Below are 72,089 nucleotides of genomic sequence, written 5' to 3'. Positions count from 1 at the left end.
GGGAAGAGTCCCTCCTCCTCAATTTTTTGGAATAGTTTCAGTAGGAATGATTCTATCTCCTTGTTGTATATCTGGTAGAATTTGACTGTGAATCCATCTGGACCTGGGCATTTTCTGGTTGGCAGGCTTTTTATTCCTGATTCAATTTCAGAACTTGTTATTGTTCTATTCAGGGAAACGCAAGTTCTTTCCATCAAGTCTTGTTAAGTAGCCTCTTCCTAACTCCAGAGTAATTCATTTACTACATAGTGACTAAAGTGTTCTTTTGAAAATAAAAATTGCATAACTTCATTCCCCTCTTTGTTCACTCTGACTATGTGACTCTGCCCTTCTTTCTGTTCTGCAAACATGTCAAACATGTTCCTGCCTTAAGCCTTTTCTCCATACTGTTCCATTTTTTCTCCAATGCTGTTTTCGCAGAATGTGGCTTGAGGGGCTCGTTCTCTACTTCAAGTCTCAACTCAAATATCACCTACTCAGAGAATATTTTCCTATGATACTGTCTTAATGGCCCTTCCAATTACATTCCATGTCATCATTTCTGTTTCATTATAGTGTAGATCACTTGTGATTATCTAAAATAGTCTTAACGTCTCTCCTCATTTTAATGCCATCTGTTAGAAAGCAAGGTATTTCACACTCTTGCTTATAGTCTAGAGGCTAGCCTGTCACTCACTATTTTGTGAATACTGGAAGAGGACTCAATACTCTTGGGTCAGAAATAAAGATTTTACTACTTATGACACACCAAGTGCTATGAGTTTCATCTTGAGTCAGCTCCTCATTCCCCCACCCCCTGCATCCTACCCCCCACCAATTTTATGGGTCCTAGGCAGAGAAGCACAGGTGAATGATACACAAATTGTGGATTTGTATCACACATAAGGAATTATGAGCTTAGGGAGTCCAACTCTTTTATAGTGGGCTATTAGCAAGCACTCTTTATATGCTGCAAAGAAAATGCTGAGGAATGGCTGGACAAGGAGCAGTCAGGGCCTTCAGTCTTGGCATTCTCAGGGAGAAAATGCAAGGATTCAAGTCTCATAACTGATTGCATCTTCCAAAATTCCATCCCTTAGCCTGAAAGATTTTTGAATAAACTTGAATTTTAACATGAGTGTGTCATTCCATCAAGTATTCTTATTAATTTGGCCAGAAGGTGCTGGAACAAAATCCATTTAATTTGTTCTATATAGCATTTAATTAAGGCTACTGTCCATAAGACTCAAAAACGAGCAAAATGAGGCTAGCCAAATGAGGCCAAACCACAGTGTTGAGTTTTCGAAGACACCCTCCCGAAGGATGAAGACACAGCAAACTGTGCATAGATCCAAAATGGTGGTGGGGAAGAGGAAGGCTTTGCCATGTACTGTAAGGTAAGTCTATTATCCTTTACAATGGATGGAAGGGGGACTTGCCAATCTTTGGTGACGCTATCAAAAATTCTCTGGAACAATAGCCCAAAAAGCAACACTTGTCTCCCCTGAAGAAATATATGCACCACTCAATCTTTATAGAATACATGACCTGAAGGGGCACAGCTCATGTTGGCTCAGTGTTTCTTATTTAAACTGGATTTGGATTGCCAAACATTGTTTAGGGTAAGCCATGTAATTATCAATTTGTGGTTGTAGCCCAGTAGCCACATACAGCATAAACCCACACTGCTTAGGCATAAAGTATATGGATTTGTATCAGGTAGATTTAAACAAAGCTGGTCTGGTGTCATGTTTGTACGCATACTAGGGAGATCCACATTTAGGAGAGACTGGTGATGGTACCAGACACAGCATGATAGATCAGGAAGTTTATTATTATTATTAGAAGTAGTACTAGCAGTAGTAGTAGTAGCAGTTTGAGTTTTCATAGCAGGTGAATGGGGGTTTTAATCCAAGAAGCAGGTTTAATTGCCAACTACAGCTACTGCTTGACTCAGGAGGAAGGTAGAATTCTTTAGCCTTCAATGCCTAGTTTGCTCTTCACCTTGTGAGCTTAATGCATTCCTTTTCCATGCGTCACACAATTGGTGTAAATTGTCCCAGTCATGATAAGCCTACTATTTCTCTAATAGTCCCCTTCTCTAACTGAGACCTTTCATCTAACTAGTCAGGTTCGAGAGGATCAAGGAGGTTCTAACAAAATTGACAAAGACTCATAATCTCTCATTGGCCTGTGTGGGACACTGCTGGGGAACCTGACAAATGGCACACACTACCAAGTATTCATTGTCTGTAATCTAGGATGATGTCAATCTAGAATGAGAACCAGGTGAATGAACTGAAGGTAAGTTTTACTCCCTCAAGCCGCTTTTCCCTGGGCTGTTTTCCAGAAGGTTATGTTTACCCGGCTGTCTCGAGATTGCTGCCAGGCGAGAAAAGAGGCGTTACAAGCAAAAATGCTCATGTTATAACAATAAATTTTTAAAATAAGTCTTCCTATACCCCATCTGCTTTGTGCCTGATCATTCACGACATTGTGGCCAAGAGAAGATGATCTCTTTATGGGCATACCGCCCTCAGTAATCAAATTAACTTTATTAAAATCTTTGCACGGAAAAGAGACCAAGACAAAAAAGGGTTTTTGTACCGATTTGTGAGGAGCTGCTCAACAATACCAGATGTCTGTGAATGATAAGAAACATGGAATGTTCATCAAATTCCTTTTACTTTTGGCCCTTTATTGAGTGGAATTTGAGATGAAGGGCACCTTTTTGTCAGATTGTAAATGGTTTATAAATCTTAAAGCCTAAAACCGTTTATTCTGAAGTGTTGTAATGGTGTAGCTTGGGTCTGCTGATTGGATTATAAAAGCAACAGTATCAACAGTAGGGAGGCATGAATGATAGTCCTGAGATAAGCTTAAGGGTTTGATGTAGTCAATTTTCCAGGATCAGGCAACAACAATACCCTGTGCCACGTGACCTCTTTCACTGCATAACAATCTAGAATTTCATAGAAGCCACAAATATGGCATGCAGTGAGAAATTCAATATCTGACACAAAGTTTTTTATTCTGATCCAGTCAACATTTTGTTGTCCTGTCGGGTGAGGTATTTGATCCAGGAAGCAAGGATGGCAATCTGAAAAGCGGAGTCTTGATCAGCAGTTTGAAACCACTCAGTCTTCTTAGATAATTGGCTTTCATCATGGGCACCTGCTTGAGTACCCAGGCTGTCTTATCAATAGCTGTAATTTGTTTCCACACTTCACATCACCAAAGAGGGATATCTTAATCTGACTATCATCTTCCAAGTAATAGGCCAGTAAGCTATGCTATTGCCAACAACTCAAGAGTCAGTAAAATATGTGTCATGCATGATCTACAGAAGGATTTCTGAAGCAAGAGTCATACTTTTTCAATCAGCTTATTATGCTGATTAGCTCTGACTACAGTGGGTCTCCCAGAATTGTCCTTGGAGCCAGACAGCGGGCGTCATCAGCTTTTTACTTATGAATACATTCAGACATTTAGGGGAGCCTCTATAAGCTGAGGTCTTCTTTTTTGTTGTTGTTTGTTTGCTTGTTTTTTTGAGACGGAGTCTCACTCTGTAGCCCAGGCTGGAGTGCAGTGGCACCATCTCAGCTCACCGCAAGCTCCGCCTCCAGGGTTCACGCCATTCTCCTGCCTCAGCCTCCCGAGTAGCTGGGACTACAGGCGCCCACCACCTCGCCCGGCTAATTTTTTATATTTTCAGTAGAGACGGATTTCACCGTGTTAGCCAGGATGGTCTCGATCTCCTGACCTCGCGATCTGCCTGCCTCGGCCTCCCAAAGTGCTGGGATTACAGGCTTGAACCCCTGCACCCGGCCTTGTTTGTTTTCTTGTGTGTTGCTTTCTTCAGGTAGAATTTTTTTTTTTTTAAGTTTTTCCCAAAAGCAGAGGTGACACTTTTCTTTTTTCTTCTTTTTTGAGACGGAGTCTCACTCTGTTGCTCAGGCTGGAGTGGAGTGCAGTGGCGCTATCTCGGCTCACTGCAACCTCTGCCTTCTGGGTCCACGCCATTCCCCTGTCTCAGCCTCCCGAGTAGCTGGGACTTCAGGCGTGTGCCACCATGCCCGGCTAATTTTTTGTATTTTTGGTAGAGACGGGTTTTCACCGTGTTAGCTAGGATGGCTAATCTCCTGACCTCGTGATCCGCCCGCCTCAGCCTCCCAAAGTGCTGGGATTACAGGGGTGAGCCACCGCGCAGGGCGGCTGATACTTTTTTTGTTGTTGTTAACCTGTAATTCTGCTGGTCTAGGCTGGCCATATTCTAAAACATGTTATTTTAACTTGGCAATTGAGGCTTATTAGGCCTTTTTATTGTTAGTGGTGGAGTCTGAGTTGACTCAGCAAGTTAGGTACGTGGTGATGCCGGACTGAAAAATAGTCCGTTTAACCAAAAGATCAATATCGCATATAGATAGATCCACGTAAGAGAGAGGGACCTATGTTACCATAAAGAAGATAGCAGAAAGGGCTCATGACCACAACATCTAATAAACTTATCAATTCAGAAAGTGGAAATGTAGATCGTATTGTGCCATCCTGATGATACTGGCCTGATAGAATGACGGATGACCTGCTGGAAGGCACAGCGTGGGCCCGTGGATAGATTATATTAGACCAGAAGGGGGCTCTGTCCTCCAGGATGGAATATACATCTTGAATCAAAGGCCTTTATCTTTTGTGATCTGCTTGATTTAAAGCAATTATAAGTATTCGAACAGGTTGAAAGCAGCAGTTGTCTCTACTTAAAATTATCCCAATGACCTACTTGAGGAATTTGTGTATGTTCCCTAATTCTTCACTCTGTAGGTTTGGAGGTTCTTGTTATCAAAGGGAAAACAATTACATAATGTGATCCATTGCCTATGCCTGGATTCCTTATGTCAAGGAAGAAGCAGGCAAAAGAAGAGGCAGCATCTTGGCAGGACTAATTGGCTGTGGGCACCAGGAAAATGTATTTTTGCTGTTACCCAACTGGGATGGAAAAAGATAGATATATTTAGCACCTGCATGCTCTATATGGGTGCCTCCTGGTGTCCTTTTGCCCAATTTTGGTAGAAAATATGTAAGTGCAGCAACTCGATCCTCAGAAAGGCCAAGGGACCATGGGCTTATTCTGCTCTGGGATGAGTGTTGGTCATGGCCCTAGTACGTCATTATTGCCCAGCAGAAGTGCTAGCTTAGAGTGAGGGAAAGGAAAAAAAAGAAGTAGAAAAGGTAGGCAATGAACATTAGTTGTGGCTTCAAGATCAGCTGTAGCAGTGGGGCCTGGGGTTCACGCAGTAACTCTCCTCTATCTCTCAAGAAGAAAGACACAGTTGAGTCCTGGAGGAGCCACTTCTAGAACCTATGCAAGAATGTGGATCTGTAGACACAAAATGCAGATTGCGATGGGCACTGTGATTTGCCTCCAGTATTTCTCCTGAGGAATGAAGGACTTGTTTTCTTAGGTGCTAAGTCTGCTGTCAGAAACATTCTTTGTCTGTTCTATCTGCCTGCTCCCCCATAGAAAATGAGTACTCGCCTATATACAGTGGCTGATTCATGCTATGTATAAAGTCCTAGCCTTTGCTACAACCTGGGACAACTCTGAAGGAACATCCCATCTCCTGAACATTACATTGTCAGGAGCATTACATTGTCAGCCGAGGCATTCGTTGTGCCTGAATAGAATGTAGGCTTCTGTTTTGCCAAATCTTTTCTTCCTTTCTTTTCCTCAAATGTTGATCTCAAAAGTGCTTTTTAAACATGTCCTATATATTTATCTCTTTCTCAGAATCTGCTTCCAAGGAAACAAGCTTGGAAGACAAAATAGACACCCATATAACTATTAATTGTGAAAAACGCTGTAAGAGCAACTTAGAAATGTGGCTTTCATTGTTGAGAACAATCTGTAACAATTTTTGTTTATTGATTGTTTAATATAGTAAATATAAGCCAGTTTTGTCATAAATATAATGCCATTTTGAGTAACACTAATTGAAGTATAATGTTCACAGGAAAGAGAATAAGGAGTCACCCTTTCACACTGACTATTCTAAGACAAACCGGAAAACAAAGTCCTAGTAAGAAAAGCACTGAAAACCTTGGTTTACTAAACAATAAGTAAATTACTCTGAGTAATATTGAGCTGTTATTATGATAACAATAATTAATAGTAATTCATAAGCATATTTTATATTGACAATTTCAGAAAAGTAGCCTTAAAGTTAAATATCTTAGTAAAGAATAATAAAGGATTGGTATTTAATGTATGCAATAAATTATTTAAGAAAGTAAAAGAAAATATATTTTATACAAATAGATATCTTGAAAAGTCGATTATATATGCTGGTCTTGGTAAAATATAATCTCCTGAATATCCAATAGGTTGACAGCAATTTCAATTAATTAAAGGAAATGTATTGAAGATCATTTGACTTTGTGCTGCTTACAACATTGGAAAAATGATCTTAGAAGATTGAAAATTCACTTATTGACCTTTGAAACATCACAACAAAAAAGATATATTTAACTCATCTAAAATAATTTATAATGCCTAAAAATCTAAAATTAAATTTAAATATATTAATTATTTAACCTGAAATGTCACCTTAGAAAAACCAATTAGTCCCTAAAGAACATTTAATAACTAAAAGATTTCTGTTCTAAGACAAATGCTATCGTGTCCTTTTTAGTTATCACTCTTTGTATATATTGACTTATTAAGAGTTACAGATTAAGCTTAAAGGTCTAGTCAATATGTTTGAACTTGTATAAAAGACTGAAAATGGGACTGTGGGAAACACATTTAATCTGTACTACCAAGAAAATAAAACCTGACTTGCTTCATTATAGTTAGAGTGGGTAACACTGAATGTATTACTCAAATTCTCTATCAATCATGTTTGAGTGACAGTGGGAGGCAGAGACAGAGAGAGCTTTCTGAGAAACAAATCTAATGCAATCCAGTGCTCATTGAATTTACTTTAAACCTTTCTAAAGAGGGTTTACATTTGTAAAAGGACAATAGCTTATTTATTTAGCAATGAGAGGTGTCCTAAGCGTTTCGTTATTCTTATTGGATCTCATATAATTCAGGACATTAGTAATTAAAGTGCATGCACAGTACAGGGATACGGTGTGCAAATACCTAACAACTGTAAATCTGAAAAGAAAATTATATTTATATTTACATACATAATTCTATTAAAATGTTACTAATATAAAGGAAATATGTCATAACATTTATAAACAATACTTAAATATTGAAATTTAAATGCATATTATTCCACTTTTAATAATGATGTGCTTGACAACCAGCTCACAATGATATCTGAAAATTTAAGAATCAGCTTTCCTAGACTGATAAAAGTCAGCTCCAGCACATTATTGATACAAGGAAGACAAGTGAGTAATGAATATCTGTAGGAATAGTAACTCTGGTGAGGAAAATAAAGGACTGGGGAGAAAACATTATCTTTAATATTTGAAAGAGTGTATAAGGAAGAGGAACTGCCCTAATTTTGAATCTAGAGATTTGTTTGCAATCCCTGATGCAATGTAAGAGAGATTACCTTTAATTTAATGTAATACCAATCAAGAAAATTTTATCCTCAAAAATGTGCTCTGGAGAACCAGCTTCATTTGAAAAATGTAAGGAGCTTAGAAGTTGTCACTCCATACTTACAACAAGATAAAAGCTGAACTAATTGAAAAGCAACAGCTCTTCTTGGATGTATCAGAGAACTACGCTTGCACAGCAAACTATCACCCGCAAGTTTGGAAAGATGGAAAAATGCAGATAATCACAGTGAGATCTGCCTACCTGGGACAGAAGCCACTAGAGCCCTAAACTAGTAGGACAGTTAAATATTGATTTTGACATATCTCTCAAAGGCAAGTGTAGGTAAGAATGGAAGAAAGAAACAACTGGTTGCTCCAACCTTAGAACGAATCCCACATTTTCGTGAGATTTTCTCCATGAACTCCATATGTTCTTACAAATAAAAATGAGATAATATTCTTATGTATCTAGCAAGGGTAGGGGAAGAGCGATCATTATAGACTATACCCAGAACTTTTTCCATAACATAATCTGCTCTCCAAGGAAAATACAATACCAGAGTCTTACTCCAGCTGTGGGGAATTTATCCTCATATTCTAGCATGGTCTAGCCTTTCTGACTAAGTTAAAACTGGGGAGGCGGGTTAAGGAAGGATATAGGACTAGAGAAAAACTTGTGAAGCTTACAGCCCAGAGACACAGACTCATTAAAGACTAAGATTTTTTCATAAGATTATAGCTCCCACACCTCCCACACAACTTACCAGCACATCGATTGGCTCCGTACAAAAGTTCAATAACAGCTACAAGTTTCAGCCTGTTGCTGAGGAAGAATATATAGTGAAGCCCAAGGTAAAAAACAAAGACACTGAATATATTCAAAGCCTATGGTAGCTGCAACTATTGAAAACATTAAACAAAGCCAAACACTTAGCCAGATGAAATAAAACTTCACATTAAAGAGCAACTTACCTCAGTTCCTAAATCTGATACAAAATGTGTAGCTTTCAACCAAAAAGTAGAAGGCATGCCAAAAGGCCAAAAAAAAAAAAAAAAAAAAGTCCGAATGGAAAAAAACAGCATTAGAACTAGACTCAGATATGACAGAGATGTTAGAATTATCACACAGGGAATTTAAATGACTATAGGCCAGGCACGGTGGCTCATACCTGTAATTCCAGCACTTTGGGAGGCCAAGGCAGGCAAATCACCTTAGCCTGGCCAACATGGTGAAACCCCATCCCTGCCAAATATAGAGAAATTAGCCAGGTGTGGTGGCACACATCTGTAATCCCCGCTAATTGGGAAAATGAGGCACAAGAATCCTTTGAACCTGGGAGGCGGAGGTTGCATCAAGCTCAGATTGCACCACTGCACTCTAGCCTGGGTGACAGAGTGAGACTCTGTCTAAATAAATAAATCAATGAAATTTTTATAATAAGGGCTCTACTGGAAAAGTTGACAATATGCAATAACAAATAGGTAATATAGGCAGAAATATACAAACTGCAAAGAAGAATCAAAAAAATGCTGGCAATATAAAATGCTGGAACAGAATTGAAGAATGGCTTTGAATGGCAAATCTGTTACATACATGTCCAATGGAAGAATAAATCAGTTTAATAATAGAACAATAGAAATTCCCAATATGAGAGACAAAAAAAAAAACACACACACACACACAAAAAGTAAAACAGAATATCCAATAATTTTAAAACCAGGAGGAGGAGAAAGAATGGAAACTAAGAAGTATTTGTTTGCTTTTTCTAACTTTTATTTTAGGTTCAGGGGTACATGTGCAGGTTTGTTATGTAGGTAAACTCATGCCAGGAGGGTTTGGTGCACAGATTATTTTTTCACTCAGGTACTAAGTGTAGTATCCAAGTTATTTTTTCTGGTCCTGTCCCTCCTCCTACACTCTTTCCTCAAGCAGATCTCAGTATCTGTTGTTTCCCTCTTTGTGTTTTCATTATTTAGCTCCAATTTATATGTGAGAACGGGTGGTACTTTTTAATACTATTTTTTTAAATAACTATAATTTATATCAGATGGGTGATAAAATGTGTTAATATGATAATTAAAAACAGAGAAGGGAGAAAAAGAGGAAAGGGAGAAGAAAAAATCAAATTCAATGTATAGAAAATAGTTGTAAACATGGCAGATATTAATCTAGTTATATAGATAGTCATTTTCATATATATATATAAAATTTTTAATTTTGTTTTCTTTTTTGAGACGGAGTATAGGTCTATCTCTCAGACTGGAGTGCAGTGGCGCCATCTTAGCTCACTGCAACCTCTGCCTCCCAGGTTCCAGCAATTCTTCTGCCTCAGCCTCTCGAGTAGCTGTGATTACAGGCACATGCCACCACGCCTGTCTAATTTTTTTGTATTTTTAGTAGAGACGGGTTTCACCCTGTTGGCCAGGCAGTCTTGAACTCCTGACCTCAAGTGATCTGCCTGCCTCAGCCTCCCAAAGTGCTGGGATTACAGACGTGACCTACCGTGCCTGGTTGAATGGTTTTAATATACCAATTAAATAATTCATTTTTATATTTAATAAAATAATTAAGTTGCAACTATATGCTGTTTAAGGAAATTGATTCTAAATATTAAAACAGAGGTTAAAAGAATTTGGATGAGAAAAGATATCATTAACCAAAGAAAAGCTAAAATAACTATAATAATTTAAGCAAAGCTGATATCAGAACAATGAAAATGCTCAAATACAAAAATAGGCATTATGTAAATGATAAAGGGATCAATTCTTCATAACACATAACAATCCTTAACTTATATGCACCTAACAACAAAGCATAAAAATATATGGGCAAAAATTGGTAGAACTTCAAGATGAAACAGACAATTCTACTATTAAAGCTGGAAACTTCAAAAATTTTTTTCCAGTAATTTGAGTACATTTTAAAAATGTAGTACATGTGATCTGAATAATGCTCTCAATTATCTTGAGCTAATTAACATTTATAGAATACTTCATTTAACAATAGCAGAATATACACTCTGCTCAAGCTCACATTAAATATTTACTAAGACAGCATTTGGACTTAAGACATACCTTAAATACCTTAAATATTAAAACTCATGCAAAGTATGTTTTTAGACTGCAATATTTTTCTACTTTAATTGAATTAAACAACATAGAAATCAAGAAAAAAAGCATACCAAAAATGTTGAAAAACTCCAACATATTTTTAAATTACATAATAAAATTCACAGAACTTAATGGCCAAATAAGAGAAACTGAATATATTTTAATCTAGGGGAAAATGTTACCAAAATTTATCAAACATTAATACTTGGGGAATGGATATATAACAGTAGTTAGATAAAAAATTATGTACTTAAATGTGTATATTAAAAAAGAACAAAGATCTAAAAAATGTATATGTCTCTAGAAAACTAGCAAAAGAAGATAAATTTAGTTTTTAAAAAAGTAGAATAAATCTAATAATATAAATGAGAGCAGAAACAATGATATTGATAACAGAACAATAATAGATAAATAAACTCAAAATCTAGTCCTTTGAAAGGGCTAATGAATAAAACCCTAGCTAGACTAACTGGAACAAAGAGCAAGCAAGAGAGAGCAACTGTGTGGTATATATGTGTGTGTGTTTGTGTGTGTGTGTGTGTGTGTGTGTGAGAGAGAGAGAGAGAGAGGGAGAGAGTGAGAGAAAGAGAGAGAGATTTTATGTGAAAAAGTGAGATTACTTCTTTATCTTCTAAACATTAAAATGATTTTAAAAATATTTTTAAATGTTTGAAATAACTGTGTACCTCCAAATTGAAATAGTTACAGCAAACAGACCACTTTCTTGAAATAATCAGCAAAACTCACACAAAAAGAAAAATAAGCTCTTACTAGGTCTATATCTACTATGAAAATTGAATCAATAATTAATAACATTCCAAAATTATGCACTATACCTAGATTGTTTAACTGTTTTATATCAGAAGTAGAAGGAAAATTTCTTAACTCATTCCATGGGTCCAGCATTAACTTAATACCAAAAAGATACAAATGCATTACAAGAGAATTATCAACTGATATATTGTATGAATATAGATGCAGAAATCCTCAACAAATATTAGCAAATGAAATTCAACAATGTATTAACAAAGGACACATATTCAAAATCAACTAAAATATGATAACCAAGTAGGATTAATTCCAGGAATGCAAGTCCAGTTCAACATTCAGAATTCAATGGATGCTACCCATTAGATTAGCAGGTTTTAAAAAATCATAAGATGATATAAATTTATTTTAAAAATCTTTTGACAAAATCAAAATTCTCTTCTTATTAAAAACTTTCAACATACTATAAATTGAAACCTCCTAAGTTTGATGCAGAAATTTATAAAAACCTCCAATGAGTAATCATGTATAATGAGGAGAAACTAGGTGCTGTGCCCCCTAAGACAAAAAAAGAGGAAAAAGAAATGCACCTTTCTCCACTTCAACCCAGTATTATGATGAAAGTCCTAGCTAGTGTAAGAAGACAAGAAAACAAGAAGCTATACCAATTGAAAAGAAATAAATGTAACATTTACATGCTTCACAGGCAACATGACTCTCTATTAGAACATTTCAAAGAATCAACAATATAACTGTTAGACTTAATGGCAAGGTCACATGATACAAGGTTTATGTAAAACATTAATTGTTTCTTCTACAAAACCAATAAAAAAATTGAAATTTGAAATGTTAAAAACAAATCCATTCACAACAGCACAAACAAAAATGAAATATTTACAACATACATGCAAACTATATATGTGGAAAAATATAAAAATTGTGGGAAAAAACAAAAAGGATCTAAAATAGCGAACTCTACATGTTGATGGATTGTAATAGTCAACACTGTCAAGAAGTAAGTTCTTTCCATTTTAATCTATGGAGTCAATGCATGTACAATAAAAATTCCAGCAGGATATTTTATTGACACTGACAAACAGATTCTACAGCTTTATAGAAAGTCAAAAGGTCAAGAGTAGCCAAGACAATATTGAAAGAGAACAAAGTTGGAGGTCTTATATTACTGATTTCAAGACTTACTTTAAAAGTTCTATGATTAATACTGTTTTTTTTTTCTTTTTCTTTTTCTTTGTTCAGACAGAGTCTCGCTCTGTAACCTAGGCTGGAATGCAGTGGCGTGATCTCAGCTCACTGCAACCGCCACCTCCCAGGTTCAAGCTATTCTCCTGCCTCAGCCTCCTGAGTAGCTTGGGATTGCAGGCACCTGCCACCATGCCCGGCTTTTTTTTTTTTTTTTTTAATTTTTAGTAGAGACAGGGTTTCACCGTGTTGGCCAGGCTGGTTTCAAACCCCTGATTGCAAGTGATCCTCCCACTTCAGACTCCCAAAGTGCTACGATTACAGGTGTGAGAACTAATAGGCACATATTTCAACAGAACAGAATGGAAAGCTCAGAAATTGCCCCCCATGAATATCACCATTGAACTTTGAGAGAAGTGTAAAATTAATCCAGTGAATAAAGGATGTTCTTTTCAACACATGGTGGTGGGAAAATAATGGAGGTCTATTTGCAAAAAAAAAAAAAAAAAAAAAAAAACAGAATCTAGACACAGATATTACAATTTTTACACACACACCCCTTGACCCCCGACACACACATCTCAAAATGAATCAAAGAACTAAATGCAAACTGTGTAATTGTAAAGATTCTAAAAGAAAACGTAAGAAAAAATCTACTTAACTTCAGCTTTGGTGATAGAACACCAAATAAATAAGCCATGAAATAATAATTGATATTTTGAAGTTTATTACAGCTGAAAACTTTTCTGTAAATGACACTATCAAGGAAATGAAAAAAAATTACAGATTGAGAGAATATATTTGCAATATATTTGCAAAATATATATCTGGTTAAGAAAAGGACACATTCAAAAAATCTTAAAAATATCTTAAAACTCAACATAATTTTTTTAAAAATTAAAAATGAACAAAAGATCTGAGCAGATATTTTACTAAAGAATATATATATATATGGCAAAAAATAAGAAGATACACAACATTATTTGTCATGAGAGAATTCTAAATTCAGACAACCATGAGATACAACTACACAATTATTATAATGGCTAATACCAAATGCCTGACAATATCAAATGATTTTGAGAATAAAGAGCAAGAAGTCTTCTTTATTGCTAATAGGAATGCAAAATGGTATAGAACTTTGGCAGACAATTTTTCAGTTTCATACAAAGCTAAAAATAATTTCATTGTATTTTCCAGCAATTTTGATATGTCCACATGAAAATTTGCATATAAATGGTTATAGAATCTTTTTTATATTGACAAAAGTTGGACTCATTCTGTAAAAAGTAAATTGGTAAACAAACTGGTACCTTTGTACAATGTATAATGTATTTTACTGCACGGTGAATTATTCCACAGCAAAAATTGAGCTATCAAGCTGTGAAAAGGTATTGATGAATCTTATGTGCAATTGCTAAATAAAATAAGCCAGTCTGGAAAGGCTGTATACTACATGATCTCAATTATATCTTGTATAAGCAAAAGTAGAGGTCTAGCGAGAAGAGTGGTTGTGAAGAATTAAGGGGAGGGTTTAAATAAGTGAAACACAGAATTTTTATGAAGTAATTATCTACCACATACAACACATTTTTGAAAATCCATGGAAATTAGTAGCATTAATAATATACTTTGATATACGATTTATCAAAAAAATTACTTATTACATTTTAGGATTTGGGGATGGATTTCAGAATGTGACAAAACAATCAAACTGTATTGCTATATATACATGAAACAATCCCAATAAATTGAGAAGGAGTGGGGTGGGAAGAACTGATCAAAGAAAGTAGAATTGAGTGAAGCCTGTAAAACTAAATAAAAAGAAACTTCATATAAGCACTGCACTCTAATAACCTTTATTTTTTCCTCACGAAAGTGTACGTTAACAACTCTGATACCATTATACAATTATACTGGAATTGAACAATTAGGAAAATGGACAGCAAATTGTAGAAGCCACATTGATCACTGTTAAAGCGGAAATTTGCATAGCTGGAGGTTGGAATGATCCAAATAATAGTTGGAGGTTGGAATAATCCATTAGGTCATGTATCAGTATGATACCAGCATACACTCACTTAAAGCTTAATATAGATGAAAATAGTTGCAGCTAGAAACATTAACAGACATGTTTATATACATGAGATGTCAGCTGAGAAGTTCTTGAAGCGGGGACATTGTAGTAGCAATGAGCACACCTAGAAGCTAGGTCTTTATTTCTAATATCATTCTTCAATAGAAGGACCCAAAGCTCCTTGTAAAAATAGCTGATCTAGGACAGAACCAAAACACAAACAAGATGAAACCTGGAGCAAGTTATAGTGGCAGAGAGTAAGAAATTACTAAACACAAAGACACACACACACACACACACACAATGACAGGGGTACGACAACGAAACAAGACAGTTACCTAACAAGTTCTCAATGTCCAAAGGTGAAATGATTTGAGCAATAAAATAAATAAAGGAGCATTGGGTGTAACACAAAGCCCTAAATAAAGATCTGTGAGTCCATATTGGTATAAATAAATGATTGAATAAATAAATAAATGGGGGGCAATAGAAAATTTTCCCATGCAGATTTCAAATAATGTATGAAATACTGTCTTCTCAAAGATGTGAAACATAACTCCTGACTCCTTAAATCTGGGCTGCACATGGTGAGTTTCTTCCATAAAGAATAGAGAGGGGGAAGGAAAGAATAGCTTCAGTGGACAAGCATAGATACCATTCAGCCTTGTGATCAAGATCAACGTCAACAGTGGTATGCCATTGATATATCAGGTAGGTAGGATGAATCATTGTAATGATGTGATGACAATGACACTTTACCACTATAGTCTTCCTTCTAAAATCATGGAATCCCTTTCTAATCATAAGAAAAATGTCAAACAAATCCCAGTTGTGGGTCATTCTACAAAATACCTCACCAGAACTCCTCAGAACTGCCAAAGTCATCAAAAAGAAGCAAATCTGATAAATTGTTACAACCAAGAGGAGTCTAAGGACATGACAACTAAACTAAATTTAGTGTTCTGTAGAAGACCCTGGAAGAGAAAAGTGACATTAAGGTATAAACAAAGAAGACTTGAGTAAATTATAGACTTTGGTGAATAATAATATACCAACATTGCTTCATTAGTTGTAACACATGTGACATACTCATGTGAGATGTTAATAGTCAGGAGCACCAAGTGGGGAGTGTATGGGAAATCTCTGTACCATCTTCACAATTTTTCTATATACCTAAAACATTTCTAAAATAAAATAAATTATTAAAATACAAAACTCTCTACTGTGTTTGTAAGCTCCACAATACTAAAAATGTTCAAGTAGAGGCTGGAGGATTGTAGATTGAGCATTTTCCTAAAATAAATGTGAACCTGGCCTAATTTCCTCGTATAAAATGCTTTGTATTATATTAGAAAGTCAGGACTGCTTTTCATACACCTGAGCCTCAGGATAGTTTATTTGACTCTGTACAAAATGCTGACAAAGTCAGTGTCTTATCTACTAGGAACTTACAGTTTGTAGAAAAAAAGCATGCTTAAAACTTTAAGACCTATGATAAGGGTCTGCGAAGGTGGCAGCAGAAGCAGACAAGGAGCAGCTTCATCCAATTATAGAGGCTTGGGGAGATTTTCCGGAGGAGGTGATTTCCCGTTTGAATTTTGAAAATAAGTAATAATTATTTAAATTAGGAAGGGAGCAAAGAACATTATATGATATAAATCAGGAGGGCAAAACTAGAGGGAGGTGAGAGAGCATCTTAGCAACTTGAAGTCATGGTGGCTAGGGAACTATCATATCCCTGGATTATTCTGAGGGAATATAAAGGAGTCAGACTATGATGAGCTCCATTTGTCATTTTAAATAACTTGCATTTTACCTGTATATTCAAATTAGTCTTCTCTTTAAATATGTAAATTAACTCCATTCTCTAATACACATTTCTTTTATCCTAAAAGTTGTTATGAAAATACATATTTTCCTCTTCTTCTGGTTTAATGTGATTGTTTAGTAGGAACATTTTAGGGTATAGTTTGACTAAGAGCTGGATATTATTACAAATTTGCCCTCAGGGATATATTTCAGAATGGCTGCTATGAAGAATATACATATAACTTCTCATTTGAAAGAACACACTAGATTGATTTTTTTCTTCCTCAGAGAAAACTTTAGAACAAAATGGAATTAGGCAGATGTCACTCATTATTTATCAGTCTCAACCACTTCCTCTAAGAGCAAACTAATGTGAAATGTTGTTTTTTGCCTATATTAATATATTTTATATCCTTTTACAATTCTTAAAGAAACAGCATGCATTTATGCATAGGTATTTTTAAAATGTTTTAGGCATTGATTTGTGCTTATGTGCACAAAATGCCAAAGACAATGAGAGAGTCCTTAACAATAACTAAAATGCCAGCTGCTGATTCTGTAATCCGGAAAGGTTTACATAGACAATGGGTCCTCACCACACATGCTTGCATTCTCATTACTTCCTCTGTGTGTACAAATAAATGTTCAATGCATAGCTCTTTTTCTAATTGTAATTTCTTAATTAAGTTAATAGAGACGAACACTGTGAGTGTGCATCTCATGGTGTGAAGAAAATATCACCCACCAAGTAACACATCGGCTACTGGGGTGATTATATTAACAAAACTGTAATTAAATGAACAAGAACTGTTGGTTTCAGAAGTGTCCCATACACATTATTTTATAAAGTGATTAAAGGCATTCCTATGCAGAGAACTTATATTGCCTTATTATTGAACAAACTCTACAAGAAATGTTAGTGTGTTAATCTTTGTTTATGTAATGATAACTGCTACAAAAATCTTCTTAGAAAACATCTAGTTTATGCATGCAGAAATAATCCATGTTCATTGATATCAAATTGAGAGCACATTCATATCATTAGAAAGCAATAATTACACTAGAAGCTGCAAAACATTTTATAGATTCTTGAATATTTGATAATAAATATATTTTCAAAAATAACTGCCTTTCTTAGTTTTCCAAAACACTGTGTTTAACTGTAATTCTTTTTCATAACAGTTCATTGAGGGGAGGTTATATACAGAGTTGTATATATGTGAGTTTACAGTTTATAGAATGGATTAAGATACAGTCTTTTCAGTGAAGAGAATCATTATGCTTTTTGATTGAGAACATAGATAGTTATAAACATTGGGGCTCAAACCTTAGTTCTGATCACTGTTTTACCATATATCGGCTCAGAGAGAATCTCTTCTGTTGAGGCCCCATAGGGAGATGAGCTTTAAGACCCAGCCCCTTGTGTAGGCTCCGGGTTGGACACTCCTGTCTATGATGACTCATTCATTCAGCTAATTGCAATACTCTCAGTATTAGCCCTTGCTCACTTTGAGCTGCCAAAAGGAAGAAAAGCCTCTGCTTTTGCCTGTATCGCAACTGTTGTCCCACACCTCTCAATGGTCTTCCAACTCTATGGTTGTGCTATCACTTAAGAATATATTGAGTTTACCACTTTTCAAATGGGAAAACTTTGGTAAATCACTTAATCTACCTGAAACCTGTTTTCTCCCTATATAAAATTGGATAACAATTATACTTTAATTCAGATTCCTCCCCCATCAAATAAATCTAAGAGGAGGATAAAGGCGCAGGAATTTAATTTGGGACATGATCACAGGAAACAGGAATGAGAGAGTGAGGAGAGTTGAATACAGAATAAGAATGAAAAAGAGCCGATAGATATAAACAATGAAAGTTCAAATCCACAAGGCCTTTGTAAAACTGAGAGTCCTCCTAGACCTGTTCATCTGAGGAATGGGTAGCTGAGAATTCATCACTAGATCCTGTACTCCAGTTAGTTGAATCTCCTGCCATTAGTTTCCAGGTAAGTCTTGATGCAGTAAGCTGCAAGCATAGTGCAGTGTGAAGGGAGAAACTGCAGGGTGGGTCTGAGCTCTTACTGAACTGCTCACTGTAGGTCAGTGGAGGATAATGCAGGCAGTAAAAACTGCTGCTATACATTTCTAACATACGGGATTATCTTGAAGAATAAATATAAAAATTTATTTAAAGCATTTCAAAGAATTATGGGAACATGCAGCAGGCATGGAATAAATGACAATCCTTCTAGTATATATTTATTGTCTTTAGGATGAGAATCATTTTTTTATTATTCTGTGATGAATCACATATTTTGAGAAAGTTCTTTTATTCTGACATGTACATTGAAAATAAAATGCCTTTAATCCACTAGTTTATTACCTACCTCACATATAGACTCTGCAGGATATGAAGGAAGGCATGCTATTTATATCACTTTCTTATATATTTGTTGATGGTCATAAGATAATTGTATCTAGGATAAAATTTAACAATCCTGCCATAGTTCTCCATTCTAATTGGCTGTGGTGATCACTGAATTAAGTGAGTCTTATGACATCTGAATAAGAGCATATATATGGATTGTCAAAATACCTATAGAAAGCTCACATTATTGAATAGCTCACACCCCTTCAATCCTTCTCTCCATCGTCCTCTCTTTATGGCCTTGCTTAAAAGTGGAACCTTTTATAATTCCCAAGTACACTATCACTGCATAAGTACTATTCTCTATATTCTTACCTTTCCTATTTTTGGCCTCATGTTATGTGACTTTTTTCCCCTTTTTCTTCTCATGTAGTACAGTCTCAGTCACATGTCTTTCTGAATTATGTTCCATTCTTTCTAAATTTTTTTCTTTTGTTGATTCATTCTTTCATATAACTGGGTTCCATATATTGTTCTATGAGCAGGGTTTCATCCACGAAATGTGGAACCCTCCTTTTGATTATTTGATGGCTGAAAGATAATTGATAATCTCCATTTTTAAACATCTAGTAATATTGTAACATCTTGAAATATTTTTATATATTTAAAATAATATATTTATGCATGATTTTATTTGAAATAATCGAGAAATAAAATTTAGATGGAAAAAGAAATCTATATCAAGTACTGCAAAAGAAAAAAAAATCACATAATATACCCAAATGTATAGTTATAATTTGTCAATTAAAATGACATCCATATTGAAAAAACATTTAAATTGCAAGTGTCATGATCCATAGATATACACACACACGCACCTATATATACACATATATATACACACATGCATATATAAAAACATATAGACATATATGCATATGTGTGTGTATCTACATATATATATATTTTAGGTATATATATGTACCTAAAAATTCCACCAAAAATACCTTAGAGCTGATAAAGGAATTTAGTTATTTTGCAGGATACAAAAATCAACATAGAAAAATCAATAGTGTTTCTATACACAATAATGTACTTGAGAAATAAATCAAGGAATTAATCCCATTAACAATAGCTACAAAAAATAAAATAACTAGAAATAAATTTAACCATGAAGGTGAAATATTTTTACAATAAAAATCTACAAAACACTCATAAAGAAATAGAAGAAGAGAGGAAAAAAATGAAAAGAGATTCCATGTTCACGAAGGTAGAATTAATTTGGTTAAAACATACTTTGCAAAGTGATTTACAGATTCAATTCATTCTCTCCTAAAAGACCAATGACATTCTTCACAGAAATAGAACAATTTTAAAGTTTGTATGAACCACTAAAAACCTAAATACCCAAAGCAGTCCTGAAGCAAAAGAACAAAGCTGGAGGCATCACACCACTGGACTTCAAAATATACCACAAAGATATAGTAATCAAAACAGCATGGTACAGGTCATGGTAAATGGTAAATGTCAGGTATAAAACCAGACATAGACCAATGGAACAGAATGGATAACCTAGAAATAAATAGACATGTTTACAGTTAACTGACTTTTGACAAAGGTGCTGAGAACAATCACTGGGTAAAGGACACACTCTTTAATAAACAGTGCTAGGAAAGCTGGACATCCACATGCAGAATAATGAAACTAGACCCCTATCTCTCATCATATGCAAAAAATGTCCTCAAAATGGCTTAAAGACCTAAATGTAAGACCCAAGACTATAAAACTTCTAGAAGAAAAGATAGAAAAAACACTTTAGAACATTGGTCTGGGCAATAATTTTACAGGTAACATTTCAAACCCGCAGGCGGCAAATGCAAATGTAGGCAAATGGGATTATATCAAACTAAAAAGCTTCTACACATCAGAGGAAATCATTAACAGAGAGAAGAGACAACCTGTGGAATGAGAGAAAATATTTGCAAACTATTCACCCAAAAAGGGATTAATATCCTGATTATAAAAGGAACTCCAACAACTCAAGATTAAAAAAAAAAACATTAAAAATGGGCAAAGGATCTGAATAGACATTTTTCAAAAGAAGACAAATACAACTACAAAGACAAATAGCAAACAGATAAACGAAAAAAAATGTTCAACATTACCAATCTTCAAGGACATAGAAATCAAAACCAAAATGAAGTATCATTTCAACCCAGTTAGAATAACTATCATCAAGTAGACAAAAAATGACAAATGCTGATGAGGTTGTGGAATAAAGTGGAGCCCTCATGAAAACTAATATAGCAGTTCCTCAAAAAACTAAAAATAGAACTATCATATGATCTAGTAATCCCACTGTCAAGTATATATTCAAAGGAAAGGAAATCAGGATATCAAAGAGATCTCTGCACTCCCGTGTTTATTGTAGCATTATTCACAATAGCCAAAATGTAGAATCAACAGATAAATGGATAAATAAAATGCTGTATATATACAAAAAATAATATTATTCGGTCATTAAAAAAATCCTGTAATTCTAGGCAACAAGAATGAGCCTGGAGTATCTTAAGTTAAATGAGTCAGGCACAGAACATGCAAGCATATGTTCTCATTCATATGTGGAAGCTAAAAAAGTTGAGCTCGTAGCAGTAAAGAGTAGAATAGTGTTTATTAGAGGCTGGGAAACAAAGGGGAGAAAGAAAGATAAGGAGAGGGTGGTGAGTGGATACAAAATTAAAACTAGATAGGAGCAATAAGTTCTAGTGTTCCATAGCACTGTAGGGTGGCTATAGTTGTTAAAAATGTATTGCTTATTTTCAGATGGCTAGAAGAGAAGATTTTGTATGTACTCAACACAAAGAAATAACAAATGTTTGAGGTAATAGATATGCCAATTTCTCTGATTTGATCATTACGTATTGTATACATATATGGAAATATCACTCTATACCTAAATATGTACTATTATTATATATCAATTAAAAATAGAAAAAAGAATAACTAGGAGTAAATTTCAAACATCTCCTCCAAAAACATAAGTGAGGTGATAGACATAATGATTATTTTGACGTAATGATTCCACATTTATGCATCTATTAAAACATCATATTTTACCTAATAAATATATACAATTATGATTTGTCAATTAATATATTAATAACCAATAAAAATAAATGTAATTACTTAATACCATATCTAATTTTTAAAACCTAAAAACTTTATTATTATTCTTATTGAAAATGGAAAAGAAGTCTCTTCTTAGCATTGCATCTAAGATAATTGTTGCTTCCACCCTAAAACCAGTCTTTCTGTCTTCTCTAATCTCAGTCTAAAAAATGCACCTGACTTCCCAATTAAAATATGTATCTTTCAGTTTTTAGTATACTCTATAATTTCTTCTTTACACATGTCTACATTTCATTTGCTGCTGCTTTGGTTAAAAACAAAATTTTTAATTTCTTTTTCTTTCTTTTTCATTTCTTCCTTTCTCTAATTTTAGTTGAGCTAAAAGTAAGATCCAGCCTAAAGGTTAAATTATCTGTGAAGCCATCTTCAGATAACCCAAACTGCCACTTTTTCTGAGTTCCCATGTCATATACAATCTGACTCAATTAACCATGCCTAATATTAATTTACAATGATTTGCTTATCACTCCTAAGATAACTGAGATAACCATGAGTAGGAACAGTGTCCTGTTCATCTGCACGTTATTAGATGTTGTTGGAATGCAGTACAGAGTCTAAATAAAAGAACAAGTGAATACTTTCCTGGGTACAAGTGAATTAGGCTGATAGTTCTGCTTTTTGTTTTTGTTTTTGTTTTTTTTTTTTTTTGGCAGAATTTTCTACATAGAATGCATGTTTTCTTCTTGATTTTTTATGTAATTTTGAACAAAATGTGTGTCTAACCATGAAATTGTTTGTGCAAAAAAAATCTCTCATCTAAAGTGGATCATAATAAAACTCAGTTATTTTAGGGATGAAAAACGCAGATTGGAGCTGCAGCATGTCTTGCATAGCATTCACTTATGGACTTGTTTTCTAAGTATTTGAATTAATACAAAATGTCCCAAATGATAGGAGATTAGGTTCTCTCCATTAGCTAATCCTTTGTGAAGTAACAGCATGCCCAAATGTTGCTTAGTTCTAATCAAAGACCTGATTCATGTGGTAAAATAACAGCAAAAGGAAAGCTGCTTTGATATGCTAATGATTCAATGTGTTATTCATGAAGTGTGGCTCACCATGGACACTGATATCAACTCTAGCAGAGAAAACAGTTATTACACTTTGTTTTATTTAATTTCCATGCTTTACTTGAGAAGTGAATATGAATGAAGAGAATGCTAATCTTTGTTTTTAGAAACCAAATCTTCAGGGGAACAATAGATCTTGCTTGTCCTTTTCCTTAGATTTACTTTAGCTTTCTAGAAGACATATCACTTTTCATAGAGGTATGTGTTTTCATTCCTGGTATGATCTTTTGCTCCCATACGCTAGATAGTTTTATTGAATAAACACATTCAGTGTTATATTGTTGACCAATTTCTATTAATAATAGATATGATTTATGGAATGCCTTCTATATTAGATGTTTTCTGTGTACTATCTCTAACAAGAGAAATTTTAAGAAAACTGATATTCAGAGAATGTACAAAATTTCCCATAGTCACACAAAGGAGAATGTGTGGAAAAGGGTTTAAATTCATCTTTACCTTGTTCCATTGACCATGTCTTTTTAACACCATTGTATTTATTTGGATGGGCTGTTGTACTGTAGAAACAGATGCCTGATCTCAGTGACATGGCACAAAATAAGTTTATCTCTTTCTCAGGCTGTCTGTCCTGCATGAGTTGACAGGGCAACTGTAACTAGTGTGATGAATTTGATGCATCACCACAGCTATGAAAAGAGAATATGGTAAAAGGCCATCTGGTCCTTTAAGCTTCTGTGTGCAAGGAGCACATTTTGGTTTACACTACATTGACCAAAGCAAATCCCATGGCCACCACTTTGTAAAGCTCTGGGCAGTTCAATTTTTCTTCTAGGTGGGGAAAAAAAAGAGCTATAAATATTTTGTAAGTGACATTAATGACTGCTGCACCATGTTATGTCCCAGCTGTATTCTGAAATCTATCATTTTGGTAACTTACATCATTGAATATTGAAAAGCAGAAATCAAAAATCTGATAAAATATAGTGTAAGCATCTGTGATATACATTTCCATTGCTTCACTGTAGTGGCCTTTGAGTACTCTATCCTAGTTTTTCTATTGTACATCTGTTTCCTTATTCTCTCTTTTAAAGTGCAAACTGTTTTTTATTCCATGTTCTCCACTTTCCAAACAAGGTTTAAAATATGCTGCCAGCTTAAATGTCCTAAAGCTCTGCTTATTCATATCACATCACCTTCAAAAGTGTCACATTCATTACATGATTGGGTTGAAAGAGAATGACAAACCAGGCTAGTGCTTAACACTGCCTGATTTTTGTCAACTTGACATTACCACTCATATACATAATGGATAAATGTCTTCCAAAATCCTATTGCTTTGTCATTGGCCAACCACAGAAGGTCACATGCAACTGAAAGGTAGAAGTAAAAAAGGGGTTGTTATTGATTAATGGTCTTGCTGGTCACAGAGAATAGCTTGCTCAGACACAGTGGCCTCCATTCACGTCTCCTTCAACTGCCATAGACAAGGCACTTTCTCCAAAGCTCCCCCAGAATTCATCTGCTGTCCCAGTCTGGTTGTCAGAGAGACTCAAATTCTCAGACTCTCCTACACTCTCTAGCTTTTCCATCTGCATCAATGTTTGAGGCTGATATGTTTAGGAATTATTTCTCTGAAACTCAACCTACCTCTTTGCAAGTTTCTTTATCTCAGCTCCTCCCACATTCCTGTGAAGCCATTCCGTATTATGTACCAGAAATATGCATTTTCCAAAACTGTTTTGATTTGGTATAATAGCCACAATCTTCAGCCTAGAATGTGTGGACTTCCAAACTCAAGCATAGCTATAGTCTTTGCTTTTCTTTTATTACTTGATTAATCACTCTGAATAATCAAGCAAGAATCAACTATAGGCTTTATAATAAATATGCGCTTTGAATATAAGGACACACGAATTGAGAGTAACTAGATAGGAAAAGATACATCATGAAAATCATAGGCTTAAGGAGGCCAAGGTGACTATATTAATACCAGCGAAAATGAACTTCAAGGGCTACTACAAAAATAAGGACATGTCATAATGATAAAAGAGCCAGTTAATCAAAAAACTGTAATGGTCTAATATCTAGAATCTACAAGAGACTTAAATGAATTTACAAGAAACAAAACAAAACAACTCCATTAAAAAGTGGGCAAAGGACACGAATAGACGCTTCTCAAAAGAATACATGTATGTGGCCAAAAAACATATGAAAAAAAAGCTCAGCATCACTGATCATTAGAGAAATGCCAATCAAAACCACACTGAGATACCATCTCACGCCAGTCAGAATGGTCATTACTAAAAAGTCAAGAAACAACAGATGCTGGCAAGGCTTTGGAGAAATAGGAATGCTTTTACACTGTTAGTGAGAATGTAAATTAGTTCAACCATTGTGGAAGACAGTGTGGCAATTCCTCAAATATCTAGAACCAGAAATAGTATTTGACCCAGCAATCCCATTACTGGGTATATACCTAAAGGAATATAAATCATTCTAATATAAGGATACAGGGATGCATATGTTCCTTATGTTCCTTGCAGCACTATTCACAATAGCAAAGATATGGAATCAATCCAAATGCCCATTAATGATGGACTGGATAAAGAAAATTTGGTACATATACACCATGAAATACAATGCAGCTGTAAAAAGGAATGACATTATGTCCTTTACAGCGACATGGATGAAGCTCGAAGCCATCATCCTTAGCAAACTATCACAGTAACAGAAAACCAAACACCATATGTTCTCACTACAAGTGGGAGCTAAACATGATAATACATGGACACAGGGAGGGGAACATCACATGCTGGGGCCTGTCAGGTGGGTGATGGTACAGGGGGAGGAAGACCATCAGGATAAATAAATAGCTAATGCATGCAAGGCTTAATACCTAGGTGATGGGTTGATAGGTGCAGCAAACGACCATGGCACATGTTTACCTGTGTAGCAAACCTGCATTTCCTGCACACGTATCCCAGAAGTTAAAATAAAATAAAATAAATAAAACAAAATAAAAATTGTAATGGTCACAAATGTGCAAACGCTTAATAACAGGGCCTCAAAAACACATACAGCATGATTGAAAAAAATTCTATATTCCTAAAGTAAGACATTTTAAAATATCTATTGAATTATCTTGTGATAACTAAACAAAAATTATCAATATATTTATAAAGGATGTGGACAACATTATTGACCACTGAAACCATTTGACATTTTTAGAGTTCCACATCCAAAAAATAAAGAATGCATAGTTATTTTCTACTGTGCATGTTAAATCCCCAAACATAGTTTACATACTGGACAATTAAACAAGTCTTATTTAATTTAAAAGGATTAATACTATATAGAGTATGTTCTTCAACCACATCAGAATTAAATGATAAATTGAAAAAACATAAAACATTAATACCAATAGAAATTGTACATCACACTTCTGTAACATCCATATGTGAAATGATAAATCACAAGCGGCAAATTTTAAACTAAATAATAACTAACATGTAAATTAAACACAAAAATTACTGGAATGGTGATAAAACTATTCTTTTGGGAGCATTCTGTATACTTCAAACACACTATAAAAGAAGGTTTAGAATTAGTTACCAAATGTTCCAACAGAAGCATATAAAAATAATTATGTATTAGGTGAGAACCGAAAAGGATCAATCATATACCACAAACAAATGGTATTGACACCAGCAAACCAATGACAGTTTAACCTTCGAATGCCAATCAAATTCATGTCGACAATAAGAAAAAATATGTGGCTTGCTGGTATTTTGAAGAGGATAGCATCAAATTGGAAAGAATTAACATATTAAAAATATTCAAACTTCCAAACTATGAACATGGCTTATCTCAGTGCTTATCTAGATCTTTTATTTCTTTCATCAGTATTTTTTGGTTTCTGCATAAAGATCTTTCATCATTTTGCTTAGATTTATTACTAACTTCTTTCATACTTCAATGTTATTACTTTTTTTATATGAGTCAAATTATTTATTAATGTTATATAGGAATACGACTGAGTGTTTTATATTGACCTTGCATCTTTCAATCTCATTACATTTGCTATTTATTGCAGAAATGTGTTGTTGTTTTGTGTATTCCTTGGCCTTTTATATTAATTTATATTGAATTTTGTCTAAAGTCTAAAAGATAAATAACCAAATGTAATGTATGGTCTTTTATTGGAGCCTCCTGGGAGAAAACAAGGTAAATAACATATTTGAGGGATAATCAGTAAAATTCAAATACCCACTGGGCACTGAATAACTTTTGGAAATTATTATAAAATTGTTAGGTGTGGTTTTGACAATTGTCTTTATTTGACTCATGCTTAAATATCTTCTCATGAATATTCTTCAGGGACTATTATAGCAAAATATTAAAATTTATTATCAAATATGCATGTATTTTGGTATTTATTGTGTTTTCATGTTTACTTTTATGTACATTTGGTAATTGTCATTGGAAAGAATTGTGTAAATATAAATATTTGTTAGAGCATCACACTATCTTGGACATATTTGTTTTATTAGAAATCTCCAAACACTCTAATGGGATATTTTAGTGAGTTAATTCTATTTATGCTGTTTCAAACACTGCACATTATATCATTCAGTAATCTACAAATACATTTTAGGGCTAATTTCTGGAGAAACCCTTGCTGAGGAATAGTTGTACTTTGTAATGTAAGTAGTAAATTCTACACATAAAAAAGTTATTTTAATTTTTAGGTTATTTAATTTTTAGGTTTTGATATACATATATATATACATATGTAGGTATATACATATATAGATATGATCTATAATTATGTATATATAAATTCCTTTTATCTTCTTTATGTGTAAAACAGATAATATAAGCTATCTGCTGAGATGAGGTCAAACCATAGGAGACTAAATTACAATTTAGAAAATAAGAACCAGCATTTCATAGAAAGAAAATCTGGTGACAGAGATCTTAGTTTTGTCAGATCATGGACATGTATTAAGAAAGCAGAAGAAAACGTCAAGAAATCAGTGGCTGACATATCGGGAATCATTTTATATCAATTTTTTTCCAAATTACATCAATAAAATTAGGTTTTAAAATCTGACCTGGAGATTACTATGGGGTTAAAAATTTCCAGGTGGAGGAAATTGTATTTATGCAACAAACATGTATCCTTTCACAACCTGTATTTATTGTATAGTGGCTTTCATCCTGAAGTGCTTCACAAATTTGATTTACAAACTCTGTGTACTGCAATCATTTTCATTTCTGAAATGCACCTCATCCGTTATGCATCTATATATTGCATTTTATGAATTTCAGGATATGGCAGAGTAATCCCCAAATATAACAGAGTTTGAGATACTATTTTATGGCTGCGTGAAAACAATATGACAAATTGCTTACTCTGGTTTCTCTGACAAATCTCTCTTTCCAGTAAGTGGAGATCTAATTGAAATGTATACTTCAACTTGCAGGCAGCAAAAGACAAAAAATATCAACTAGGGGCTCATGAATGGGAGATGCATTAGTTAGCAAGAAATTTATTGGGTTACCACTGTGTATAGAGAACCTATTTAGGTGCTACATGGGGAAATGAAAAATACAGCCTCTAGTCTTGATAATCATACCAATTAATTTGCACAGACAAAACATATCTACATCTGGATTTGAGTATTTTCTGTAAGTGGCAAACCAACAGATGTGAGCAAACATATGGATCAAATTCAATTCACAAATGCTGAGTGAGTGCAGTGAGAATAGACTAGTCAGAGCAAGACTGACTTTAATTCCTGAAGTAAGTCAACGTGAACCAGCTTTCTATTGCTAGAAAAGTTAAAATACTCCTAATACTTATTGTGGACTTACTAGTAACACTAATTGTACTTTTATTGTACTAACAATATAAAAGTTTATACAAATTCTGTATTTTTATTTATTTGCTCGTGTGATGGTTCATTCATTCCTTCATCCATCCATGTATTCTACCACACATCCATATATGCAACCATTAATTATTAAGATTTCATACACATCAGAAAAAGTGATAGAAATCAATGACAAACTAGGGAACAAAACAATCTATATCCACCAGAGAGGATTAATATTATTAAGACAATATTGTTTTTACTACACGATAACACTCACAGATTTAAACAATGATTATAGATTCAAAAGCCTAATACCTAACGTCTGAACAATACCTGTTTGTATTTATGAACATGTATGTTATGGACTAAATTTTGTACGCTTTCCCCACAAATGTCGAAGCCCTAACTTCTAGTAGTACTTCCGAACATGACTACATTTGGAGATGAGACTATTAAAGAGGTAATTAAGGTACAATGAGGACATTAGGGTAGGCCAGAGTCCAATATGGCTGTTGTAATTATAAGACGAGGAGATCAGAACACAGACACGCACAGGGTGAGAGATGACTAAGTGGGGACACAGACAGATGGCAGTTGTCTCTAAGCCAAGGAGAGAGGCCTTAGAAAACACCAAACCACACTGACATTTTGATCGTGGACATCTACCTTACAGAACTGTGATAAAATGAATTTCTGCAGTAAAAGCCATCCTGTCTGTGGTATTTTGTTATGGCAGCCCCAGCAAACTAATATAGTAAATCTGATAAATATCTAAATCAAGTCCTATATCGTTCGCATATCCTGATCCTTATGCAGGAGGTTGTTTGTTCAGCAGTGGGCAAAGTATAACTGAGTAACTACAATTGTTTAAATTGCATTTTTGAAAAGTGTCTTATTAACAACACTGTCAATTCAAGAAGATGAGAATATTGGTATAAAATTATCTAAAATATCTATGGAGGATACTATAGCATATCTATGTTTTTTGTTCAAATTGGTTTTCCTAAGAAACTGGAGGTATATTGCTACAAAAACCATGTTTCCCTCAAGATGCAATAAATCATATTTTGAAATTCAGAGAAAGAAAGCCTAGGTTTAGATAAGATGAAGGGGAAGTAAAGAAGATGGGCTGCGGAGAAAAAATGATGAAATAAATACAAAAAGAAAATGAGAATATAGTTTAACTAATTTATGATTACTATTTCTAAACTACCTTTAGAAAAACAGAAATGGGGCAATAAAAACTGAATCTCCCTTGATATAGTTTACTCCTAAATGTTTTCTTCTTTATTTCTTTCTCTGTCTGTAAGTACATGTTTATCTTGAAAACTTACCTTCTTTCTTTTGCAATTTCCTGAGTATACACAAAGAATTTTGTTTCTGTATGAATGTGAATGTGGTTTTTGAAACTATGATCAAATTGGTTAATCTGCAGTCAAATTTATGATGGAAAGTAGGCTATATTGTGTTATAACAAATACGTTCACAAACTAATTTATTCATAAAGTATGTGTAGACTTCATCAAATTTATAATAAACTTTTACATGAACCTTTAACACCATGCAGCTAAACAGAGCATTGAGTATTAAAAACCATATCCGTTTTTAACTTGCTTAGTCATGTATAAATTTATATAGGATAGCCAGGTTATATATATAGTTTTGTCATCTCGAATACCGTATTTGTTCATAACAGTAGTGCTATAACATGGCAGGTATCATTTACTTTTTTTCTAGAGGAGATTGGAAGGTATGTGAGGAACAGAAATAGAAAGCTCGATGTTCTGTATTGAAATCCTGATTTGTCTTAAAGTCAATGGTAAACAACTAATAAAAAGCATCAAAATCACTGACAAAGAATTATAGAATGCAATGTCTGAAACCTATCTGAGACAGACTCAAGTGGAATTAATTTTTGTCAAGCTTAGACATGGTATTTTGCTTTAAGTCTTCAGTTGATTCTTACCTACACATTTGGCAAAGAATGGACATGCATTAAAATTAGCATTGAATGTCTCAAAAAATGCTGGAATTATTCATAAAGAAAGGGAGAATAGGCTGGGCATGGTGGCTCACGCCTGTAATCCCAGCACTTTGGGAGCCCGAGGCCGGTGGATAACCTGGGATTGGGAGTTCAACAGCAGCCTGACCAACATGGAGAAACCCCGTCTCTACTGAAAATACAAAATTAGCTGGGCGTTTTGGCACATGCCTGTAATCCCAGCTACTCGGAAGGCTGAGACAGAGATTGTGCTATTGTATTCCATCCTGGGCAACAAGATTGAAATTCCGTCTCTAAAAAAAAAAAAAAAAAAAGAAGATTGGGAGGATAATTTTGGATTTACTCAATATTGATACAAAAATAATTGTATATCCGATATATATATTTCTCCAGTAATATATATTGGAATTATATATTATACATATTTATGTTATATATAAATATATGTAATATATTATATATTTACATAAATATATCTATAGAAATACTTGTATATTTATATATAATACTTATATATATAATTATTGTATATATGTATTATAATAATATAAATATATATCTTAAATTATATATTTATTTAAATATACTACATAATAATATAAATAAATATAAAATAATTATATATAATTATATGTTATAAATTATTAATAACGATATAATATATATCCTATATATAAACACACAATAATATATGATATATAATTATTATATATCATATATATATCTCCTACTTTTATGAACTAAGGAATAACAAACTATAAAGAACTATATAGATCATATTATTAAAGCTATTGCTTGGTTTATGAATATGGGTTTTTGATGAATTAAACATTGAGTTGATCCAATAATAATTATCCCATTCTTAATATATAATCCCAGCATTTTGTCAGGAATTTCATTTCTTCATCATTTATTCACAAATATTTGTCTCTGAACAGATAAAAATATAGAGGTAGTGAACTCTAATGAATACACTAAATAATATACTTAAATATTAGATGTAAAAAGATCCTACATTTTTGGAAACACTGTTTATACACCCACAAATATGTGTACAAGCATGTATTCATGTATAATGCCTATCATATACATATGTGCACACATATGCATGCTCTATTCCTATACTAACTTTTAAATTTTCAGAATTCCACAATAGAAGAGAATATGATTTATTTTCAAAATGCAAGCTTGCACCAAGGCAGAATTAATTTATCTACTTTAAAAGTAGAATTTTCCTTTGAAAAAAGTGACAACTTATATTTAATCGGATAGCAAGGGAAAATTTATCTCAGATGTAACTCACTAAATCCGAAAGCTTTTCTAGGTTGTAAAAACTACTAGTTTCCTCAGCTTCCTGACAGGCTTATATAATGAATCGCAATTAAATATCCATTGAATGAATGTGAAGGATAATAAAAATTATTAGGGTGATGAGAAGTGGAAACTAATAAAAAATTGGAATTGCTGAGAAATCAAAAAGTAAGGAAAGAAACATGAATAATTAGAAGGCAAATAGCAAGAATAGAGTCAATAAAGGGGATATGGTATATAAATTTAGATAGAAATTGTTTAGAGCATCTTCTCAATATTGAGAACAAAACTCATTAATAGCAATTGTGTGACTGAGTCTACTTTCTTAAAAACTAAATTAATGTATTTTATCCACGTAAATCTTTACATGATTTAATAAGCAAAATCTTGTCTCCATAATTCCATTATCTTCAGATGAATAAAATATCGCCCTGTTTACTGTTGGCATATAGAAATGCTACTGATTTTTGTATGTCACTTTTGTATCCTACAACTTTACTGAAATTTTATGAGTTCTTATAGTTTTCTTGTGTAGTCTTTAGATTTTTCCAGATATAACATTATACCATCTGCCAATAAGAGTAATCTGACTTAATCCTTTCTAATTTGGATGCCCTTTATATCTTTCTCTTGTCTGATCATCCTAGCTAGGACTTCTAGTACTATATTGAATAACAGTGGTGACTGGAAACCCTTGTTATGTTCCAGATATTTGAGGAAAGGCTTTCAGTTTTTCCCCACTCTGTATGATACCAGCTGTGGAAAATTCAGCTGATGTAAGCAATGTTTATATTACAAGTTTTAATATATTCAATAATTCTTACTGCTTATTCACTTCAGTGTTTTTGGCAGACGTTAGTTACTTTTTTTTTCCCCAACTTTTGTTTTAGATTCAGCAAGTACATGTGCAGGCTTGTTACAAAGGTATGTTTTGTGATGCTGAGGTTTGGGGAATGACTAAATCTGTCACCCAAGTAGTAAAAAAACCAATAGATAGGTTTTCAGTTCTTGCCCTCCTTCCCCTCTCCCCAGTCTAGTAGTTCCCAGTGCCTATTATTTCTATCTTTATGTCTATGTGCACTCAATGTTTAGCTCCTACTTGTAATTGACAACATGCAGTATTAGCTTTTCTGTTTCTGCATTAGTTGGCTTTGGTTAGTGACCTCCAGCTCCTGGAAGTCCTAGCCAGAGCAATCCGGCAAGAGAAAGAAATAAAAGGCATCAAAATAGGAAAATAATTAAAACTATATCTCTTCATTGATTATATTTTTCTATACCTAGAAAAAAAACTCCACTAAAATGCACCTACAACTGCTAAACGACTTCAGTGAAATCTCAGGTTACAAAATCAATGTACAAAAATCAGTAGCATTTCTATATACCAATTACATTTTAGCTGAGAGCCAAATCAAGAACACAATCTCATTTAAAATGGCCACACCCAGAAAATGAAATACCTGAGACTACAGCTAATCAAGGAGGTGAAGAACTATAAAACACTGCTGAAAGAAATCAGAGATGACACATGCAAATGGAAAATGCTTCCATGCTCATGGATTGGAAGAATCAATATCATTAAAATGGCCATACTACACAAAGCAATTTATGGATTCAACACTATTTCCATCAAATTAGCCAACATCATTTTTCACAGAATTAGAAAAAAAAAACTATTCTTAAATTTATAGGAAACCATGAAAGAGCCCAAATAGCCAAAGCAATCCTAAACAAAAAGAACAAAGCTGAGATCATCGCATTTCCCAACTTCAAACTATACTACAAGAGCCCACAGTAATCAAAACAGCATCGTACTGATACAAAAACAGAAACATAGACTGGTGGAACAGGATAGAAATCCCAGAAATAAAACAACCCACTTACAACCATGTTGTCTTAGAAAAACTTCATAGAAATAAGCAATAGGAAAAAGACTCCCTCTGCAAAAAATGGTACTGGGATAACTGGCTGTCATATGCAGAGGACTGAAACTGGACCCCTACGTATCATCATACACAAAAAATTAACTCAAGGTGGATTAAAGATTTAAATGTAAAACCTTATATCAGTTTTTTAATGTTAATCTTCAAGTGTGTCAGGTTGCTTGATACTAGCTTGTCAACACAATATCATGCAGAAAAAGGCACAAATGAATTTCTAGGTATTTATATTGCAACTTTATGAAGTGCTTAATCTTCATAGCTAGAAATGAAGAAAGAAGCTCCATCGCTGAATGTCAGTGGAGATAAAGAGCTATCAATCTATAGCATCTTCTTACTGCTTCTGAAATATAGAGTATAAATTATAATTTTTCAAAAGTACTTTTCTAGGAGTTACCTTTGAAAACTAAATCAGAGTTCCTAAAACTCTTCTATAAAATATTTTTACTAAAACATAATAGCAGAAGTTTGCAAATAGGACCTTCAATCATGACGTAAAGGAAATATTGCCTTAATTCATTCTCCAGACAGAATAGATGAAAGTTAAGTTTTACTTCAAATAATTTTTAAGAACCTGGGGCTTAAGTCCTTCGTCAACTTGAAAAACTGAAAAGACACTTTTAGTACAAATTTGCTACGTCAATATCTGGGATTTGCTATAAATACTTGCAGTGTATCACACAGAAGAATGATCTAAATGTTTCCCTCCTGAAGTTTCTAATTGTTTTCGAAGCCTCAAATACATTCTTTAGTATAGGAAGCAGTCTTTCCTGAAAGGTATAATTTTAAAAGTAAGTTGCAGTCATTTATCAGTTATTCCAAAACCAAATAAACTGCTATTTTAAACTAATAAATCATACTTAATCGAATTTCCTTTTGATAATCAAAGATAATCCAAATTAATCAGGAAATAAACATTATTACATTTAACATACACATCTTAAACCATATCATATCTAAATTACATCATTTTTCCTGAATAAAAAGGAAACAGACAATTAGACAGTGTATTGCGTTACTGATTATTCATACAAATAAGTAGTCATGACACAGTTCATTTTAGAAATAGCTGAATTGTTTCATTTTTTGTCTCATTGATTCTGGCCCATAATCGTGATCGTGAATCTAAGATTGAAAGAAATTGAAGAATCCATGTTTTTCGATTTGAGCATCTCACAACATAAAAATTGCCGTCCTTGGCTTGCCTTACAATTCATTCTAGTTAGTTTTCCATTACCAGAAAACGACCAAGGAAAAGTTAGCTAAATGTATTAAATACTTGCTTAAATATTTTAATCATCTCCATTTTGCAGATAATGAACCTAAAGATCAAAAAGAAACATAATAAATAGAAAGTCAAGCTAAAATCCCAGCTTCCTATACTCAACACTTGTATTCTATTAATTTGACCACATTATATATTTTTTTGTGAAACAAACAATTAAATTGTGCATTTGCTTCTTATTAACCCTTGTAAATAACATTCATGTAGCTCTTAAATTTCTTTAAACATGCTTGTGTTATGTCAATGCTATAACTTTATGAAGTCAAATACAATGTGTGCTTCATATTTTAATCTGTACAACATTAAGTTTGTACTTGAAATATAGTGTACTTTTCTCAACTGTTGGGTAATTGTATGCCTTTATCACCAGCCCTTCAAGTAGAGTGTGTTTCTTTGTTTGTTCATTCTCATACCCAACTTTTACTCCCTCTGCAATATGAAGAACATTTAACATTTAAATCAGTACCTCCAAATTAGTCTGGTTGTAAAATGCTGAAGCTATCTGTCTTCCAGGCCACTAGCTATCAAAACAACTCAGGAGCATAACATTTTTAATTAAAATTTGGATGAGGTATATTCGTGATACTTTCTTGAATAAATATTTTCTATTTCAAAATAGAAAAATTTGGCCTATCATAAACCACATGTTTGAAAACCATGAAACTGTTGAAACAAATATATTTTTTAAAATAAGTAGTGAATAAAATTATTCATAAAATATCAATTTATTCCTTTTTTTTAGTGAAGAAGAATCATACAACTGATTTATTCATACAAAGAGTTGAGAATATTAAAATATGATAGACTTGTATAAAATCTCATATAAATTTAATTTAAAATGGATGTAAAAGCTTGGAAATGGGCCGGGCGCGGTGGCTCATGCCTGTAATCCCAGCATTTCGGGAGGCTGAGGCGGGTGGATCACCTGAGGTCAGGGGTTCGAAACCAGCCTGACCAACATGGCGAAACCCTATCTCCACTAAAAATACAAACAAAACAAAACAAAACAAACAAACAACATAGCCAGGCGTGGTGGCAGGAGCCTATAATCCCAGCTACTCGGAAGGCTGAGACAGGAGAATCTCTTGGACCTGGGAGGTGGAGGTTGCAGTGAGCCTAGATCACGCCATTGCACTCCAGCTTGGGCAACAAGAGCCAAACTCTGTCTCAAAAAAAAAAAAAAAAAAAAAAAAAAAAAGCTTGGAGAATTAGGATGCTTATTTTTTGTGGTGTGTGATTGTTTAAAAATTGTATCACTATCAAACTGTAACAATTTTATAATTTATTGTTAATGATCATTTTTAGTAGGTAGCTAAATAGATTATTCAGCTAGTTTGAATTCCAAATTTTTAGCAGAATATTTATTAAAATCTTAGTAGAAATTAAAATGTCTATTTAAATATATCTGGTATTGCAGTTTTTTTTGTCATTCCAACTTTTAAAAATATCTTTTTTTGTGTTGTCATAAGCCATTTTACAAAACAACACATTGATGTTTTAGTGACCTATTTAAAACTCCTTTAGCTTAATGAACATCACCAAAGGCACCTCAAACATGAGATAAAAATAGAAAAGCTATCTATTTAAAATACCGTCCTAGAATAATCAAATTTTGAGCCTAAAAAATTGCCCCAAAATATTATTTAGTCTTGACTGGAATAAATATTGGAATGATAAACATTATTTTTGTGAAGTATGGAAAAATAGTAGTGTACCATTCAATTTTTTGTAGTAATAAATTATCTGCAGATCTGATTGGCTTACATGAAGACGTTCATAGCTTGTTCATGTGCAGGTTCTGCTGAGATGCGTGAGCTTGCTGCACATGTCTCATTGACATCATCAACACTGTCTAAATACAATTTTTCAATGATGGTGTTATTGAGGTATAATGGACATACCATAATTCACCCTTTGGAATTGTACAATTAAGTGATTTTTAGCATATTCACAGAGCTGCACAACCATTACCATTAATTTTAAGATATTTTCATTCTCTAAAAAGGAAATCCTGTACCTATTACCAATCACTCTCCATACTTCTATGCCCTATCACCAGATCCTAAAAAAAAATCTACATCGTGTTTATAATATTAATATTATGGATATTTCATATACATAAAATATGTGGCTATTTGTGACTGACATGTTTCACTTATAATGTTTCCATGGTTCATCTATGTTATAGGGCATTTCAGTACTTCATTCTTCTTTATGACTGAATAATATTATACTGTGTGTGTGTATTTATACATATAACATTTTATTTATCCATTCCTGAGTTAAAAGACAATACATGTTTCATTCTTCTGGATATAAACCAAGGAGAGGATTCACTGGATCATATGGTAACTGTGTTTAACCATTTATATTAGGTGAAAAGTAACAGTGGTTTTGCAATTAAAATTTTTTTAAAAATTGAAAAAACCGCAATTATCTTTGCACCAACTATTACAAGCATTTCAAAGTGCTTATACAGTTTTACAATTTGACCAATAATATATGAAGCCTCCAATTTCTCCACAGTCTTGTTTTTGTTTTTTAACCAATCATTGTATGAAACACATTGCATTATGGTTTTGATTTTCATTTTCCTAATAACTAATTATGTGTAGCATTTTACCCCTGTTCTTACTGCCCCTTTGTATATCTTCTGTTGAAAAATGTCTTTTGAAGTAATTTGCCCACTCATTAATTGGGTTACTGTATGTATGTTCTTTGTCCTTTATCAGATAAATGATTTACAAACATATTCTCCCTTCTGTGGGTTATTTTCACCCTTGATGCGTTCTTTGAAGCACTGCAATTTTCATTTTAATGAAATATATTTTATGTAATTTTTCTTCTGTTATTTGTGTTTTTGGTGTCCTATCTAAGAAATATTTGCCAAATCTAAGATGAAGAAGATTTACATTTATGTTTTCTCCAAAGAACTTTATAGTTTTAGCTCGTATATTTAGGTTACTGACACACTTTCAGTTAATTATTTTACATGTTATGTTGTCGAGGTGAAACTGCGTTCTTTAACATGTGGATATCCTGTTCTCCCAGAATCATATTTGCGAATTATTTTTCTCCAGTTAATTGTCTTGACACCCTGGTTAAAAAAACATTAACCATAAATTCATAAATTTAAGTGTTTACGTCTATTTGTATGTCAGAACCACAAAGGTTGCCTTAATGTAGCTTTTTAGTATATCATGAAATTGGAAAGTGTGAGTCTTACAACTTTATTTTTCTTACTTAACACCCTCTTGAGTATTCAGGATGCCTTGTTTTTCCATAAAAAATTTAGTATTACCTTGTCCACTGAATTGACAGTGTAGGTCCATTTGGAGAACATTGTCATCTTAAAAATATTACATTTTCCAATCTATAAGTTAAGGACATCTTACTATTTCTTCAGACATTCTTTATATTTTCAGTGTTTTTACATTTTTAGTGTACAATCTTTCTCTTGTTTTGATAATTTATTCCTAGTTATTTATTTCATTGATCCTACTGTAAATTGTACTGTTTACTTAATTTGATTTTTGGATTATTACTGGTGTATAGAAATGGAGGGCAATTGAATTTCTTCTGACTCTCTATACATAACCTTGCTGATCTCATTCATCACTTGTAATAGGTTATTTTGTGCATTCCTGACTATTTTCTATATATAAGGTCATATCACAAGCAAATATAGGTAACTTTAATTCTTAATCACCAATCTAAATGCCTACTTTTCCCCCTTATAACCCTGGGAAAACTTTCAGCAAATGTTGACAAAAAGTGGCAAAAGCAGATATTTTGTTTCGTCAATGAAACCAATGAAAAGCTTTCAATCTGTCATCATTAGTATGAATAGTTGCAGGTTTTTATAGATATACTGTATCAGGCTGAGAAAGGCCTCTTCAATTTTTATTTTATTGAGTGCTTTTTTTTCATGAAAGTTTGTTGGACTTGGTGAAATGCTTTTCTGTATTTATTGAGAGAATCATTTAATTTAGTCCTTTAATCTATTAATATGATATATTATATTGACGGCTTTTAAGATATTAGATTAACCTTGCATTCCTGGGGTAAAGCCTCATGGAGTTAGTTGGGAAATGTTCCCTTATGTTCTACATTTTGGAAGAGTTTCTGAAGGACTGTTGCTAATTCTCCTTTAAATGTTTGGTAGAATTCATCAGGAAAGCCATGTGGGCCTTGAGTTTTATTTTTGGGATTTTAAAAATTATTATTTCAATATTTTATGTGCCTAAATTTATTTATATTTTTAATTTCTTAAACAAGTTTTTGTAGTGTACGTGTTTCTATGAATTTGTTCATTTTATCTTGCTTATCTACTTTTTGTATTAAATTGTAAGTATTATTATAATATTGTCCTATTTATTATTCTCAGGTCAAGTAATGTCCCCTGTTTCATTCCTGATTTTAATCATTTTGGTCTTTTCTCTTGTTTTGCTTGGTCAATATAGCTTAGGTTTTGTTAGTTTTGTTACTTTTGATTTCACTGACTTTCTCTCATGTTTTTCTATTCTCTATTTCATATTTCTCCTCTGACATTTATTAGTTTCTGTTTATGTTGTTCTTGGGTTTTACTTTATCTTCCTTAATGTTTGGTATGGTGGAATGTTTAGTTACTGATTTGGGGTCATCTTTTTTAAATGCTGGCATTGAGAGCCTTAATTTTTATTTTGAGCATTGCTTTAGCTTTATCCCATGAGATTGGGTGTGTATTTTTGTTTTCATCAATCTCGAAAATTGTTATAATTTCCCCAGTAATTTCTTCTTTGACTCATTGGCTATTCAGGAATGTGCTGTTTAATTTTTATGTATTCGTGAACTTCACAAATTTCCTTCTGTTATTAACTTCTAATTTCATTTCATTTTAGTCAGAGAAAATAATGTGTACTATTTTAATCTTTTTAAAATTCCTTGAGGCTTGCATAATGGCCTTACACATTTTATCCGGGGGAATGTGCCATGTGCCCTGGACAAGAAACTTGGAGAAGAATCTGGGATTCTTTCTACTGTTGGGTGGAGTGTTCTTTATCTGTTAGGCAGATTGTTTACAGTGTTGTTCAAATCATGTATTTCATTGTTGATATACTGCCTTGTTGTTCTACTTATCATTAAAAGTGGGATTTGGCATTTAAAAACAATTATTGTTTTTTTTTCTTTCTTCTTGTTTAGTGAATTCCTCTGATTCATTATGACATTAATTATTCTTTTTCATATGTGGTCACTGGAATTTGATTCAATTAGAACATTTTTCAGATAATGTTTACACAGAGAGTTCCTTAAATGCCTTAAAGCTGTATGTCTCCTGGCATTTGCCAAAGTGGGATGTGTGTGTGTGTGTGTGTGTGTGTGTGTGTAGGTATGCACACATTTCTGGCTCATCTTTAACACTCCAGCAGCTTTTAATTGCCTTACCTTTCATTCCCTCGTGTGTAGACCCTTAATAATAGCCACAGGTGAGATTCTGCACATTCTCAGGAATTTCTCATGCCCACAGCCATGCACACATACATGGCCCTCTAGATTGTCAGGAAACTGTGTGATTCTTTTTAAGTCTCCATATGTCCATAGCTTTTTCCAGATTTTCTTTTTAAACGTTTTTGTTTGCCTCTGATTTTTTTAGATGCATGTCCAGGAGATAAGGCTGTTCACACTAAATAAGCTCTGAGTTAGGTAAACTAAAGACAGTCCTGTGAATGGCGAATTTCCGGGAAACTTTCAGATAGACCAAATAGTGACAATTTATTAGCTATAGTGCTATTTGAGTAGTTCCAACTACTATGCCCCTTTACTGATAGCTAGAGAGCTCATTTTTATCATTACTCTGCTTTTGAGGCTGTTGGTTTCAAGACTACCATGGAACTGGACAGGGAGGGTGGAGAACGGCATGGGGCAAGATAGCATATCATAGAACTTGCTGTTGTTACCAAGATTCAGCACTTTTTTAAAAACAAATATTCCTCAGATTGTTACAAACATTTGAGTAATTTCCAGAGCTTTAAAAAATGTAGATTTAGATATATTGTTTGCCAGTGTTCTTAATGCTTTTATAGAAGAGAAAATTTCTGGAGGTTCATATATATACATATATATATATATATGTATATATATATATTTTTTAATTATACTTTAAGTTCTAGGGTACATGTGCACAACTTGCAGGTTTGCTACACATGTATACATGCATCATGTTGATTTGCTGTACCCATTAACCCATCATTTACATTAGGTATTTCTCCTAATGCTATCCCTCCCCCATCCCCCCATCCCATTACAAGCCCCAGTGTGTGATGTTCCCCGCCTTGTGTCCAAGTGTTCTCATTGTTCAATTCCCACCTAAGAGTGAGAACATGCGGTGTTTGCTTTTCTGTCCTTGTGACAGTTCTCAGAATCATGGTTTCCAGCTTCATCCACGTCCCTACAAAGGACATGAACTCATCCTTTTTTATGGCTGCATAGTATTCCATGGTGTATATATGCCACATTTTTTTAATCCAGTCTATCACTGATGGACATTTGGGTTGGTTCCAAGTCTTTGCTATTGTGAATAGTGCCACAATAAACATACATGTGCATGTGTCTTATAGTAGCATGATTTATAATCCTTTGTGTATATATCCAGTAATGGGATCCCTGGGTCAAATGTTATTTCTAGTTCTAGATCCTTGAAGAATCGCCACACTGTCTTCCACAATGGTTGAACTAGTTTACACTCCTACCAGCAGCGAAAAAGCATTCCTATTTTTCCACATCCTCTCCAGATGTTGTTTCCTGACTTTTTAATGATCACCATTCTAACTGGTGTGAGATGGTATCCCATTGTAGTTTTGATTTGCATTTCTCTGATGACCAGTGTCATCATGTGTCTGTTGGCTGCACACATGTCTTCTTTTGAGAAGTGTCTGTTCATATCCTTTGCCCACTTTTTGATGGGGTCGTTTGATTTTTTTTCTTGTAAATTTGCTTAAGTTCTTTGTAGATTCTGGATATTGGCCCTTTGTCAGATGGGTAGACTGCAAAAATTTTCTCCCATTATGGAGGTTCTTATTCTAGTCTGAAAAAGTACTTCTTATAATGCATTATTAAATATGTTAACTTCACATAAACACAACATAAATGCAAATATATTGGGTGCATATAATGATTAATGGTATAGAAAACTATCAATAATTTTCTCTCTCTCTTTCTCTGTCTGTTGCCCCCTACCTGCACTCCCACCTATCCACTGAACACATGAAAATATTTATATACTTTCCAGGGTTAAAAAAGGCCACAAATTCCACAAATAGAAAAAGATAATGGAAAAGGCATGCTTCTATTTGCACTGTAGTTGTTTAGTTACTTAACATAGTCTTTTTTTATCCAAATAACTTACAATTTCCAAGTGAAACGTGAGCATTTGGGTTTATATTTTTCACGACATATACATTTGAAACATATTGAAGATATATGTATGATCGACACACAGACACACACACACGTATATATATATATATACACACAAACACAGATATCAATATGTATCAACATATATACACTTCAAGATATATATGTATGTATTTATATGTGTGGATATATGAATTTACTTATATATCTCTAGGTACACATATCTACGTTCATTAACTGTGACTCTATTTTCAATGGTTTTTTAATAAAAAGTATGACCTAATAAATAGATTAATTGTCAAATTTGGTAACATTTTGGGGTTACCACTTACTATAACATTTTATTATCAGTGTCATACTAAAAATGTTGAGCATAAAAGAGGACTTTGTCTCTTTCTGATAATTATGTTTATTTTAACAAAACTACAAACTACCTTCAATAAATTAATTTGTGGCAGAAATTCTATTATCTTATTTAATACTTTATCTATGTACAAATTAGGTCCAGATGGTCATTATCTTATGAAAAACTTATATAAAGCCTACTAAGGAAGTGGCATTTTTCTAAAATAAATTCTGTTTTAAGCAATTTATTTTTCCCAATATATCTACGAGAAGTGTGCTAGCATCATTCCTGTTTATAGGAGCAAATTCTACACCGTAATATTTTATGTTACTTGTCCATCACCACACTACCATGTAAAGTGTTGTTCATAATAATTTCTAATAAGCGAAAATTGTAACTGTTGCAAATATAAAAAGATTACATGTCAAATGTATTATTTAACTCATTAATGTGGATTCAGTAAAATGTCAGATACTGTTCAACAAGCATTTGAGATACTAGATATTTGTAGGCTATTTAATAAAAGAATATTAAATAAACTTTGCTCCATTAATCAATTGCTTAATATCCAACAGAGCTATAAGTCATAATATTTGGGAATTTATTTTCCACCAGACAATTTATTTTAATCTTCATCAGATAAAATTTTATAAGTTAACCTATGTCCCTATGAAGTTATAAAAGCCTTGTCAGCAGCAAGGCAATTACAATACTAAATTCATCCCTGCCATACTTATAACAATAATTAAATAAACAATAGTGCCAAACAAGAGTGCATGTATAAAGAAATGTGCATTTAGTTGTTGCTACTCTATTAAATATAATATTAATATCTATAATTGTGAGTTAAATATACTGTCAAATCTACTTGTTCTCAAGTTGGCTAACATCCTGCCAAATTAATTATTTGCAATATTCCCCAGGATTTAGAAGTCATTAAAATAACCTTAAATTGCATTATATAAAGCTTGAAGTCTCTTGTAAATTGAGTTTTGAAATTTATTTGTCATTTATAAAATAAAACATTTATGATGTTTTCCCTTAATAAACCAGTATTTTGACCATTTTTATTTATTATTACTGTTAAGAGTGTCTTAGTTGTACTCTCTTTTATAAAATGGTAGTCATTTACTTGAAGACAAAGTGAAAAACTTGTCTTCCCTGACATCAATGTCTATAAAATTAAGACATCAAATAAAGACTAAATACCACCTTTCTCCATGTTTATGTTTGTCCTTTTGTAATTGGAGACAACTATGTCCATCTGCTCAGATATAGCTTATTCTTTAAATATCTCAATTTGCTACTAATGATTAGAAAAACAAGGAATAGTCCCCTTGAATGTGATCAATATTTAATTTGATCTACATTGATTTTTTTTTTTTTTTTTTACCACAGTATCTATATTTCTCCATGATCTTTTCCATCTGCCCTCAAAATAACAACCTCATGCCCCATGGGACTTGCATATGTTCTCTTGCGTACTCACTTTCTGTTCCTATTTCTTTTCTAGTTTTTATAATTGTCTTGAACTTGTTGCTTTCTCTTAGAGTCTTCTTGTTCCTCTCCCAGATCTTTGCACTGTGGCTTTTGTCTCTACAATTTTCTAGACTATTTTTAATTTTCCAATATTGCTTTCTTAACTGTTTAGTATTGTAATTGCCTTGCTGCTGTCAAGGCTTTTATAACTTCATAGGGACATAGGTTAACTTATACAATTTTATCTGATGAAGATTCTTAACTGTTGACTGCCTTAACTGATTTAAGGCAGTTAATTTCTGAATTTTTTTTTTTTTTTTTTGACACAAGCTCTCACTCTGTCACTCAGCCTGGAGTGCACTGGCAGAAACTCGGCTCACTGCAACCTCAACTCCTGGGTTCAAACAATCCTCCCACCTCAGCCTCCCTAAGTAGCTGGAACCATAGGGATGCACCACCACTCCTGGCCTCTGATTTTTTTATACTTGGCTACTGAGACACTTCTTTTACAGATTGTCCTCTTTAAATAGTTTCCTATTGGCTTACTTTTTAAAAAATTATTTTATTTTATTTTATACTTTACTGAACATCCTTTGTGTCTAGCTGGTCTTTCAGGTTCTTGTTTCAAAACTCTTCCTTTTTAATATATACTCACTCTGAAAGAAATCGAATCCTCTGTGCTTCATCAGAGGGTGGGGGATTTGAATGATTTAATTTAAAAGATATCAGTAGGTAACAAATTATTCAAAAAAATTACAACAAAAATCTGAAATTACTTTGGGATTTCTCAAGATTAATTAATTTCTAATGTTTCATAGTTTGAGATTATAAGCTAAGCATTAAAGAATTAAGTGAGTCACAAAATTCAAAATAGAGTTATTAATCAATAATCAACATGAAGTCTCTTAAGTGACACATATGAATCTTGACTATGTCTAAGGACCTTGCATGTTTGGTAATTTGAGTATTATATTCAGTTAAAAAGATGACCTTCCCAACTGTACAAAATCCTTGGTTTTCTCTCAAGGCTTAAGGTAACTCTATAGTCCTGCTTATAACACTTAAACATGTATTTCATATCATATCTCCCATCTTAAATGAATATTAGCACAAGGAAATCAAATCAATTGACTAAGCCAGAAATTAGCATTCAGAAATTGTATTTTTAAGAGTCATGAATAATTTAGATTTTTTTTGAATTTTTACATCAATCCATTTTTATTCTATTCTGTTTTCCCATTACCAGTCTACATTTTCCATAATTATCATTCATCCTTCCTATTTCTTTGACAGACAATTTATTAAATATGTGAATTCATACTTATATGGGAGGGGGGCAGGGAAGTGCTGGGTAGAGAAAGGCAGGTACCTCGCTAGGGCTCCACACCCACGGACCTAGCTGAGGACATACACTCCTGCTTTTGTGCCCAAATGTTTCATTTTCCAAGACCACCCTGGCCCACCACACACCCATCCTGGGTCTCTAAGAACCTGAGACACTAGCGGACAGACAAACAGGTGACAAACTTCGACAGGAGTGCACTAGTGGAAGAAGGTACAAGCGCATTAGTGGAAGAAGGCACAAGCCCGAGAGGATGTCGAGGAAGCTCTCCTGGAGCAGGCAGGTGGAATAGAACACTGACAGATGCCTGCACGCTGGCAGGCCATTGGCCAGCAGGACCAGACAGAGTTTGGCCAGGGCAGTTGGAGTACAGCTGGGGCCGTAGAGCGGCTCAACTCCAGGAGAAAACCATCTCCCTTCTGGCTCCCCCATCGCCAGAGAGCTACTTCCACTCAATAAAACTTTGCACTCATTCTCCAAGCCCACTTATGATCCGATTTTTCTGGTACACCAAGGCAAGAACCCCGGATACAGAAATCCTTCTGTCCCTGTGACAAGGAAGAGGGTCTAATTGAGTTGGTTAACACAAACCGCCTATAGACAGCAAACTAAAAGAGCACCCTGTAACACATGCCCACTGGGGCTTCAGGAGCTGTAACATTCACCCCTAGACACTGCCGTGGGGTCCCAGCCCCACAACCTGTCCCCTTGAGGTTTGTTCCCCTAGAGGTTTGAGCAGCGTTGCACTGAATAAGTGAATCACTCCCCCATCTCATGCCCTGTGACGGGGACATGGGAACCTTTCCCACTTCAATACAAAGGAATTAGAACTTTCAATTAGGTTAAAAATTAAGTGCATTTCAACTACATAAAATATGTAGAGTTGGATGTAGTATATGACAATAATTTGTCTTGATTTTAATGGAAGAGAAAATGACAAAACAACATTGGTGGTAGAAGACTATTATGGCATTTTCCATTTTCCAGACATTATCCTAAGTGCCTTAAAGAAAGCAAACAATGTAATTATCTCAAGAAAGCTATGTAGCTGATACTAATTTAAAATGACGAATTTAAAGAAAAATAACTGATGTATAAAAAGTAGTCCAAGTATGGCAGACAGAAGTTTCCATGTGTTTAGTTACTGGATAAGTTAAGCCACTTCAGATGCTACAGAGGGTACTCAAAGGAAAGAGACAGGAAAAAAGTAAAGAAAATAAAACATGAGATTTCCCATGTGTTGTGGGAGGGACCTGGTAGGAAGTAACTGAATCATGGGGCCAGGATTCTCCCATGCTGTTGTCATGATAGCAAGTAAGTCTCATGAGATCTGATCATTTTAAAAAGGGGAGTTTCCCTGCACAAGCTCTCTCTTTGCCTGCTGCTGTACATGTAAGACGTGACTTGCTCCTCCTTCTCTTCCACCTTGATTGTGAGGCCTCTGCAGCCATGCGGAACTATAAGTCCATTAAACCTCTTTCTTTTGGAAAAAAAAAAGAGAGAGAGAGAGAAAAGAAAAGTAAAGAAAAAATTTGCAAATTAAACTAAAGATTATTCCAGAGAAATAAAATATTCACTTTTCTATTAGAGCTGGGCAAGAATTATTTAGATACATAAGCAACTCAAGTTTATTATTTAATTGTTCTGTAATATATTTTAGGAATTTGGTAATAAGTATATATTTTTTGCTAAATGAAGACAGTATGGAAAAATCAATTTATCATATTTTTAGCATTTTGTTCAATATAAACAGTATTCAAAATGTCTTATACTAAAAGCTAATTCCATAAGAAAGCAGAGGAAATTAAACAAACCAAAAAACACATTTGATTCTAAGTAGGAAAATTTTGCTTACTACATCTTGTCACAAAACTCATTAGCATGATAAATCTCTGAGTAGCATGTGGTGTGAAATGTTTCAATTTTCCATAATTCAATGGTAGAAAATAGGGCACTTCCACAATCCCAAAACCCCAAAAGGAAAATAGTAGGATATTTTGGAAACTCTGATATATAGATCGCCATTATATCTCTTATTACTTTTATAGTAATGCCATCATGCTTTATGCAATATTTTATTATGTTATCTTTTAGAACTTTTAAAAATTGTCATTTTTAGTTCTGGAGTACATGTGCAGGATGTGCAGGTTTGTTACATAGGTGTGCCATAGTGGTTTACTGCACCTGTCAACCCATCACTCAGGTGTTAAGCCCAGCGTGCATTAGCCATCCTTTCTAATACTCTTTCTCCTCTGACTTCACCCCACAACAAGCCATAGTGAGGGTTGTTCCCCTTCCCATATCCATGTGATCCCATCCTTTAGCTCCCACTTATAAGTGAGAACATACAGTATTTGGTTTTCTATTCCTGTGTTAGTTTGCGAGGATGATGGCTTCCAGATTTCTCCATGTCTATGAAAATGACATGGTCTCATTTCTTTTCACGGCTGCATAGTATTCCATGGTGTATATGTACCACATTTTCTTTAACCAATCTATCATTGATGGGCATTTGGGTTAATTCTATGTCCTTGCTATTGTGACTAGTACTGCAATGAACATATGTGTGCATGTGTCTTTGTAATAGAATGCTTTATATTTCTTTGGGTATATACCCAGTAATGAGATTGCTGGGTAAAATGGTATTTCTGGTTCTAGCTCTTTGAGAAATTGTTACACTGTCTTCCACAATGGTTGAACTAATTTACATTTCCACCAACAATGTAAAAGTGTTCCTATTTCTCCACAACCTTGCCAGCATCTGTTGTTTCTTGACTTTTTAATAATGGCCATTTGGAGTGGCATGAGATGGTATCCCATTGTGATTTGGATTTCCTTTGCTCTAATGATCAGTGTCGTTGAACTTTTTTCATATGTTTGTTGGTTGCATGAATGTCTTCTTTTGAGAAATGTCTGTTCATGTCTTTCACCCACTTTTTAAAGGGGTTGTTTGTTTATTTCTTGTAAATTTGTTTGAGTTGCTTGTAGATTCTGGATATTAGACCTTTGTCGGATGGATAGATTGCAAAGATTTTCTCCCACTCTGTATGTTGCCTGCTCACTCTGATGATAGTTTATTTTGCTGTGCAGAAGCTCTTTAGTTTAATTAGATCCCATTTGTCAATTTTTGCTTTTTTTGCGATTGCTATTGACGATTTCATCATGAAATCTTTGCCCATGCCTGTGTTCTGAATGGTATTGCCTATATTTTATTCTAGGATTTTTATAGTTTGGGGTTTTACATTTAATTATTTAATCCATCTTGAGTTAATTTTTGTATAAGTTGTGAGGAAGGGGTCCAGTTTCAATTTTTTAGGCAGTTATCCCAGCACCATTTGTTGAATAGCGAATCATTTCCCCATTGCTTGTTTTTGTCAGGCATGTTGAAGATGAGATGATTGTGGATGTGCAATCTTATTTCTGAGTTCTGTATTCTGTTCTGTTTGTCTATGTGTCTGTTTTTGTATCAGTGTCATGCTGTTTTTGTTATTGTAGCCTTATAATATAGTTTGAAGTACGGTAGGGTGATGTCTCCAACTTTGTTCTTTTTGCTTAGGATTGTCTTGGCTATACGGACTCTTATTGGTTCCATATGAATTTTAAAATATTGTTTTTTTCGACTTTTGTGAAGAATGTAAATGGTAGTTTAATAGGAATAACATTACATCTATAAATTACTTTGGGCACTATGGCCATTTTCACGATATTGAAAAATATGAAAACTTCATAAACGTGCGTGTCATCCTTGTGCAGGGGCCATGCTAATCTTCTCTGTATCACTACAATTTTAATATATGTGCTCCCGAAGTGACCACATTATATGACTTTTGTCTGGTTATTTTAATAATGTTTTTCAGTAAATCTTTCTTACATCATTATTTTAATGCTTAAAAATACATATTGCTGTTCATATTTTAACATGTGCAATCCGGTATTCTGCAATATAATGCATAACAGGTTTTCCATCTTATCTTTGTAAATGCATGTCTGGTCATATCTAGTTATTACATATATTTTCTTAAAAAGCAGATGCAGAGCCTTGAGTTAATTGCACATCTCAGTCCTTTGTCCATTATCACATAATCCCCATTAAGGTCCCTTTGGCTATTATTATTTCCCAGTGTCCCTGTGGTCCACCAGTTTTTCTTCCACCACTCCCACTCCCCTTATAGAAAGTCACTAAATATGTTTACTGTACTTCCTTTTATGTGAACATATTTTAGTAAAATGTTTTGAGACTGTGCATATACTTCGTATTTATGAAAACTGTGCTATATGTCTCATTCTTTTTTCACTTGACAATGTGTTTTTAAGACACATAAATGTGGCTAAGGTAGCTCATTTCCATTGCTGCTTACCATAACCTTTCCCTCTCACTGTGAGCATCCACTGCACTCTATTGTTCCACTCTCCCCATGATATCCACCTTGCTAGACTCAAGTCCCAGTCCCTAAACCAAGGAGTATCCAGTGATACCCTCAGGTAGAATCCCATAAAATTGTATTTGGGTTATATTCCCAGGAGAAGACATGTTTACTATTTTGTTGTAAAAAGTTCCAATATCTAGAGTTACTGAGCCCAAGGATATGCAAGTTTAAGTATTTGATATATATTATAACATAGTGTTCCTGCAAATGAAAACTGATTTAAACTTCTCTAATAATATGTAGACATACTTCTAATGATACTAATTAGTATTAATATTTTACAATGTGGAAAGTGATAAAATTATCATGTTTTAATATTGTGTCCTTTAATTATATGTGATTTTGAATAATTTTGTATGATTAAAACAGCTAGTAGTATTTTTATATTGTGAATTAGTTATCTATAAACTGCCAATTTTTTTTTTCTGGTGGGATGGAACATTTTGTTATTTCATTTATTTGTGTAAACGCTATATTTTTGAGACTATAACCCTCTTATATATTGTGAATGTATTTGCAACATGTTATTTGATTTTGAACTTAATATAGGACATATGTGTGTGTGTTTTATTTTTCTATTTAATTCAATTATCAAGTTTTTAAAGATTTATGTCTTTAATAATGTAGCTACATATATTTTTAAGTAATATATACATATTTACCAGTCTTCTAAAAATATAAACAATGAATCTTTATAGAATTATATTTGATGTATGCATCTGGGTTACTTCTTTTCTAAAGATGTAGTTTTTTCTATTATAGTTTATTAAACATGGATCCTAAATAAAGGTATAATTTTCTATGCTCTTTCTTCTAGTATCAGAGTATTTAAATTACCCTACTTTTATATATGCAAGATATAACATTGTACTGTAGAATTTAATGTACTTCCTTGAAAGGCAATATATTTTGTAGAAAAATCTTTCCTCATATTATTAGAAAACTTTCTGTTTCAATTTTCTATTTCATGTATGTTTCCAGATTAATATTGGAATATTTCAAATGCAGGGACAAAAATATTACATTTTGGCTTTATTTTCTCATTTTAATATCTAGCACACTATCCTACAATGTGTATTTGATAGCATGTTGTATAGGAACATTTAATCAATTGGCATGTAATCCATTTTACTAATATCGTGCAACAATCATGTACAATACATTTTCCTGGAATTAAGTAACTGAGGGAGAAAGTCAACATATAAGTAAGGTTCAGAACTACTTGGGCATTTAGATTTATTCTGCATAAGGAAAAAGTCTTGAGCTTTGAATAGGTAATAATTGAATTAATGAATGAAATATGTCATGCTCTAATTTCCTTAAGAGACATTGTGGCTGCCATTTAGAATAGAAGAGAGCCCCTGTAAGAGGCAAATCCTCTAATCTGTTCAAAGATAATAGTGACTTGGAGTAGAATTGTCATCAAAATTTTTATGCACTCAATAGATATTTGCCAGATTTCTGAGGAAAAGACAACCCCTTGAAAAGGATTTGAATATAGAGAGAGAAGAGTCAAAGATGTCTCCATAGCTTTGTTTTAGGCAGCTGGACCAGAAGGGCATTTACAACTTTTGAAATATAGAAAGTTAGGAGACGAACTTTTCAAGCTATGCAAAAATTAGCTAGATTTTAGGATTTTGAGCTTTAGATGTTTCTAACACATCAGCATAGAGGTAACACATTGGACGGAAAACCTCAAATTCAGGGATGAGATCTCGGATAGTGTTATTTGGTTGTTGTAGTACCACAGATGGCTGGATTGTCAAAGCAGATGCACAAGGATAATGGATCTTGCTCAGCATCAAACTACCCCAATGATTAGTGAAAGATATAAACAAAATGTAGGGACATTGCAGCCTTACAACATTAGTCTTTCAAATAGCCTCAAAGCCAACAGATACAGCTTCCAAAATGAAATAAAACAAAACAACACAATGCAAAACAAAGCAAAACCAGACTGATTCCCACCCTGGAATGAGTTTTGATTTAGGAGAAACAGATTGTAATATGTGTCTGCGACAATTTCGCTTGGAGAAAGTAGTTTTAGTTTGAGTTTTCTTGGTTTCCATACTTTATTACTCACATAGGTAGATAGTCTATCTGGCTAACTTGCATCCTCCAGCCAGCTCTGTTCTTTAAGTCTGTAAGTTCCAAGTATTTTCAATGATCAGTATAGACAAACATTCTTAGATAAGAACTTTTGCAGATATCTTTCTGGGATAAATCCCAATGCCATGTTTATACTTAGAATTTTTCGAGGTCAGCATTGCCTCCTCTGTGCCACAAGGAAGGGAAGTAGCTACAGACCTGATGTTTGCTCTTTTCTTCCCAGAGTCATCAGCATGCAGATGGCATTTGAAGCAATGAGATTGTGTAGACCCATACGGTATGTTAATATTTCCTACCAGAGCAAGAGGGTAGGTGCTGCTTACTTTTAGTCCACTTTCACCGACTGTTATCCAGGTGCAGAGTAGAGCGAGCACTGGATTTAATAAGGCTTGGCAATTGCAAAATGAGTACATAGAAGTGGAATGTAGATTTAAATGAGTATGTGTATGTATGTGTGTGTGTGTATGTGTATGTAAGGGTGTAAAGTTATAGGAAGGTTGAAGGGGAGAATGAGAAAACAATATCAAGCAATAAAGAAACTGCTGCTAATTATCTTTGCTTACTTGCTTGTCACAAATTCTGGATATCAGAGACCCTAAATATTTGGGTGTTAGCATGGCAAGGGAGCTAAAGGAAGAGATAACAACAAAATGCACTTACACCTTCATCAACTTTGGTAGAAAATCGTTTCTTTCATGAGATAGGACCTATTAATGTCACAATTTTTCAATTCAGTAATACTGTCCAGAAAGTTAACGGATATTCATTTCAGATTCAGAAAATAGCTTGACTGTCAACCTTGGTTTGTGGTAATATTTCCACATGTACATGATTATATACACACACACACACATGTACGCATCCCTACTACACATGTGTGTATATGTTTTATTTAGAACATGGGAGAATCCACTTCTTTAGGACTGCTTGCTTCCACTTTCAAATAGAACTACTCCTAATGTAAAAATTAGCTCATCTAGATAGAAATAGCCTTATTAACCGTACTTTCTCCGACAGATATTGTTTATTTTGCTTTCCAATTCAGTATGACTAAATTTTAGATCAAAATTAAGGTCATGTGTATCATTTAACTGCATCATATATGTAAAGTTTGTTAGACTTCAGGAAGATTACATTTAAGTTAACTGGGAGTGAAAGCGTTGTGATCAAGAATGAGAACAATGCATACTTTACTCCAATCTAGCTTAAGCCTAATCATATGCAACAAATAAAAAATTATATTATAGTCACCATCTGTTAAACATGCCTGTCCAAAACCTCAATTTGCTATTTCTCCACATTGTGAATTATACCTTCCTTAGGTAGAATCAAAATGTTAGGTTCCCAGGGTTCCTTGCCACAAGAGTGGAGCCAAGCAGCAGCCTCCACTTCCAAGGAAGAAGTGACATTTGGAATGATGGCAGAGTGTGCTCTCAGCTCTGGTAGCAATATTCATTGTGAAGGTTATCGCTCTTTTTGGAGAACTTTGGCAGAGATGCTGGCTCTCTGGTATCTGGCTCCTGGTTTTTTGAATGGCCATTGGTTTGCTGTGGCTGAAATTATTTCTGCTTAAAAATTTGTGGTAAGTTTGGACAGTTCTCCTGGCTGTGTATCACAGAGTTTGATTTCCTGGCCCTTTCAAAAACTGTCAGCCAACAAATAGCCTCTAACAAGACCCTTTCTGTTTAAGCTAAATGAAGCAGATTCTGTAATCCAATCTTGGCAAATGTGTAACAATCACATGCGTTCAATGCTGAGCAATTGGCAAAAATACTTAGCCATATGTGGCTAAGGTAATTGTCTTTGTTTTATCCTATTGTGAATTTATGTGTCTGTCCAGAGAATGTGTTGCTAATTTGTTCCTGTACACCCTGCACTGTTCTTGTCCTAAGTTTTCATGCACTATGATGACACTATTTTTCCTTTAATTTTTTTGCATTCAATTTAGATGTCAAATCTTTGTCAACTAGATGCCTAATATTTGCCTTTTATTTGCTTTGTAAAATGTTACCTAATATTTAACTAATTGAGGTAGTTTCCCCATTTGCACAGTGCTGCAGCACCCTTCCCACATCCAATTGTTCTCTGTAGGATAAGCAGGAGAATTCTAGCTTCTTGGCCAATTGTCTTTATGGTACATGTACGTAGTGGTGAGGACAGTATCTTCTAATCTATTCCTTTTAGAAGAAAGGGCATCTTTCTGTGTTGGGTGGGGGCAAAACATAAGACTAAGTGCTCAGGAGAAATATTTCTGTGATGATGCTTAATTCTTCATTTCTAGAAGTATTTAATGTGTTGCCTTCTCAGCTTAATGTTTTCACTTTCATAAAAATGAGAAAATAGAGCTTAGATCACGGGGAAGATTGCAGGACAGAGTTCGTTATCACAAGGAGTGAGCAGATTAGAAAATGCTGGGAATACCCAGAGGTGACTATTCCAGGTTGTGTTTAGCATTCTAAAAACATATTGAAAAAGGAAGGAACTACAAAATAGGGGTATAGATAGGGAGCCAGTGCTAGTGAAGGAAACAACTAAGAAATAGGTGGGGTGAGAGCAAGAGTGGAGGACTTTGCAAGCTGCCATGTGGGCCTCCTGAAGCAGTTTACAGGGTTCCTTTGGTAGGTACATAAAAGTTTGCCAAAAGAGGCTGAAATAGAGCATTAAGTAACAGTTTGGGGATGAGATTTGGCTTTTCAACTTTCCATACTTCTTAAGTCTTGGACTGAATAAGCAACACAAGAAGTTGTAGAAATAAATATATGAAAAAGTTTCTTCCTACGCACAGATCCTTTCTATTTTTTATTAGAAAAGATATGATGAAATACAAATTACATGAATAATTTAGTTATACAAAAGTTAAATTATTGATTTAGCTAGAATTATTGAAGGAACTTAGGGTCCCAGGATTTTCCTGTATGAAGGTAAAATAGGCATTCAGAGTTAAGGAAATTGTTTCACAAAAGCTTGTTTATGTGGCAGCAATGAGAAGAAATAGGGTTTATGTATTTATTGTACATATAAATGTAAATAACTACATATGCAATATATATAAAATGTTAATATTTGGTTTTAGAAAAAATGTAAAAAATATAGTGAAGGTTATATGAGTCGGTTATCTGATATCTTAAATACAACCTAGTCATTCTCAGATTATCATTGATGTGCAAATACTTCTTTAAATAGAAAAATGCCAAACTTTGCCTTATATAAGCTTATAGATTGACTGTAGTCAATACATGAAAGGAAGATGTGTACATAACATACAGGTCCATGTGTGTAGTATGGATGTACTGCAATTTAGTTTTCTATTTATAAGTTAATGAACATCTGGTTTTACCCATATTTTAGTTTAATGAGGAAAGTCACTATAAACATTCACATCTTGATTTTTGTGATAGACATATGTTTTCTTTTCTCTTGTATAAAAATTTAGAAATGGGATAACTAGTTTTATGGTAAGTGTATCTTTAACTTCATGAGAAATTGTTCATTTTTAGTGGAAGCTATTACTACATTTTGCAATTGAATTAATAGTTTGTGTGTTTCAGTAACTCTGCCTCTCACCTGCATTTTTTAATCACCTGTTTTTGCTTGTTTTGTTTAATTTTGGACATTCTAGCAGGTTATGTAATGACATAAGTGTGGTTTTAATTTTTTTAATGACAAATTATTTTAAACATTATTTTCTCATGGTTATTTTCTTTCTATATCTCTTCTTTAGAGAAGTGTCTTCAATTTGTTGCCCAATTTTATTGGGTGTGTCTTATTATCGAATTATAAAAATTCACATCAATTTTGTATTTTGTACATACTTTCTTCCAAGTTGTGACTAGTATTTTAATTTTATTAACATTCTTTTTCAAAAAACATGTTTTTAATTTTTATGAAGTTCAATTTATAAAACTGTTTATGAATCATAATTGTATGCTCTATTGAGATAACCATTGCCTAATCTTGGTTTGCAATGTATTTGTTTTATATTTTCCTATTAGATACCTTTTTTCTTTTAGACGGAGATTTTGGTTGTATATTCAGGCCTATGATCCACTTGTTTTAAATAAGATTTAGTTTATGTCACAATGTACTTATAAAGGTTCATTGTTTTTCATGACTATCCAGTTATTCCAGAACCACTTGTAAAAGGGTATATTCTTTCTCAAATTGAATATTCTTAACACCTTGATCGATAATCAATTGACCATACATGTCAATTGATTGTTGACATATTTCTGGACTTCATGAATGACCTATATAATTGCCCTAAAAGAATCTCTTAGTTATTCTAGCTACAATCCCAAACATGTTAGAAATTAGTCAAGTAATTTTATTATGTGTGTTTCAGTTTTACAAGATAATTCATGAAATCTCTCATGAAAATTACAGAAGGAATATGACTTTGAGAGTATAATTTGAAATTATAAATGTCTGTTATTTGTTTAGCTGAGAAGCTATTATTTGGCACAGAGAAGAAAACTGAAAAAAAAGAAGTTGTGATTTTTTTTCATTTCACTCAAAATGTCACCAAAAAGTAACAGATAATATAAATAGGCATATCTCTCTCTCACACATACACACACATACACGCAGAGAAAAATGTTAACACAATTGATAGCAAATTCTTTCCTCTATCTGGAATTAGATTATGCCTTTGATGTTTCAAATTAGACTCTCTTTCTTACATAACGAGCTTGTGTTACCAAAACCCCAGAGGTTTGGTCTAGGCCCTGCTGCTCGCTGCACAGAAAGCCAGTCACTGAGAAAAGTATTGCCAGGGAGGAAGGCTTTAATCGGGTGCTGCAGCCAAGGAGGTGGGAGATCACTCTCAAATCCATCTCCTTGACTAAAATTGGTGATTTGTAGAGCAGGGACAAAATATAACTACATGCAAGAAAACAGGAATTAGGGAGTGGTAAGGAAGAGAAGTGGGTCAACAGGAAGCAGATGGTCAGTCCATCATGACAAGTGAAGGGTCTTGCAGATCATTGTACAGATACTGTGATATGATTGGGTGAGTTTAAGTTCTTTGATACTATCTGGGAGGCTTGATGGTTGGTTTCCTGATAAAGGAACTTAGATAAGGCAAATGTAACTTTCTCAAAGTTTAAGACTGGGAGAGTCAATTTCTGTGTTTATTCAAATAAACTATAAACATCAGTTCTATGGGACAATTGGGCTGGTTTCACCTGGTTTCTCATTGGGACTGAGATAAGTGATGAATTTAGCAAATACAGGGAAAATAGTGTCCAAAAAAGTCATGAAGATTCAGGCTAAACCTATTCCAGAAAGGACGTAAAGCTGAGAAGATCAAGTGAGCTAAATTTATGCCTAATTTATGACATTTTTTTCTGTCCCATTTGAAGAATTGAAACATATTCAAAAGATTTGATGCCTCTATGAAATATCTCTGCAACCACTACGTTATAAAATCTAAGGATAAGGTAATCAATAAAAACAGTGAGATTAAAACAAACAAACAAAATACATGAAAAGTAATGGGCAGCTTGCTTATGAACTGCAGTGGCCATAGTTACGCCAATAGGTTTTACTGGGAAGACACGTAAGGCAAGGCTTGAAACAGGCTTGGCCTGGGTTCAAGATTGCTTTTACATTTGTTTATTTCTGAAACAGATAACCGTCAATGCAAAATTTATGCATTGTGAAGATGTGGGTGTGTAAAATATGTGCTCCACTGATTCTGTCTTTTCTAATAGCAAGGCATCCAAAAATCAGAAGACTTGACAGATAATGTTTGTCAGAAATGCAGCATGTGCTCAGAGCCCTTTATTTTTGCCAGCACATTAACACCAATTAACATTTACACTAACACAGAAAACTATGTTCTTTCAGAAGTTCCAACACCGAACCGAATGCTGATTTTCTGAGAATTAACTTTTCTGTCTTTGAGATGTTGTTGTCAGGGTTGGAGTCCCCTATGAGATTTTCGTTTTTGTCCGCTTAGGGGATCCTGTGGCCATGCTTACCCACAGCTTACCATGCGGCAGTGATAAAAATGATGAAAAGCTCTCACATCAAAAAAGAAAAGAAGATGAAAAGTGAGGAAAAATAATTCTGCTGTTGAGGGCAGCAACCATTCTACATATGCTACTGGAAAAGGGAGATTTTCATCTTATTATTCACCCTATAATCAATATATATATCTTAACAGTTTCATCAAAAGAGAAAGGAGACTTTACATTTTGCTGAATTACAAACAAATCTCAACATAACTTGAACATTTTGACAAAACACAGTGTGTGGGTGTTTTTCCTCATAAATATTCCAAATACAATATTTCATAATATGCAAATATTAATAAAGATATTTTCTCTTTTCTCTGGTAAAATTGCAGTTCCAAAATAGAAAGTCAAATCTGAAGTGAACTGCATTGTTTTAAGGAATATGATCACTATTGTGTGTAGTGATAGAGTTCCTTTGGGTAGCAGGCGGGAGGAGTAATTATCTTAGACTAACTTTAACGCGTATCTGTTCAAATAACCAGAGAATACATGAACTATAGTGTTAATATCCTAGAGGAAAATAAAACATGAATGATCTCATTGTTGAAAAAAACAAAGGAAATACCTCTTTGTGACAATGCAGGTGGTACAATACTGCATACGATCAAAAATTTTACTATACAACATTTTGGAATAATATTGAATTCTGTCACATATGGTAGTTCATTGTATTATGATCTGCTGCTCTCAGTGGTGTAGGTAAACCACATTTCCAGATGGCAGAAGTAAATATGGACTCTTATGATAAAAAAAAAATAGGCAATTTTAGTTTTGGCATACTCTTTAATTACTACACAGCAAACAAAGATGAAAACAAAGAGAAATCTTTGGAAAGTTTATTGATTGATTTCATTTCCTGACTCAATAAGTAACACATGCTACTATGGAATATTTTTTAAAAAGAAAATATTTGGAAATTTTGGAAACAAAATCAACATAAAAAGAAAATAAAAATGACCTCTAAACATACGGTATAGAATTTTCCATGAGTGTAGGAACGTGAGTGCATGTTTTTGTGTGTGGTGCCTGTGCATTATAACAAGTTCATTTGCAGACATTTATCATCAAGTAGGAAGACAAAGGATACAAAATATCTACACTGTAAATGTCTTTTAAAATACATCATACAGAGTTTGAAAATGTAACTTAATAAGTAAATACTATATGATTTTTTTTTGTAGTACAATACTGTCATATCCTAAACCACCCACTAATGTAGATACAAGTATTATGAATACTTCACAGCTGGCAAAACTGGATAAATAACTTCTACAATGTCACACAACTATTTGGTGGGAGACTTTCTGCAAAGATAGTTTCCTTAATAACTATGCTATTGTTTATCTTGAATAAAGTTGTATAACTTGAATACTTTGCAGTTGGCAAAACTGGATAAATAACTTCTACAATGTCACACAACTATTTGGTGGGAGACTTTCTGCAAAGATAGCTTCCTTAATAACTATGCTGTTGTTTATCTTGAATAAAGTTGTATAATTAGCTCAAACAATGTAAAAATTGCTGAAGTAGGTCCCAGACAGGTTGTAAAACCATATATTTTGTGTAACAAACAAAAATGAAAGGATATTCAAAAGCAATCTGAAAGAGTCCAACCTTTTGTTTTAGTTCAGTCATTTTTATATTTGCTTCAGAGGAAAATAAAAATTTATTATTTATTCATTTATCTTACATCATTTGATTAGATTTTTCTTAGGCTTTTCATGAGCTGCTAATATCATAAGGGTATTCCTATTTTCTGTTATGTTTGCTGCAGATATTTAATCTAAATATGGCCTTTAAATATGAATTTTAATTTTAATGTTTTTCATATAAGAAAATTTTATTTTTTTATTTTTAAATTTGGAATAATTACCAAATATCTTACTTAAATTCTCCCATTTTTTTTATTTAAGAAGGCCTCTCATATTTCAAGAGCTTGCAATGATCTCCTTAATTTTTTTATGATTTTCCCACTTTCATAATTAAACATTATCTCACAAGCATTTTACAGTAAAGTGAAATCTAATCTTTACATTTTTTCCAATAAATCAATTGCTTTAATATAATTAATTGAATAATAACTTATCCAGTTATATATACTACCAAATTTTTAAGTCAATGTCTTGAATCAAAGGTACCGCCATAGTTGTTTTCTATACAAAGAATCAGTTCACAACTGGACAGAATGACAGAATAATTTTTATTATTTCAAATATAGAGCTGATTTTTTTTTCCTGAACTGCCTATCTTGTTCTACTGTTTGTCTCTGATATATAATCTGATACAAATATTTTAATATACTAGTTAGGAACTACTTTTTGCTCCTCTTTTTCTTTACTTGGAATTTTATCAGGAATGTCTTTGGGTTTAATTATTATATATAAATGTTCTTTACCATGTTAAATAAACCTATTGTTAAATTGAAGAATTTACAGAAAGTTATAAAATTTATTAAAATCTTTTTCCAAATCTTCAATGATTAAAATGTGGTTTTATTCCTTTGCTGAAATTACATGTGCTCTTTCTGCTAAGGCAAAAGACGGAATCATCAAAAGTTGTGATTGATTTTTCCAAGAGAGCTTTCCTAACCTCCCAGGGATATTTTAATGTGAATGCATTTTCATCATCATGTTGTGGAGATGGTAGGCCAACATTTTTACACAGCTGATCATAGCTAGAGAGTTAAATAAGGCTAATGTGGTTGATTAATGAATTTTGATTTTCTCCCAAATACAACATCAGAACACCTAAGTCTATTACATCGTTTAAGAATTTCTACAATTAAAGCAATCACCCAAGTCCGATTTAAAAAATAAAAAGGAATATAACAAATTAAAAAGGACACAGTAATGTCCCAAGTCAGGCTTATGTGCAGCAGTGAATCTAGCTCTTCACTACTGTCCAAAGAAATCTAGTTATGATTATTCTGGAGACACTTTGGCTTTGAATTAGATAATAACAACTAATATTTGTGCGCCTGTGCACATACTTCTGATTGCATGCCCGATGAACTCTGTCGTACAGATTTTTCGTATGTTTACCTATTTAATACTCATAAATTCCATGATAAAATACTGCTATGGCTCTTATTTCACAAATGAGGTAACTGAGTCACAGGATAATGACATAACTTATCAAACATCAGAAAGCCTAGAAAGTTAATGGCCTGACTTCAGAACACACATATGCTATCACTTCCAAATATTAGAAGATTTCTCCCGTTACATGGTCTTGTTGGAACCTGTTACCTGTTTCCAGACAAGTGAATATGTGGTCTATGGATGCTAATCAGATATGATCCACACTCAATTTTACGTAAGTCAATGTCTTGAATCAAAGGTACTGCCATAGTTGTTTTCTATACAAAGAATCAGTTCACAACTGGACAGAACGACAGAGAGCATGATCCATTAGGAATATTATTTAGCAATGCTGGAACTGTGGCTAAGAGTGGAAAAGAGAGGGTGTAACAAGCAGTGATGTCCCCTGATCCGTCAGTAGACATGACAGATCAGGAGAAGAGACACTAGGCATACTTTAAGTAGAATCTCAAAGTGGATGATCTAGTTCCTTTATTTTTTTTATATCCAGAAATATAAAATGCTATTGTTTATCTTGGGTTGTGAGAATTGTGAAAATGAATTCTCTATTTAAATGGACATCTCTCTTCTGTGGAGAAGGCAAATCAACTTCACCTTTTGTGAGGCAAGTGAACAATCACAGATTTTAATTTAATTATAAGGTTTAATAAAGTCTTTCTGAAAGAAATCCTGTTTGCATAGTATTATATTGAATTTTCTGTATTATATTTTAAAAATTTATTTCTAGTGTCTTTTCATGTTTTATTTTGTATGTCAACTTTTACTCTCTCAGGTGAGATTGATTTATATTATATTTTTTCATTGTCATATTTTCGTATTATGGATATTGTAACTATAAAATCAATTGAAAAGTATATTTTTTCTTAACAAAGATTTTACACGCAGCATTTTAATCTGATTTAAAATAATTATTTATAAATAACTAATAATTAATTTTACTAAAACACCAAGATTTGCATATTAGTTATACTATGTAAAAACCTTATTTAGAAATAATATTTTGACTTGCTAAGTTTGTGTAAAGCTATTTCTTCCTTATAAAATGCATTCATCATTAACTTAAAGCTGTTTGTAAATGAGTGTTGTTAATTAATTATTAGAATGCATTTTTCTTCACCAAGGTTATCATACTTAACCTTTATTAATTTACTCATCAATTTATCCACTCAACTTTATTTATGTATTTGTTTCTTTCTTTATTTTAGTGCCTAGTCAGAGCTAGGCCCTGAGATAATTGAAGGAGATAAAGTTAATTTATAATAATGAACTTTTCTTTTTTTAATGGTCTTACACTCTTAAGATGAGGAAGACTAAGTATTCCATATATGTATGTGTGTGTGTATGTGTGTGCATATATATATATATATATATATATCTCACTAACTGTTATGAAGTGAATTGTCTCCCCTGTAAAATTCATAAATTGAAGCTTTAACTCTCAATGTGACAGTATTTGGAGACAGGGACTTTAAAAAGGTAATAAAGATCAAATGAGATCACAAGTATGGGGCGCTGATCCAATATGACTAGTGTCCCTAGAAGAAGGGGAAGAGACACTAGGGATGTGCTCAAAGAGAAAAGCCCTGTGGAGACACAGCAAGAAATCGGCCTCTGCAAGCTAAGGAGAGAGATCTCATTAGAAACCAACCTGTTGACACTTTGACGTTGGACTTGCAGCCTTCACAAGTGTGATATATTTCTGTTCTCTAAGCCGCCTGGTCTGTGCTATTATTCTATGGCAGCCTGAGCAGATGAACACAGAAACTTCAGTACATTCTGTGAAGAAAGGGTCCATGATCTATGAGGTACTATAATAGGATGAATCGACGAAAACTTAGAAGGTCAGAGAACACTGCGCATGGAAGGGATGAGTGACCTGATACTGAAGGAATGATCGTAGTTTGTGTGACAAAGCAAAAGAATGTTAGGAAAAAAAATGAGGCTGTATCAGAAGGAACAGGCCTAAGGAGAAACATGTTCTCTGCAATTAAAGCGTCTGGAGCGGAAGTGTTTGTGTGCATGTGCTGTGTGGGATCCCACATTGTTAGTTAAGAGGTCATTTGACATAAGAAATGACTGCAACCTTAGACTAGGTGAGGGTGCTGGGGATTCATGACAAAAATAATTATGCTCCAGAAAACAGGACATAAAGAGGGAAACTGTGATCCAGAATCCAATATCCTGAATAAATGAGGGGGAAGAGGTTGAGCTCTTCATAATTATATTTTTCTGCTTTCTCTGAATGAAAAAAAAGAGAGAGAGTCTAAAAGTGAGGGGCATTTTGCACTTGAAAGAACACTGAACTAGAAAAGATTTAGGAGTGTTACAAAATAACCTGAGAAGTGTTAATGAAGCAGCTCATACTTAATTTTACTTTCTGTCTTTTAGCTTACTGCCATCCATCTCATTTGAAAAGAGGCCAAAATGAGTAGTAATATAACAACTAATAATACCACTTTCTGCTTAAACTTCTCCCTGGAAACTCAGGGTATCACATACATATTATTCCATCAATCTTCATAACATTGCAAATAAGGCACTGACATTCCAGGAGCACTGGGAAGAAGAATGACTCCTGCACGTGTGATAATGGTCAATTGAAATTTTAGATTAGTTCTGGTAGCTCAGTGCAAGCTCATTAGGCAAAGGTTTGGTTTAAGAAATATATTTTACTAACTTCATTATGAAAGTTGAACATTCATATCAATTAATTCACACTTTCTCTGCATCTCCAATGCCATATATATACCCTAACCATTAAAAAAGACTCTAGTCTCTCTGCCTCACTGCTGATTGTTAAGAGAAGGCCTCTGATACGGGTCAGCGCATGTATTTATGAATTGAGATTTCGGGAGGAAGAAAAAAATTAATTGAAATCCTTCTCATGTTTTATTTTCGTCCTCTCTGATTGAGTCATCCAGGTATTTCTAATTCAATGAACTATTCAAACTTCACGGAAGTTTTTCATTTTGTGGCCGCTGTTTCAAGTATGTGGAAAGCCCAGCAGGACCAGAAGAAAAGCTGCGGATGGGAAAATTTAAGCTCCTTTCTGTGTCATTGATTTCTTCTTTCATGTTTTACTGTGGGATCGAGAAAATTCAGAGGGCCAATCCCAAGGGTTGAGCCTAAGAGCCATGAGCAGCTAGGAGCAACAGGAGTTTTCCTGGATTATTCATTTATGGTCCTAAGCAGTTTTGAAGTAGGAGACTTCATAAGCCTTTAGGGTAAATGTGTAAATGTTCTTGGAGTTCTGTTTGTGGAATGATCTAATGCAATGATCTCTAACTATTGTAAATTGAGGACGTATGGCCCAGTGCAATGCAGGGAATTACAAGAAGGAAAATAATTATTAGTCCTTGTAAAAAATAAAATGAGTCAAAGACCTATACTCCTACATCCAGACTACAAAAAATGTGTTCCAAGTTCAGCTGGTTGTTTTATAAAGATCTCAGTACAATTTTCTGTTAGTCTACTCATAGACGCTTCTACCTAGATGGTGCTATTTATAAAAGTGCAGCAAGAAGTATGAGCTATAATACACATATCTCTTACTCTGGTCAAAGGAAAGCATGGGCAAATGCCATGCTCTATGGCAATCCTGGTCAATGACTTAAAATTAGTTTTCTAGGACTCCAGGATGTGGTTTGGGTAATTGATAATTTTACCATACTATATTTTCTTGGAATTTTTTTCTATAAAATATACATAAAGAGAGAATCAGTTGTCCTCCTGGGATCTCTTGTGAGCAGCCTAAGTTTGTATCACTGTGGAAGTATCTAAGCATTGTTCTTGGAGATATGTTGTCCACTTGAAGAGTGGGAGTTTCAAAGTTTAAAGTCTCAAAAAATGTCCAAATTGTCAAGATGTATATGTGTGCACTTGGCAATTGAATGCCTGGTGTTCATATAAGAAGTAGACTATAAATTCGATGCAGAAGGTATGAGGAGGTAAGCTTTATCTACAGGAGTGAGCCCACTGTGGGTTTGTTGAAGCATGTCAATTCTCTATATCGATTAAATTAGTTTCGAGAAAGCAGGTTGGAAGGTGTCTGAGAAGAAGAGGATAACTAATGAAAGTTTCAGATGAAACGGACTGTGAAGTTTTTGCTTAATAAGGAGAATAGAATCCTCTATTGAGGTATAACCCACAATTAATTTAAAATAATTTAGTCAGTGATTAATCTGATAATAAAAAAATCAAAACTAAAGATATTGAGAAATCTCGAAAGGTTTATTTTATTCTGTAAAATTTATTGTGAATGTGACCAATTAACATGGGTGCCTAAACTTAGAGATGAAGACTTTAAGCAAATTAGCTGGTATTATGTAATTTCAGCTATAGGATTTTGTAGATCCTGTCAAGGAAGTTATTTCTAATCCTTGTTTTCTCATTTCATAAATGGGTGCTGTGTTTTTCAAATGATTCTTTCTCAAAAAAAAAAAAAAGCAACAGTTTGAACAACAGTATAGTTTTTCACTTTTACTAATATAGTTAATTTAAGTTGCTGGTACTTGAATACTAAATCAGATTTGACTTAGATATGTCTTATTTGCTAAAACATTCTTAATAGTGTTCACATCTATGTTTATATATTGGTCTAGAGCTTTCGTTCTGGTAGTGTTTCCCTGGTTTGCTTCTCAGGGCAATGCCTGACTCACAGAATGATTTGAAATGTTCCCTTACCCTTTATTTTCTAAAATACATTGATAGAATCCACCCATGTTCCCAGCTGGAACTCAATGCTTTTATATAAAAGTGTGTGTTTGTTTGTTTATTTGTTTTGAATCAAGAGCTCAGTTTATTTAATAGATATAGGGTTCCTCAGATTTTTCTATTTCCTCTTAATTCAGCTTTAGTAATTTGTGTCTTTCAATGAATTTATTCCTTTATGTTGTTAAATTTATTGATAATGAATTCATTTATAACATGGCTTATTACTTTTTATTACTTTGTGATGTGAAATGGTTCCCCCTTTCTTATCCTGGATATGGGTCATTTGTTCAACCCTTTTGCTTGTTCAACCTTTTTGCTTGATCAGTGTAAGTAGACATACTTTTTATATACTTGTGCAAGTATATAAAAATAGATCTGGCAACAGTTTTTTTAATTCTTTACGTTTTTAAGCATCTCCCTCCCTCTCAAACATTCAACTCCCTTTTCTTGGCCCTTTATCACTTTATTGGTTCTCCACTCACAACATCCATCTATGTCCCCACAGCAGGAGCCTTGGTTGAGGCTTTAATGAAGTCTGGCCTAAATCATACAATGATTTTGAGGTCATCCTCCTGCCTAAAGCCATCCCCCTATCACAGACAGCTCAATGAACTTTCATGACTTCCCGTTCTTATGCAATAAAGATGGAACTGCTTAGCATGGCACACATGGCCTTGACTTATACATCTTTTTTTATGTGTCTTTTTTCCCATGTAAATTTTTATTTTTTGCTGCTCTGGCTTTCATATCATCACAGCCTTACTGGCTGTTTTCCACCCTGCACGCCATGCATTCTGAATATGACGTTTCTCTGAACCTAACAGCCTCAATTTACTAGTGCATGTGATCCCTCTCTCGGGAATGACATTAACTAGTTCTCTCCAGCATTTTTTTTTGACCACTCATCCATCTATCAGTTTCAGCTCATATATTTTCTAATTAATTCGGAAGAATTAACTGCCCAGTCAGAATACAAACATAGTTCATGTGCCACCCCAAGAAGGTATGAATATCAGTCTTAGAATGCCCATAAGGAGAAGGAACCGTGTAGTGCTTAAGAGACTTGAAAATTGGCCAAATATCTATTTCCATCTTCTGCACTTATCAACTGTTTGATTTGAGTGCATTACTTAACTTCTATTTGGCTCAGTTTCTCTAGGTATACAATTAAGGTAATAATAGTAGGTATTTTTGTTATGATTTAATGAAATCATGTATGTGAAACTTAGACGTATTTTTTTTCTTTTTACAAATAGTCATCACCTGTAATTAGATTAAAATAGAGACAATGTCGTGTGAGTGTTCTTAGTACATGACAAAGTTCCCTGTGCCTAATGTGATGTATATTTATTAAACAAATTAAGGAATACTGTGGAAAAAAGTAGTTGGAAATAACATTTTGTTCTTAATTTTTTTCACTTTGTTTAAGTTAGTTCCAAGAAACGAAATATGTGTATAAAACTCACTTCATGTGAAGAAATGAGAAGTTTCGAGGTGATCTCTACAAATAATATAAATATTGCTATGTATCAATCCAGAAAGATAAATGACTTAAAATAGAAATACTACTTTAAAATTATATATGTTTTTAACATGTTCCACATCACCAGCTGGATAGATAAGAACTAGAACATTCCCATGTAATAAGTCCTCAGTGCTATCAGAAAAGTCCTGAATCAATGTCTAACACCTTTTTATTTTTTAAACTAAAGAAATACATATCTCTTTTCATGTTATCTTCTGTTTTGGACATTAAAATGAGCAAAGTATAGAAGGTAAACTATGATGATTCTAAGTTAATGTTGCAACATGCTTTAAATCCATTTTTAATGCAATAGACTAGAAAGTATAAACCTGTTAACCTAAGAATTATCAATAATTTAAGAAGAGCTAACAGGGACTTTCATGCAATATCAAAGGGAAAATATAAGAAAATGTTGTTAAAAATTTATTACAATGACTTGTACAGATGTGAAACACAAACGATTTTAATGGTGAAAAGAAATGACAGCAAGATCTGACATATAACTTCATATCATATTTTTAATATAATTGATTCTAGAAACAAAATGGGCCCACTACTGCACCATATGGTTACTTTTGTTTGAAGGGGATTAAACCATATGAGCTATGAAAAATGATAATGCAAAGGACTTGACTTCAGGGTTAGCTCCGGTCTATTCCCTCCAAGTTTTTCATAGCTGTGAGTTTAGTATATTATTGTGAATTTTTTCTTCTTTAAAGTAAAAAATTCAGTGAAAGCATACAAGAACGAGAGGAAACTGTCTGAAACTGAGAAAATATCAACATTTTGACCTCTGTTAACCTAGAGGCTATGGTGACTCAGAATTTTTCTTAGCTGAATTTCATTTTTGTGTTATATATTCCAAAAAAATTTGCCTTAAGCTAAGGTGTGAAGATGACATATGGTGTATTCTCAACGTACTTAAAAGAAATTAAATACATCTGAAAATACTTTAGAAGCATCAGCTGAAATGTTATTTTGTTAATTAGTTGTAATTATACATTTATCCTTTCAATCATTTATTCAACAAATGAATCGAGCCACTATTAGGTGCCATTATTGGTGAACACAAAAAGTAAACAAAACTGTTGAATCTGTTGATTCCCTTAGAGCTTACATTTTACATGAATGCTACTTATATTAAAAACAAAGAAGTGTACAGTGTGTCAGGTGGTGATAAATACAATGAAGAAAATAAGACAGAGAAATTAGGAAGTGCTAGGCGACGGGTGATGCTTTTCATTGGTGGAGTGAACATGAGATAACATTAATCAGAGATGAGGATAAAGTGTGGGAATAAGAGAGAAAGGTATATAAGGATGGGAGTCCTAGGCAGAATGACAAACAAGTTCAAAGCTGCTATAATGGGATCATTTGGGGAATACCGGTAAAGGAAGCAGGCAATTGTGGCTACAGTGGCTTTCTCTGGGGGCATTGGTGGGCACACTATCACAGGCTGGATATTTTAGATCCTTGTAGACCACAGTAGCAACTTTACTGTATTCTGAGTAAGATGAGAGTTTTGAACTGAAGAATGATTTGACTGGATGTACAGTTTAAAATGATTTCTCCAACTACTATGCATATAACAGAGTATACACACAGAATTATCACTTGCAATGTGATCATAATAGCAGTATATAATTACAATATCTTGTTTAGTGTAAAAATGGAGGAGACAGCAAGAAAAGATTAGATTTTAGACATTTTAAAGGTAGAGTCAATAGGATTTCAGGATTTGCCAATGGCTTGATAGTAAAATGTTTGAAAAAAACAATAGTTTCCACTCCTCCCACACCCACTGATGGAGTAGAAGAATGTAACTACCATTTACCAGGATAGAGTACTGAAGATGGAGCCACTTTATGGTGCAATCTACTTGTTTAGGGGCATGTTGAGTGCTAAATATATGTGAGACATCATGTGAAGTTGTGAGGCTATGAGTTGTATGGATGAGCCTGTATTGCATGAGTGGTGAAATGATTCAAGGTCATTTGCTTTTGCATTGTAATATTTAGAGGTCTATAGAGTAAATACAAATGGTATTTAAGGCCATGATAAGATCACCAAAGATTGAGAAAATATAGTGTGGGCCCTGGTTTCTATGAGCATAGATGAAGCAGTCGGCAATGCTATGAAAAGAAGACAAAACACAAACTTAGAATTTAAAAATAAGACTGATCAATCGAACTGCATTTTAGGTATGAAGATGACGTAGGGAAGCATTCACCTTCCAATAAATGTGTGACTGCCACACCTCAATTCTTCACATATTACAATTCCACACTCCCTTTTCTATTTGAGGAGCACATGAGATCTACTCTGAAAATGGCCTTTAGAAAGCTGGGAGGAGGGTGCTTTGGGTCCTCATTGAGGGTGAAGAGACAGTGATGAAGCCAGACTGTACCATGGCTGCCAATGATCTACTCACAGGGAATACATTTGCAATTTGTTGAACAGGTTATAGGAAAGAGCATTTCAGAGATGTATGAGGCCTAAAATTAAGGCCAGGTATTATGTGCTGCCTTGAAATCCGGTAAAATTAGGAGGACCTTGAATGACCCAACCACAAATTACCCTCCCCACTCTACCCTGTGCACAAAATCCTTGAGCCAAACAATCCTCCTTATTAAAGGGACTTGATTATCCTTCCTGATTACTTCCTGATTATCCTTGAGGATACCTCCTGCTTATTCTTGAGAACCAAGTATCAGTTGCCTGTCAGTTCAGGAAATTATTCGCACAAGCCAATCTCATCTTTGTGTAAGAACCAGGGCTCACATAACCCTCTTGGTATAACAAAATCCACCTCTCCACTGCCCTGATTGTTCATTCACTCTATCTCTGGATGCAGCTCCCATGTGCCCCCGTCTGATGTATGGTGTCCTGCCCCGGGCTGTGAGTCTATGTGACTAACAAACTGCTGTCACTCACATGGTCTAGTGTTGGGTATCTTGCATTCTGGACCTCAAAATTCTAGTATGTGAATACCCACCAACTAATGAGATGAGATTTATTACAAAGACTGGTACAGATGTGAAGAAATGACAGCAAGATCTGACATATAACTTCATATCATATTTTCAATATAATTGATCCTAGAAGTGAAGTGGACCCACTACTGCGCCATGTGGTTTCTTTTGTTTGAAGGAGATTAAACCATATATGCTATGAAAAATGATAATGCAAAGGACATGACTTCAGGGTTAGCTCAGGTCTATTCCCTCTGAGTTTTTCATAGCTGCGAGTTTAGTACATTATTGTAAATTATTCTTTAAAGTAAAAAATTCAACAAAAGCATACAACTAATGAGATGAAAACAATGTGATAAAAACAAGAAATTCTGTCCATACTTTTTTGTGGTATAAATTACAGCCCTAGATATAAACACTCCAAATCAAAAGTAAATAGTAAACAGAAATCATCCAGTGTGGGGAAATACACCCCATATCTCTAAAACAAGAAGGAAAAAAAGTATAAAGAATTAACATGATATAAAAATGGGAAATATATAAAAACTATTCCTGAAAAGTGACATGTTTTAGAGAAAATACAGTCTCAATAATTATATTAAGTGCAGAAACTTTTAAATAAGAGTTCCACAGAGAAGAGCTCATAAATCCGTCAAAGAAGAAATGATAAATATTAAAACATTAAAATTAAGATAGAAGTTCTAAAGAAATAGATTGATGTTAGACATTATAAAACAGAAAACTCATTTGAAATAGTAAGAAATATCATTTTAAAGGATGAAATTAGATGCTTGGTATGAAGGGCGGACTAAAGAAAATGGCATAGAATATTAAGAAGGACACAGAAAAGGACAAATATTTAAATAGATATATATTTTTTAAAAAGCATTAGCTTAATTGTGGTTTCCCAGAAACATATATTAAGATGAGGTTCTGTGTGCAAATGATTTATTAAGGAAGCGTTCTCAGAGGAGACCAGATAAAGGAAAGGGTAGAGAAAGTCATTTCAGGGTGGGGCATCAGAAAAAAATGGCTTACAAAGGGCCAACATGAGCTTTATATTACAGAAAAAAAATGTATAGTAGTGGTTATATTTTAAAGTTGCCACAACCAGTGAAAAGGAGATGAGATCTTGCAGTAGAATAATGCAGTCAATGATAAACT

At 33.7% G+C, this 72,089-nt stretch overlaps 1 non-coding gene across 1 annotated transcript; it reads right to left on the bottom strand.

The window, feature by feature from the left end:
• Nucleotides 1-49,769: 49,769 nt before the first annotated feature.
• LOC129019243 (U6 spliceosomal RNA) lies at nt 49,770-49,876 on the bottom strand. The gene has a single exon (XR_008495574.1). It is a non-coding gene; the product is annotated as a U6 spliceosomal RNA (small nuclear RNA).
• Nucleotides 49,877-72,089: the final 22,213 nt, after the last annotated feature.

This window comes from Pongo pygmaeus, chromosome 17 (genome assembly GCF_028885625.2).
Source record: "Pongo pygmaeus isolate AG05252 chromosome 17, NHGRI_mPonPyg2-v2.0_pri, whole genome shotgun sequence".
Lineage (NCBI taxonomy): Eukaryota > Metazoa > Chordata > Mammalia > Primates > Hominidae > Pongo > Pongo pygmaeus.
This window is presented reverse-complemented; position numbering and strand designations above follow the sequence as displayed.